A 72,089-nucleotide genomic window follows, 5' to 3' on the forward strand; every position below is an offset into this window, starting at 1 on the left:
ATATTCATAATTTCAGTAATAAACCACATTCATTATCTCCAGTGAATAACTAGCAATAACGTGACTTAATGTTGTCTTCTAGTTAAAATTCCAGTTAAGGCTTATTATGGATTCGCCAATTAAGCAGTTAAGTAAGTCACAGTACTATGTCACCCTTCTTAATATGGTATCCTGTTCACTGTGTGGTATTTTTGCTTACCTACTTGTTTGATTTTCTCAAACTGTTTAAGTTTTGTACCCTTAAGGTTTACAGTTCATAATTTACAGATATTTGAAATAGCATTCAGTTCAAGATTAGACACTTGTATTTAGGTATTCATATATAGGTGTCTTCATGTGCACAGAATATCTAAGCTCTCATTTCAGTCAGTGGAGAGGTGGTCAATACAAATGGTAGAACCTAGACAATGATTTGGACATAGATTGAAATTCTAGAAATAGAAATTCTACTTAAAGAAATTTTTAAAAATTATGGTGAGCGTGGTCAGACACTGGAGAAGGCAGGTTGTGGAGTCTCCATTTTATTCAGAAACCAACTGGACATGGTCCTGAATATCCTGCAATAGTTGATCCTCATCTGCACAAGGGGTTGGACAAGATCTCCAGAGGTCCCCCAGCTGTTCTATGGGTTTGTGATTCTGCAAGTAACCACTGTCAGACAGCATCAGTCTCCTCTCCCTGTTGTTGAGGGCAGACACGATGCAGTACTGAGAGAATGAAACAAGAGCCTTTTGTTACAGGCATTTATATGAAGCCACATAAGGACCTTACACTCCAGTCCCAACCTATTATGTCACCATCTGTAAACTTGTCATGGAGCCATCACACAAGTCAGGGAGCAAGTGTTCACTCTGTTACATAGTTGAACATGACCATGTTTCAGACACCGATTGACTCTATCCTATTAAATGTGCATGTTTACATTCGAGCGACACTTGGAAAAAACAAGACTGGGGAAAGGGTGAAAGTAATATGAATTATATAGTGCATAGGCCATAGATAGTACAGTTCCACTTCAAAGTAAATACAGAAATACTCTTGGCAGTAGACTCCACAATAGCTTCAGCCATCTCTTTGCTAAAGATTGGAGCAAAGAGTAGAAAGCCAGAGAAGTTTTGTTAGGAAGGAGGGAGAATTACTACAGTCAAATTTGAAATCAAGGCAACAGCTGTAAAAAAAAGAAGTTCAAGTCTCTCCCAGGGATATGTAAAAACTTCATCTCATAATCACGTAAGGAATTACAACAGTCCTAATCTATTTATTGCTTGAGGTGTTTTTGATTCATACTTCTTTTTTTTTATTTATTTTTTATTTTTTAATTTTTGTTTTGTTTTGATTTGTTATACATGGAATTTGTTTATGGGGGGTTAGAGTATTTAACCTATGTCAATCTATAGCTTTCCCCTCATCAAAACAGGTAATTCTGCACTGAACACTCAGACTTTAATAATGCTTGTTAAAATACACTTTTAATATGAAACAAAAATGGACATACCTTTGTAATTTCTAACTGACATGTCATAGGAAAATCCCTATCAGCTTCTGGAAGAACTGTGAAAGTGCAGAGAATGCAATTAATCACCCTGCCTCTTTCACTGTGGGATTCTGCAGCAATTGAACGAGAGCTACTCTCTTTTCACATCTTGAACACTGGCAATGTCAATATCTCAGAAGCAGAGAAAGGTGTGTTCTTTTCAGGTCTAATTTTGGAAGCTTAACAGGCTGAAGTGGCTGCAGAGGATTGCACTGCTTGCTTGTTTCTTAAAGGAAAGAAGTGTGAAGTTAAGTCTGCAAGACAAATCTCTGATCCGAACTCCCAATATGTTTTTTAAAAATGTAGAAGGGAAAAAAAAAATAAAAGAGAGATGTTGCAGAGTGCATCTATGTCAGAATTCTAGGTCTGACCAATAGAGTGGTTTTGAAGGAAATCTTTTGATGGTGCCCATTTATAATGTTTGTATTTGCATTTTCAAGTGATTTTTGACCAAATAAATCAGATTTATTTCTAATAAGACTAACCTAGATGATCCACTCTTGGATGACATCTGCCTCCAACAGCTACCAGGTGTTTAGTGCACAGTACTAGAGGAGCTAGTCTGAAATAAAAAGGAGTCAGTACTGAGACCACAGAAAACTTCTGAACCACTCTGACTGTACTACACTACTTACTAGTGTAGAAATTTCCCCTTCTAAAAAGAGGTGACTTAATTGTGTCATGGTCTCATTACCACCTAGACAATAATCAGTCACATGTGGTGATGTTAATGACAGCTGAAGTGCCACTTGACAGGGTTGTGGTTTTTTTTTTTTTGGGGGGGTGGGTGGGTGGTGTGGCTTTTGCATTTTTTTTTCCCCAAAAAAAGATGTCCACCATTAAGATTCTGCAAAGGAGGAGCAAAAGCATATTTACAAGAGAAAATTGTAAAATGTGACTAGAAAAGTTTTTTAAGTTATATGTCATAAAGTCTTAGGTATGATTAATCAGAAGAAGTTATCATTAATATAAAATTTTCATTACTTTCAATATAAGAAGGACTAAGAAATTAATGATTTCATGAACATTGAAAATTAATTTTTGGCCATGTGCACCTGGACTGGAATGGTGTTTGTGAGGCTTTTTTTTTTTTTTCCCCCTGTATTTTAAAGTAATTTCTTCATCAGGAAATACTAAGTCATTTGTCTACAAACATAAAATTTTGTTACTGAAGGATAATCTGAAAAAGGCAGTTTCTCCACACTGTATTTTCTGCAATTTAGCCAAAATGAACTGAAACACCAAGAGGTCACATCATTCTGTCCGTAGGCTAGGTCCCCTCTTGTTTCCCTATAAGCTCAATAGGTTCTGCGTCACCGGCTTGTTACCCTATAGGTTCTGAAGACCGCAGATCAACCATAAGGCATTTCTCTGGATCCTTTCCAGCTTGTTCATATATATATTGCTAACCAGGGACACTGGGACCAGATACAGTCTTGTAGTCTCATTACTACCATTTATAGAACCCATGACATCTTCCTACTCTATCATATTTCCGATCTTACATAAAGAAAGGCTTCATTTTCCTTTTTAGCTATGGCATAACACAGCAGCTCAAACACCACTACTTAACCACAAAAATTTTAATCCCTTTCAAAGCCATTGCTTCTTAAAAACTGTTTATATATATATATATATATATATTATCTCATCACACTTTTGTCTTGGCAGTTAGCTGTGAAAAAAAAAATGTTACTATAGCCAAAGTCCATTTTCTCTTCATTGGGTGATTTATTTACCTTCCTATAATTCTACCTTTTAAACACATTTTTCTCTTAGTACAGAACTTGAATTTCTGGGGCTATTTTTTTTTTTACCTTTTCCCTTACTCCATTTTAAGGATTAGACAATAAAATGAATGGACCAAACCAACAATGGTGAAGTGGGGGAGGAAGGCAACAGAAAAGAACAAGGCATTAAAAAAACCCAAATTTTAACATTATCTTGGTATCAAAAAGAAACGACAGGGAGGTTTGTTCTCCTAGTGAATTATCATCTGCTCAGAGGTGAGATTATGTAAAACAGAACTGCTACAACTGAAAACATAAATGAAAAATATATTTAGAACACAACATCAATGTCAATAAGGAAAAAAAAAAAAAAAAGCAAAACACCAAAAAACAAACAATCACACAGAGAATAATTCTACAGGAAAAATGGAAAGAAAAAAGGTAAACAACTGTTTCTTTAAAGATAAGCAGACTAAATGACAGGAAAGAAACATGTGGAAAAACAATATAAGAGAAAAAGGTCTATAAAAATACTGAAGTCTAAAAATAAAACAGCATGTATAACTACAATAAAATTAGTATTTGTGGAAGGCAAAAAATGTACCACCCATCTTTTGTTTTGTTAGCTGGAACCTCAGTTGAGCATGGCAGTATTGGAAAAGATGCAAAGATGCCTCAACAAGACAATCAGTGTGACTGTTTTTGTGGTTTGCAAGAAGTTTTCTTAAATGTGTTTTGATATGTAGACAGATTATATCAGAAGGGTGGTTTTCATCTGGGATTTGGGACAGTTGTGCTCTCTTGGCCAGAAATGGCTTCAGCCACAAATCAGAGCTTGATAAACATTTGTAGTTTCCCCTTGTCAAGATTTTCGTACTTGTCAGGGAATCAATTCTGTGATGACAGAAGATCATATATCTTCTATAATATCATATATAGATTTATAAGATGTGAATAGAAATGTGTAAGGCAGGCTTTTGGTCAAGGCGGACTTTTGGCCTGATTCAGGTAGAGCGATTTTTATATTATTTTTTGTGTTCAACATATTGTTCAATAACAATTGTGTTCTTGCAGACAGAAAGCTTTAAAAGATAAATCTAGATGTGGTAATCAATCTAGACTCAAGTGTTACGTTTGGAGCTAAATTTTGATATAATTTTTCTTTAATGGGTAAGAGTAAAAGCCAACTTCCATGACATATGACTTTGAAATATCAATTTTCCTGTTGTGATGCTTGGATTAGGCTTCCCTTGAAAATATGTTAAGAAGCCAAAAACATATCTGCAAAAAGAAATTCCTGTGTCTGAACTCAAGCTCTGGGTTCCTCTAGTTTTTCTTACATGTAATGACATTGATAGAAAGTGAATAGAGGTTAGATAAATGTTTGATATAGAAAAGGCAAACATGAAGTCCAGTGAAGTTCCCCAAGCTTTCTTAGACACCATATCTGGGATACACCTTCAGAAGTGCCACTTTGTGTAATTTTATCCCCTGATAAAACACCAACAACAGTCTATTAATTATATCTACTGTGCCACACCTATATTAACATATATTAAACTGTGTAGAAAATAGAACTTATGAGGCCTCATCTTCCTTGAACTGAGTGTGATTAAAAGTCTCAAACATATAGTTTCTCAGTCTTATTATTATTCTGCCCACATCAGTAAGGTCTATAGCCACAACAAAGTGATCAGTATTGAACTAAGGGTAACTACAGGAGCCTTTAAGAGACATAAATTTAGGACTGGATCCTAAACTTCTTTAGGACTGCATCCTAAACAAATCATTGACTAGGGTGGATGGATAGAAATACCAAATTAAAATATGAAATGGTAATTTAAAAATGTTTAAATAGATTTTCAAGGGGAAATAATTAATTTCAAATTGAATTTTGGTTATTAATTTTTGTTTTTACCTACATATGTTAATAATGGCCATAAAACAATCCAATAAAACAGTCCATCCATTATACACAGCATGTGTTGATAACCTTTGAAAAAAAGCTGCTGTCACAGGGAAGAAGAGGAGGAGAGATATAATGGGAAAGTCTTTTCATCCACTTTTTACTTGGACTGCTTGTATTCATTTTCTGTAAATAATCTAGCAAAAAGAGAAAATTATTCAAAGACATATTCTGAAGACAGTGTCCAGAGAATTTTAAGTATGTTATTTCGGAATAATAATGTACAGAATATTTTTTAATATGCTGATGCAGATATTTGCCCCAGAAATCCAACTGTAAGAATTGTCAATTTTAGACAGGGTGTAAGGATGTATCAATATGTATAAATGTGTCAACAAAACAGATAAAATCTGTATTTCTGAAAAAAATAAAAACCAGTAAATGATACATGAATATTCATAAATATGAAAAGCTGTACACTAAATTATTATTTGTTCAAGACGGTCAGTGAATTATTTTGAATAACGAAAAAATCATGGAAACTCTGATTCCCTAATTCACACTAGGAAAACAAGAAGTAGATTCCATCAGTGATTCACAATGAATAGCTCATCAGTCTGTTGAACTCTGCAGATACATAATGTAGCTGTGAATAAATATGGATGTGTTTGTGTGTGTAACTACGTATTCTGCATTCACTTTCTATTTAACTTTTACCAAAATAACCCTTTAGTCAGTGAACTTTTCAAGTCCATACAGAAGTTCTGCTCCTGACCGGACTGTAAGATTTTGCTTTAGCACCAGATAGCCAACGTTGTGTCTTAGACCTGTTTGATTTAATCAATTTTGTTCATATAAGTTGAGTATATAGAAAAATTGGGATGCTATTTATTTTAGAAATTGTTATTTGAGGAGATAATAATGCCTAGGGAGTATTAGGTCCCATCAAGCAAGTTTACTAGACATAAAGAAATATATTTTATAGGGTTTTTTTGCAGTTGGCCAGCAAAGCCAATCTTGCTTTTGTTTTAACTTGGGCACAACAGAGGAGCAATCCCTGGGTAGAGATGAGAGGAAGAAATATTACTAAGTAGAACCAAAGAAATTTTACATAGCCTTCATATCTAGTAAAAAATGGATATAAATGTCAATGAAATACTTATAGCCTGCCAAAGAGAATCTCCATAATTCCTTCTTTCCCTCTGGGGTCTGAACTGTCTTAAGCAGCCTCCTATGGGAGCCTGATGTGTCCAGTATGCTTTTTCTGATGGAAAAGATACATGGCAGCTCTGAAACATTAAAGTGACCAACAACCTGTGAATTGCCAAACAGATAAATGGCAATAAGTCACAAGCTGAAAACACCTACATTTAGCATTTTTTGGTAAGAATCCAAAAATTCAGGAGGTGATGGGTTATGCTGGGCGATCAGTGGATTCAGAGCAGCCCTGTGGAAAAAGACTTGGGGGTATTAGTGGATGGAGAACTGACTATGAGCCAGCAACATGTGCTTGCAGCCTAGAAAGCCAACTGTCCTGGGCTGCATGAAGAAAAGCCAGCAAGTCAAGGGAGGTGATTCTCCCCCTCCACTCTCATGAGACCCCACCCAGAGTACTGTGTCCAGCTCTGGGGCCTCTAAAAGAAGGACATGGACCTGCTTGAGCATGTCCAGAGGAGGCCACAAATATGATCAGGGAGCTGGCCCAACTCCCCTGTGAGGACAGGTTGAGAGGGTTGGTGTTCCACCTAGAGAAGAGAAGGCTTCAGGGAGACCTTATAGCAGCCTTCCAGTACTTAAAGGGGGCTGCAGGAAAGATGGAGAGGGGCTATTTATCAGGGAGAGTAGTGATGGGAGGAGGGGTAACTGTTTTAAACTGGAAGAGGGTAGATTTAAATTAGATATGAGGAAGAAATTCTTCCCTGTGAGGGTGGTGAGGCCCTGGCACAGGTTGCCCAGAGAAGCTGTGGCTGCCCCCTCCCTGGCAGTGTTCAAGGCCAGGTTGGACGGGGCTTTGAGCAACCTGGGCTAGTGGAAGGTGTCCCTGCCCATGGCAGGGGGGTTGGAACTGGATGATCTTTAAGGTCCCTTCTAACCCAAACTGTTCTGTGATTCCATGATTCTATGGATATTACAGTGATGTCCTTTTTAACTCTAACATCTCACTTGGAGTCCCCAGATCATTATTGGAAACCCAGAGTTTCTTTATCACTTGTTGAAGCACAACTGCAAAAAGCATTTTTCCCCTTCTTCTTGATATCATGCTTTAAAACTCACCTTTTGTAGCAATGTCTTTCCCTTTTATGGTAGTGCTATTCTCATTACCACTAATTAATCCTTTATTTCTCTTGATGTATCTGTTTTTCTACATTTTTTATTGGTACTTGATCCATTTAGAGCACATTTACATTTCACATGGAAATGCAAACAGTCATGGGCTTGCTATCCACCCTGTTACCAGACAGTCAGAAATGCATACCCACACACAGTATGGCACTAAGCACAGTCCCACTGAGAGATGGGGTTCGTTGGCTTCAGCTTGGCAGTCACACAGATTTGAGTCTCGGACTGAATTTGGACCTTGTCCTGCCAGTCTCAAGGATAAGCAGAATGCTCTCAATCTACCTTCATCTTTAACACACCAAAAAACATCTTCCCAGAGTATTCAGTATTGTCTGTCTAAGTTTACAATTTTTGAGAGATTTTGTATCACTTTAAAAATAATGCACTTTTATGCCAGGACAAATTATTAATATTCTGATCTTTGATCATCATAAAACTTGAGTGGGGTGCTTTATAAAGTAGGCAATTCTACATCTGAGAAGAAAAACAATGAAGTATTTGACTGAAGTCTGCTTCTGAAGGATGGTGGTTTTTCGTGGTTTTGTAATTGTAGAATGTCTGAGAGAGATGAATTAGTGGAAGAGGACATGCAACCTAAAAGTCAAAGGTGAACAATGAATGGATTTATTACAAGTCATACTTTTACATCCATATATATAGAGCAACATATTACATAGAACATCTATATTGTTATCTTAACAATCCAATAAATCGTACAAAGAATCTATGAGCACAGAAGGCGTGATTCATGGTATTCTACATCATATTCCAAGCCTGTCCACTGCTACCTGTACCCAGGACAAAGACAAAGAAGTCCCCAGCAAAGGAGTGTCATTTTGATTTATATTGATCCTAAAATCACCTTTTGAGCTATTTGCACTTCAAACGGAGTATGTGTGTCAGTCAAGAACAGGAAAGCAAACTCTCACAGAACTGGCACATGGCTAGAGAAAGGCAAGAGTAAGAAACAAAGTGAATAGTAGGCTAAATTTCACAACAAGCAAAATATCCAATAGGATAAATGTTTCCACAGAGCCTCCATGAAGTTGTTAATGACCTCAGTAGAATTTCCTCCCTGGTCTGTGACCTTTGCAGGTACTATGATCAGGTAAGAAATGTCTCTTCCAAAGGTATATCAACAATGCAGGAAATAGTGTTAGCAGTTTAGTGAGTAGTATTCTTGCATCATGAATCAAAAATAACCCAGTGTCCCATCCTGGTACCACAGGGCAGAGTGCTACAGGTGACTTTTGGAGGGTTTTTTCTGACATTTATAGCCATTCAAGCTCCCATAGAACATTTCACAACAGTAGTGAAGAGACTCCAGATTGTTTAGATAGGCACTCCCAGCCATAAATAAATTTTTTCTTGTGTTCCAGCTGGGTATATTTGTCTTCATTTCTGGTCCAGAGTTTTGCAAGAAAGCAACTTCTGGGTAGTGACCCCATTTTAGGTGCTGCTAAAGCAGTGGCATCATTTCATGTTGAGGCAGAAGCAAATGCAACAGATACGGTGTATCAAATCAGTGATCTAGAAAATATGCACAGGGTGGGAAGGACCTGAAGAAGGATCACTCTTCTGCATTCTCTACCACTAAGTTTCTCCTTGTTGAGAAACAGTGTGGGAGAAATTCCTGTAACAGATAAATCTGGGAACCCCACTTAAAAATTTTGATCATTCAGAAGTCAGCAAAACTGAAGAAGCTTGCAATTTAGTTTTTAATATTCTCTGTAGTAAAATACCAATATTTCTGACTAACTAAACAGATAGGAAAGATATGGTTCTCTCTTAAAAAATAAAATTCCTGTTCATAATTTTCTGAAAGTGTGAGTTTAATATTTAGGTATGGTGAAAAAGTGTCAAGAACTGTTGAGTAAGGAATAGAGTGCTGAACTTAAATAGAACTGAAAACTGTGTAACTACGAATATATGTAAATCACTGGTGCACTCACATTTTGAAAACTTCATGGAGTTATAGACACCTCATATGAAGAGGAACATAGTGTCACTAGAAGGCTGAAATGCATATAAGACTTGTCTACAAAAATATTAAACTGATCGAGACACTTAAGCTCAGACAAGAGATGACTAAGATGTTACAGAGATCTGCAAAAACACGAATAACATGGAATGGGTAATAGTTTTGTGGTTTTGATGACACGGAAATGAGAGAAAATCAAATAGAATTATGAAGAAAATCTTCTGAAATATTCAAAGGAAATACCTTTGTCATTCAATACTTAAATGGACAGTGGAACATGTGGCTACAGGATGTTTTGGACGCTGAGAGTATAAATGGATTCAAAAGCTGATTAGACAAGCTAATGGAGGAAAGCTCCACCAAGGACTACTAAACATGGTGGTCTGTTTACAGCCTCTGGCTTTAGTTCAGGAGGTCCCTGAATCAGAATAGCCAGAAGCTGCAAGAACATAAGCAAGGAAAGTACCACTCTGTGCATACCCTGTTCTTGTACTCATTCCCTGAACATCTGCTGCTGGCCACCATCAAAGGCAAGCCTCTGGCCTGCTTTACACTGATGCTCTTTTATTGAGAGAGAGAAGCAGAGAGCGAAGGAGGGAGGCAGGAAGAAGTACTTTGAGGGCTTTTATAGTGAAATTTACTGCCTGGAATTAAAAACTAAGTTAAAAACAACTCTAATAAAATACAGCATGCCGACCCAATTGCTTTTTAAGTCAAACCATTTAAAATAGCAGTTATGTGCTGGTTCTATTCCATTCTAGGCAGGAAACTTCAAAGAAAAGTGACAAAAAAGATAGCAGCTTGTTGACTAGCTCTAATTCCTTCAGACAAATGAAGGAATGGATCTGGGTGTCTTATTCCTTGGACAGAGTCTCTAAGCAGGAGCTAAGAGTAATAGAAATGTCATGCATGGTGTAGGCAAGGCTTGCTACTGTAAGCGTGGCATGAATAATACAGACAGAATCATCAAGGTTGGAAAAGACCTTGAAGATCATCCAGTCCAACCATTAACCTAACACTGACAGTTCCCAACTATACCAGATCCCTCAGCGCTATGTCAACTCTACTCTTAAACACTTAGAGATGGAGACTCTACCACCTACCTGGGCGGCCCATTCCAACACCCAACAACCCCTTCTGGAAAGAAATGCTTCCTAATATCGAGTCTAAATCTTCTCTGGTGCAACTTGAGGCCATTCCCTCTTGTCCTGTCTCTTGTTACTTGGTTAAAGAGACTCATCCCCAGGTCTCTGCACCCTCCTTTCAGGGAGCTGTAGAGGGCAATGAGGTCTCCCCTCAGTCTCTTCTTCTCCAGTCTAAACAACCTCAGCTGCCTCAGCCACTTCTCAGAAGACCTGTCCTCCAGACCCTGCACCAGCTTCATTAAAGAGACAGAGACACAGCTACATCATGGACCCCAGGGGGAACAAATGAAGAAGAAGTCAGGACTGCTCAGATGCCAGATTTCACTTTCCTGGAAAATATCACTTTTGACAGCAGTCCTTTACATGCTTAAAGTACTTCCAAGGTTAGGCATTGGTGTGGGCAGGACTTCACTTATGAATGCACAGTTGAAGACTGCACAGCTATCATAAAGCCACCAGACACATAGAACAAGAGGTGGGTGACAGCAATGCCTCACCCAACTCCTCCAGTCTCCACTCCCAAGCACCACCTGAAAGCTGTCTGAAGTAAATGCCTTGATTTTAGACTTAGTTGTTTTAAATAGAAGTTTGATGCTGCTACTGTCTTTACAAAACCAGCCCCAAGTCATTGCTAGAATAATGCCCCTCCTACTAACCCATTAGGCATTGTTAAAAGAAAATAAACAAAGTAATTGAAAAGCATTGCACCTCATGCCTATGATCTTTTATTTAAGAATTATTATAAATTTCTTGACCTTTTAATCTGTATTTTTTTGTGTGTCCAGAACGGTAGCTATTTTCGTATCACTACAAACAAATTTATATCGCTAAAAGGTAGGTCAGTGGCTTTCAGTCCCCAGTGTATCAGGATGACACTTTGAAGCTTTGATTTCTGCCTGTCAGTTCATATCCCCGTGCAGCAGATAATATGACTTGACATTCTATAAACCTGCTATAAACCTTCACATCCTACAACAGAGAAGGTCCAACTGCACCATTGCTATTCATTTGGACATTGGCAGTTTCTTCTTAAAAAAAAAAAAAAAAAAAAAAAGGCATAGCAACAAATAATACCCACCAGAGATCTTTTTCAATTGTCCAAGATACATAAATCCTGAGAGAAAATATCCCAGCCTAACATATCAGATGTCACAAAATGTCACAACATGAGCACAACGTTCCATGATAATATCTTCATTATATATAAAAATTCCCTTGTCAGCATGTAAGTCTAATGGGTGTTTAGTTCTACCACACCTGTATTTGTGTTAAATAAGTGAAATTAACTGCAATAACATAAACCAGGTGTAAATTGTGACAATTTACTTCAGTGAAGTTACTCCTAATCTACACAGGATTAAAAAAAAAAAAAAAAAAAAAGATCAAAATGTAATTTAACAGTTATGGATTCATAATTCTAATTAAATGAGACTGATTCTCTGATGTCAAAAGTTTTGTGAATTGCAGCTGATCCCATCTGCCTAGAATTATAAAATATTTGTTACCCATTTTCAAACATCTAATACATAGATGAACATATATATAAAGACACACTATCTCTACATTAAAGAAGTTAATTTCTCTGATAGCTTCTTCCCAAATGGGTATGTATTGCTAGAATTCAACTATGATATTTATATTAGCTATATTTTAGGTAATTATACGGATAGAAAATTATCTTTATTAGAAGTTCTGGCAACCCAGTGTACAGCTTTGTCTCATTTATGTTTTCTCCTGATCAATGGCACAAATTTTTATGTCTGCCTTACAGGGACAAGAAGTTTACCATGGGAGCTACACTGATATTCTGAGCTTCTTCACTTCACCACTCAAATACATCAAACACAATGCGCTTTTCCCAATGTGGTGGTGCAATTCTTACCCCTCCCTGCCCCTCCTTGTTGGGCTGCTTGGTGCTAGGTGTGATTCCATCCACATGCTCCTGTGGAGATAAGGACTGATAACGTTAACACGTTTTATAACTGGAGACCGTTGACAAATGAAATAAAATGCAAAGTATATCTCAACTTCTGGTGCCAGAACTGACCATTGCATCAGAAGATCTGAGCTGGTCTCCCAACATTTGACTAATCTGATGATCTTTCTTGCACCTCCACCTTCAAGTCAGGAAATGCTGTCCCATCAGGAAATACATCTCAGTGCTCCTGTGAATCTGAGAAATAAAAAAAAGCTGAGTAGACATCTTTACTAGACTTCTACTCAAAAGAACAACACTTTATTGCTCTTGCAAGCGTTTGCGTTCTAATGAATTGTCTTAACGTAGCATTGCCAGGTCTAATCAGATGAAAATACCTTTTATGAGCCTACAGGACCATAGAAGTTTGAAAATATTATCCTAATAATTTTAAGAACTTGCTTTTCATGTTAACATTTTCATCATGACTCTGCTCTGCTACAGGATTTCTTTGCCACTCATGGAAGGTGCTAAATTCTGTTCACCCCTGCATAGGCCATATATTCATCCTATAAAGTACAAAAGTATGTATATGTGTGTGTATGTATGTGTATATGCATATATGTATATATATACAGGAACAAACCATTCTCAGTTGAAGTGTTGAGGGGACAGAAATATATCTTTACGCAGGTATATATATGTGTGTGTACATATATATACATTTTCTGCATCTGCATTCCACACACAGACCTTGGAGACAAAATACAGGACCACAGGCCCAATCTGGAATTAACTTTCTTATGCCTTTGGGAAATTGTGGAGTTTTTATTTGCATGGATATAAAAAGCTAAACAGTGATATGTTACCGTGCTGTAATGCAGAAACTGTAATACTGATTTAGCTGGAATGTTTCCACATTAATACAAATGTGAAAGCGAGAATGGAATTTCTACAGCAAAGCAAATCTCTTGCACTGGACATGCTACATACAGAAGGTATTTTTTAGTGAATACAAATACTTATCTCATGAAAGGACACCAAGGAATTTCAAATACAAATGGAAATATGACTGTGAATAGACAATTTACACATCCAGAGACAGTTTGAAGATAATACAAGAGAGTTCTTGACCACAGAAAAAGAGATTTTCAGTAACTTACTACCTGCTCTGCAAGCACATGATGAACAATACCTGGAGTTCCTGGTCCCCAGCTATCCAGACTAGGAGCCCATTGTAGCATATTGTGTTTCTTGCATACTGCTAATCCAGAGTTCCTTTCATTGGAAATGAAATCACAGAGATAGAATATGGACATGGCAATGTTCATGTTCTGGTTTTGGATGGGATAGATGTAATTTTCTTTACAGTAGCTAGTATGGGGCTACCTTTTGGATTTGTACTGGAAACAGCGTGGGTGACACAGGGCTGTTTCAGTTACTGCTGAGCAGTGCTTACACAGAGTCAAGGCCTTTTCTGCTTCTCACTCCACCCCATCATTGAGGGGTGCACAAGCAGTTGGGAGGGGACCCAGCTGGGACAGCTGACCCCAGCTGACCAGAGGGATGTCCCATACCCTGTGACATCATGTTCAGCAATAAAACTATGGGGGAGGTTAGCAGGGAGGCCACTGCTTGGGGACTGACTGGGCAGTGGTCAGTTGGCAGTGAGCAATTGTTTTTATTTGCATCACTTGTCTTTCTTGAGTTTTATTTCTCTCTCTTTGTTATTTTATTTTCAATATAATTATTTTCATTATTGTTATTATTAATAATAAATTATTACACTTTTTAATCTCATTGCACAATTTTTATCACATTTTCCCTTCCTATTCTCTTCCCCCCATCCCTCTGGGGATGTAATAAGTGAGTGGCTGTCTAGTGCTTAGTTGCCAGGTGGGGTTAAACCATGACAGACCACTGTCAGGTTTTGCTCTAGTATGGAGCTAGAATGTCCCTGGAGTGCATGCTTAGGGATTTGAAATTATTTTGTCCTATGATTTAATCTCTGACCTAGAGGTCAGTGGCTCTGTTTTATTATATCAGTTGTGCTAATGGGATGGATTCGGGATATCCATCTACAAGATACATTAGAAATGGTCAAGAGAACAATTTTCAGCCTTAAAAAAAAAAAAAAAAAGGAAGAAAATATATTTCTTCTGGCATTTTTATTTGCTTATTCTGCTTTCCTTAATGTGTCCTTCAAAACACTATTTTTAATGCATTTGTCAAATTAATACTCTGATTTCCATTGTTTATGCAATAAAAGCTTATTTATATTAGCTAACTATGCAAAACATTTCATGCAAAACATCCTAATTAAAAGCTGCTGTATTATTTCTTGATCCCAATGGCATATTTAAATGGGAAATACGTATCCTAAAGATTGTGCTGCAAAATTATCTTTTCCTCTTTTCCATTATAGCTGAACAACTAAATTGAACCTAAAAAAGACAGGAGAATTTTTTTCACATATCCTAGAATAAATTGTTAATATTTCCAATCCTGTATGGATTTAGAGGACAATATCTTTACTTCACAGTCAGTGGCAACCTGCTTCAGTAGGCCAGAATCTTATGAACCTGATTTATGACCTTGACAAACATTTAAATTGGAAATATCTGGTGACTGGACTGTTATTAATTCAGACCATGTATTTCTCATTTTCTGTTATTTTTTAAACAAAATAACAATTCATATCAAACTAATTGAAAGAATACAATGAGAAGTTAAAATATTAGCCTATGTTTGCATTTCTAGTTATCACTACCAGAAAATTCTCCAGTTACTCATGAAAACAGAAAATCAAACAACTGAATATTGAAAACAAGTCTGAAAGAAATGTGAAAAAATTTCCTAATTGTCTGGATATTTTTTTAATTTAAATTTGTTTGATTTCAAATTGTGCATGTTTTTCCTTTCTCATTTCAAATACCTGACATCTTGTAACAAACCAGAGTTCGATGCAACAAACCAGATTATATGCAGTTTGATATTCTCACACTGAAGAAACGTTGGCTTTCTGAAATAGTGTATTTCATAGGCTATCACTTTATGTTTTCATGTTGAAAATATAAATACCCTTTTCAAATCTCAGCCACATAAGTTTAACTGTGATTGTAGAAATTTACCTAAGTGTTTAAATGTCATGTCACAATCTAATGGTCATTAATTTCTTTATTAACAAGACTAAAATACATATGTGATTGCAACATGATCAGTCAATTAATAATTTTATCTCTACCTTTGAAAATTTTCTGTTACAGGCACTGTGCAAAGTGTAATACACTACTTTTAGAACTAACATCCATACATACTGATATTTTTTGTTTGTCTGTTTTAAATAAAGTAAATTAACATTTCTTTGTAGGAACCTACTAAGCAACGGGTACTTTCACTGCTAATATCCAACATGAAGATGGACTTAAATAATTTCCTTCATAGCTGGACGATTTAAATATTCATAGTATGATTTTTATAACAATTGAGAACACCTACAGGTAGACATCTATACCTCAGTTAAACTTTAGTCCTTTATAGTCAATGGAAGAAATAGTTACATTTATCATGCAATTAACTTGACCTATTTTGGTTGACTAATCTGTGATGAGATAAATTGCACTTTGCAAATGATGAAAAGGGGAGTAGAGGGTGACTAGCTCGAACTATAGACAGTTACATTTAGAAAGATGAATCTCAGCCCTGAAGCCTCTAAGGATATCACTGTCTATGACTAAAGAATTCATCCATACCTTAATAGTATAAATCATTGCAGCCACTGCTGTTTAGAGAATGATTCGTTGCATACTGCTGTAGATGTCTAAAATAGACTCAAAGAAATATTGTATTGAAGGTACCTTTGGTGTATCCTCTGGTCCAATTCCATTTCAGAGCCGGGCTTTCAACAGCACTAGGTAAAATCAGTTAATGGCTTTGTCTAGATAAGTCTTGAAAAGCTCCAGGGTTGTAAACTTCAGCAGTTCTCTGAGTAAACTGCTTCAGTGCTGCACTGCTCACCTACTGACTTTGTTTTTCAGAATGTCCAACATGAACCACCAAAACAGATTTTGTGATCTTTGTCCCTTCCTTTATTCTTTTTTTCTACCAAAAATAATTTGGTCTTATCATCTTTATGACTGTCATTCAAGTAGTTTCAGTCATCTCTTATATCAGCTCTTAAACACCTCTACACCAAATTGATGAAGCTCAGTTTCCTCAGCTTCTCCTTATTTCTTACATGCTCAAGGCTTCTGACAGTTCTGACTCTCTGTTGGAGCTCTACCAGCTTTTCCAAATCTGTCTTGAAAAAGAGGACCCAATACTGGGTGAAGCAGACCAGATGTAGTCTTAGCAGTGCCAGCTACTGGGGAATCATAACTTCCCTCAATATGGTAGTCATGTTTCCTTTAATATAGACAAATATATTAGGTCTATATTGGTATTTGCAATGGAAGTTCACTGCTGGTTCATCTCTAGCATGGTGTTGAAATCCCCAGATGCCTCTCAGGAAGGTTATTACTCAGCCATTATCTTCCTATCCTATACCACAGAATTACTACACTCCAGGTGCGGAACTTGGCACTGCTGCTTGTTGAACTTCTTGAGGTTTCTGTCAAGTATCAGTCCCTAGAGTTGCTAATTGAAACATTTGTCACTGGATGCAAGCCAGACTGGAAATGGATGTGTGCTTCCCTTTGAATACAGTTGACCAGACAATCTTCAACCTACTTACCAGCTTGTTGATCTAGCCAATACTTCCTCAGCTTCCAAATAACAATGCTGTGGGAGATGTTCAAAGCTTTATTAGATTCAGTAATATGTATACCTTGAATAACTGTGCATTACACTGTTCTTCCCTGTCCACAGTTAGTCTTTTCATTGTAGCCATTCACATTGAACAAGCACAACTGACCCTTCATGAATCCATCTTAACTATTCCTTATTGCTGCCTCCTCCTTCCTGCCTTTGGAACTGAACTCAAAGAAAAATTTACTTAACATCTTTACAGAGACAGAGATAATCCTATTATTCTGAAGATCTCATTCCTGCCTCTTATAGAGTGGGTGCCACCTCTGTTTGCCATGATTTTTCCCCTCTCTTGTTCAGTTTGATTATGTCTCTTCCTAATAGGCCATATTCTTCTTCACATGAGTCACCACAGCCGAGGTGGCAATACCATCTGCCCAATAAGGTTTTGTTATGGATGCATCTGCTTCTACCCTGGGGCAACAGCCGCTGACCAGAAGGCAACAGCTCAGAAGTCTTCCAGCAGTTGATCCCAATGGGGCTGTTGTTCGCCCAGTAGAAGAAAATTTCAACTTGTTTCATATAAGAAAACTAAATAATGGGTATGGCATTACAGGAAGCTGTCCTAATACTCAGCAGTAACTTATAATAGAAAGTAAATATATTGGCTAGAAAAGAAAACAGAGATATGCTATTTGTAACACGTTTCAACATCTGAGTTGTTTGATAGAATTGGTTTTGGGCAATAAATTTTCTGCAAGTTTAAGTTATAATAATGATATAATTATGATAATATGCTAATAATTGCTAATGTAAGTTTGATGTTAATGAAAAGAATGATTTGTGTAGGTAATAAGAATTAGACACCCTAATGTATTGATCTCAATGTGTGGAGAATATCTTGGAGAATGAATATGTAAAGTAGGTAAAATGAGGCATATTTAAAGGACTGATTCTTCAGAGTTTTCCCCAGAGCAGTTTTTATTAATGCCAGACCACCCGCTTCTGCTAGGCCATGTGAAAAGGAAAGAAGATAACAAGCTGAAACTCTACCGGAAAACAGACACTTTCATTTTAGTGATAAAGAATGTTAAGTCAGATCCCTACTTCTGCAGAATTAAATCTCTGACTTTCCTCAATAAACTTGGAGTGACTGTTCAGACATGAGTCTAGTGAGATTAACAAACGTTAATCAGGCCTCATCAAACTAATTTTATATGACAATTAATATTCTTGGTTTGCCAGTAACATCTCTGGAAGGTCTACACACAGCACACTTAAATTCAAAGAAGATTTTTTAGTACTGCTGCTTCCATGATAGATGGTAGATAAATCAGCACATCTACCTATGTATTAGAAGACACAGCTTTAGATTCCTGATGTCTTCTAAGTCAGCAACATAGGCACCGAGCTGTATGCAGTTTGTTCAGGTAAATAATAAACTTACAGTCTATTCTATCCAAGCTGTACATAACTATGTAAATACCTACACACTCATTGAAGCATGGACTGGAATTAATCTTCCCAACTGGGTGTATTATCTACCAAGATATAAGGTCTTCCTAATGTCTTTTAAACTATACGGATATATAAAAAATAAGGTCATGAAAAAAGAACAGAGGGAGTTTTCCAAGAATAGGGGGTAAAACAACTCTGGGGAGATAAAAGTCTCAAATTCCCGCTTCAAATCAAGAATCAGGGAGGACATTCTAACCACAGTAAACTGAGCAGAAATCAGTTGGACACAAGCTATTTCCTGCTCCTTTGTCTTTCTTGTCTTGGTTTTTGATGTCTTTTCAAGCAACAGCAGAGTTGGAAGCTTTCTAAAAATGAGGTAAAAATCTGTCAGAAATAGCACAAAAATTTAGCTAGTAACTCCGATGCAGGTATAAATTCCTTTTATCTTTTTAAAAATGACGTAGACAGTTGAATTTGATTTGATAATGTTGTTTTTTTAATTGGCTGTACTATGTTGATGTCATGCTGTGCATAGGATAGAGCTGTTTTATATACTACATGAGTTCTGATACTCTAAGGATAGCTTAAAGTGATTTATGCTGAAATATGACAAATACATCCCATCCCTAGATACCATGGGTTCTTGCTGTGACACTGTTGTGGCATAACATAAAAGTAAATATATATTTTTTAAATATAGATTTGGAAAGCATTATTCACCAGTTATAAATCTGATTTAATTTTGGTAATCAAATAGAACATGTACAATTTTTGCCTAGGGGAAAATGCATTCTTAATAAACCTGTGTGAAATATCTTGGTTTATCTCATTGAGTCAAAACCTTCTTTTAGACAGAAACCAAAATTTAATCTGAAGTATTTTAATACTATGATAATACTACAGTATGAAAGAATTAGAAATATTTTATCCTGAAAATATATTTTATTTCATATATTCATATATTTTATTTACCTTTTGGTAAATTATATCTCTTAATTAAAAATAGGTTTACTGGAAAACGCCTAATCTACACTCATTTTTCTTTTTTGAGCCAAGCAGACAGTCAACAGTTTAGGCTTTTGATTAATATGAAACATCAGTTAGAAGAATCCAACAAGCTTCTAGGTTAAAAATTCACAATAAGTAAAAGAAAATCTTTTCACACAAAAGCTACTCTCACATCCATGAGCTGTAAAAGCCAACTTGGCCATTAGTCCCACAAAAGTCAAAAGCAGCTGAATGTAACTGTAGTCAAAACACCACCATGTGCCGTGATGGCAAGAGAAAGTGATATGTTGACAATCAAACTAGTCTGACATGGCTCTGGTTGCTAAAACCAATCCTTGATTTTGATCACATGACTTCGATTACCATAGTATAGATAATAATAATAATATTAATGGTTTCCATTCTGTAATTTAGAAAATTAACTGTTTATTTTTAAAAATTAATTTCAGAGATGAAGCACAGTTTTCAATTTATTAAAACTCTTGAAACTCTGTTTGGTTTCACTCTTATTTTTTTCTTTTTTTTTTTTTTCTGTTTAAGCTGGGTTTCCAGGTGACTATGTGGAACTAAAATGGCAAGAATGATTATTAAACAGAAATGACATGTAGTATGCCTTGATCCTTATCATCTGATGGTTTCATCATTAAGTTTTATGTGACATGTGGATAAATGTCTATTCATTTTCAGTCTGCTGTGGAGCTCTGCAAGTGTACTGGAAATGTAGCATATTTTTGAACACTAACATTTAAAGATAGACCTGACAAAACACTAAAGAAAATATAGTCCCAAAAATGTTTTTTTGTGAACCATCCTGAGATCTGTTGATAAAAAGCAGTGTAAAAGAGACAGATATTATTTATTGCCAGGGAAAAGGACTATGATACGACTACTGATACTTTTTTTCCTAACCCCAGATCTTCTGTAGATACTGTTCATTTGTCAGTTGCAGGAAATTCTCTGCATTTCTTACCAAAAGTGAGCTGAACTAAAAGACCAAGCAGACTGCTGCTGCCTTCTCCTTTGCTTAGGCACTCAGAGTGAGAGCTGTAAAAGAAACTTTCACCCTGATGATATTTACATAGATTATCTCATTACAGTTCTGGACATCTGTGGTAAGCATTCACCGGTGGCTGAAGTTATAAGAGTCCATGACAGACATCAACCTTGTCATGCAACTATCACAAGTTGCATGCCTTAGAAGAGCATATCAACCAGAAAACAGAGCAAGAGAGGACCTTTGAAAGTCATATTATCTGGAATATCTCAACATATCTTCAGCAATACTTCTCAGTAGGAATGCCCCAACAGTGAGGAGTAGGATGCAGGACACCACCCACAAACCCCTTGGTGAGATAAAAGCACTGGTATTTGATTATTATAAGGAATGGGCCTGTAATACATTGCCCTAGCTTCTCCTCTGTCATATGGCAAGAACAACAATATGTAAATCATGTCAGGTATGATTTATCATGGCTGTATTTTCTGGAACTTTGTTCCTTTCGTGGCTACTTAGTTAATTTTAACTAACAGATTATTTAGAGAGTTTACATTAACTATTATTATATGGCAATAAATTTGCACTTTTACAGAAAGGAATAAGCAAATATAGGAATTAGCCACGGAAAAGAAATAAGGATAAAGAAATGTAAGAATTAGCTACAGCTGTTCACAGCTCTGACTCAAATCCGTTATGGATGTTAAAGCACAGTCATAATTCAAAATGATTCCTTTGTCAGGATGGCAAAAATCAAGATTGGCACTAAGGTGTGAATAGTCCAGTTAACTTCAACATCTAAGAAACACAAAAACAAAGCACTCAAAAAGGAGAAGCACTAAATAAAAATGTTATCAGATGAGTACTCAAAAGTTAGGAAATACCAGAATTAAGGTTTCAAACGTAACCACAATATGATACATTACAGTTATGCATTATTAGGGAAAATGCGGGCCCTATCTGGAAGGAAGTGGGAGACCTGGTTACCCAAGATATGGAGAAGGCCCGATGACTTTTATGCTTCAGTCTTCACGAGCAAGTGCTCCAGCCACACCACCCAAGATGCAGAAGGCAAAGGCGAGGGCTGGGAGAATGGAGGACCATCTACTTCAGAAGAAGATCAGGTTCAAGACTCTCTAAGGAACATAAAGATGCACAATTCCATGGGACCTGATGAGATACATCCACTGGTTCTGAAGGAAGTGGAGGATGAAGTGGCTAAACCAATATCTATCACATTTGAGAAGTCATAGCTGTCCAGTAAAGTTCCTGCTGACTGGAAAGGGGGGAAATATAACCCGCATTTTTAAAAAGGGGAAAAAATTGAAAAATCCAGGGAACTACAAGCCAGTCAGTCTCACCTCTGTGCCCAGCAAGATCATTGAGCAGATCCTCCTGGAAACCACACCAGGGTGCATGGAAAATAAGGAGGTAATTTCTGGCATCAGTATGGTTTTACTAATGGCAAATCATGACTGACAAATTTGGTGTCTCTCTATGATGGAGTTACAGCATTGGTGGAGAAGGAAAGAGTAATTTACATCATCCACCTGGACTTGTTCAAAGCATCTGACACAGTCCTGCATGACATCTTTGTCTCTATATTGGAAAGACATGGATTTGATGCATGGACCACTCAGTGGATAAGGAATTGGCTGCATGGTCACACTCAAAGAGTTGCAGTCAACAACTTGATGTCCAAGTGGAGAGCAGTGACGAGTGGTGTTTTTCAGGGATCGGTATTGGGACCGGTGCTGTTCAACATATTTATTGATGACATAGACAGTGGGACTGGGTGAACCCTCAGCAAGTTTTCTGATGACACCGAGCTGTGTGGTTCAGCTGACACATGGGAGGGAAGGGATGTGCCATCCAGAGGGACCTGGACAGGGTTTACAGGTGAGCCCATGCAAACATCATGAAGTTCAACTAGGCCAAGTCTAAGTGCAAGGCCCTGCACAGGGGTTGAGGCAATTCCAAGAACAAACACAGGCTGGGGTTGGAACTGGATGATATTTAAGGTCCCTTCCAACCCCCAAAATTCTATCATTCTGCAATTATGATAACAGCCTCTGCATGACCACATTGTATTTTGTTAATCTCCAATCCCAGATTAGAGCATCCTGTCACAGAAGAGATGTGAAGCCCACACTGGCATGAGTGTGATTTGCCCAGCACCACAAAGGAACTCTCTGATAAAATTCAATTTCTTTGGGAAGCATCCAGCAAGCACGATTATTAAACATTCTTTCTTTCAGCTCCTGCTTCATTAGCTGTGTAACTTTGTTTTCTGAAAAGAATTACACTGGTATCCTACAGTCAACAATCTCTTTCATTATAAAACCTGATTTGCAGTATGTGAACTGAATGAGGAAGAAATGCTATGAAAAGAATTGCATGCACTAATGTAATTATAGATGGTAATACTTACATCTAAGACAGACTAATTAAGGCTGTATAGGCAACCTTAATTCTGACATTTTTCTAACTTCTGAGTAATTGACCTTGCAATCTCAACACTCCTTATGCATCAATTATAATTAGCTTTTAAAAACATTAAAAAACCCACTGTTGTTGAGCGAGAAAAAAGATAATTCTTTTCCTCTGGAATCACACTGTGATTTTTTGAGTCAAATCCGTCAGAACCACTATTTAGAATGCTGCAAGAGGACCTACCGCAGGTAGGCCTAGTACCATTTGTAACCCCTACATGGGGTAGAGACTAGAAAGGGGAATACACATCAGCACTGGGAGCTTTCCCAGATATTTGTTGTCAGAACACAAAGGTGGGGATTGAGGTGCCTGGGGGCAATCCAAGCTTGGTATTATTGTAATTGCCTGGTTCTTCTGCTCTTGTTTTTTCTCTGTAGTCCTCTGTTTCAAACTTTCTTATCCTTTTCCTATGGGAGAGCTGAGCACGCACACGACCAATGTGATCAAGCAATGCCCGTTTATTACAACTAAGAAAGCCCTGTTATAATGTTCTCCCGCACACGTGAGTAACATGCAGTACAAGTCCTCAAGATTGGACAGTTAACTTAGCCCGCGCTTTAAACCTTCTTATGATTGGATAAAAGGTGCCACATCAGCCTTGCCAGCCTTCCTGCCTTGTGGAACTTCCTCTTCTGTCCCAACCCCTTCCGGGGGTTGTTTGTCTCATCGAGTTTCTCCCCCCTCATTCAGGGTTACGTCCTTATCACATTCTTGCTCAGGCTGAGGCTTTTATCAGTCTTGTTCTCACACAGGATGGCTCACATGGCCATTCTCTCACAGAAAGTCCTCTTGAATCCCAACATTTTCCTTCTCCTGCTATTGTCTTTTGTTTTCTCATTCTCCTGGGCTTTGGTCTTTGCAACTCTGCCTCTTCTTGAGCCATGGAGTGGCTATTTCTTTCTGCTCCAAACTGCCCATACTCAGCCTGCCTGTTCTCAGACCTCATTTCCAATGACTTATCAGTGCCCAGGAGAAACAACTGCACTCAAACTCGTACTCAGCTGCAGCAACACAGGCTCACAGCACACACCTGCGATGAAGAACCTTCGAAAAATGAACCATGAAAGTCTCTGAAGATTCCACTAAAGTGTAACTTTGAGGGAAGTTTTGGGTATGATTTAGCAACGGTCCACTTTCATACAGAGTCCAGAAGTTAGAGCCACAATGCCAGCTGTCAAAACACAACAATCTTGTCTCCCAGTCACAATATTGCTTTTCTTACTGGTGTTTTTAATATGACCCTGCAATATTATCTCTCCAGTCTCATTGTGAGAATCTATTTACTCATGTTTTATTTATTTTTGAATGATTTAGAAACTCAAGACAGAAAACTTCAGTATAAATATTGGAGCATGGTAAACTTACAAGTTCTGTAAAAAAAAAGTGTCACGTGTTGGAATCAATATCTCTATGCCACAGACAGTAATAAGCAGAAGGCTTTGGGTTCCAATTAGTAGACAAAAAAATTAATTCACATTGTATGAGAAGCACAGAAATAGAAATATTTCTTTTAGAATATTTTAAAGTAAATAAAATGTCTTATTGCATAGGTGTGTTCCTAGTGACAGAGCCAAATCTTTTTTCAGTTCAATCTCTGCTTGAATTCCCTTACTTGTCTGGGGGAAGAGAAAATCAATACTTTTTTTCACATTTGCTTTTACATGGTAACACAGTGAATTAAACCTTGACTTGTAGTTAGCAACCAAAGTTACACAGGTTTTTCAAATGACTACAAAGGGTCTAGGCCTAAGGAACTGCATAGCTAAACCACAATCTGCTTTGGCCAAATTTACCTTGGAAGAGAAAAATAAAATAAAATAAAAGTGTAATTTTGGAATCCCGGTATGGATTCAATTTTATTTTGATGTCATAATGATAGAGGAAAAAATGCTATCAGGAACTGTGACATTCTCAATTGATACAGACAAGATATTCTTAATACAGTATCAGAATTCTTCACCAGATGCTGCTCAGGGAGAACACCATCTTAGGAATTAATGAATATAAACAAGAGATAAATAAATTTAGAGTTAACATTTTCTCACTATTAAAACAATGCGATTCTGGTGCATTTGCAAAGGTAATATATGTATACGAGAGCATATGCAGCAGTCTTCATCTCCCACATATTTTTATTTGAGCTTCTCATCCTGGGCTGCCATTATCTGTGAAGAGAAGGAGGCAATTCTAGGGCACAGTTCGTCTTTTACTACACTAAAGCTCTAAAAAAAGAGCCATATCTAAACAGCAGGGTCAGGTGTAGTCATTTGTGTTGTCATCTATGCTAAACTCCATCTCTCATATCAGAAAGACCTTTTTTTTCCAGATGGTTGGGGGTTTCTTTTTGGTTTGGGGTTTTTTGTTTGTTTGTTTGTTTGGTTTTTTCCCAGTTAAGTCCCAAATAGACTGTTGTAGTTTATGACTCTCTTTATAGCTTTTGGGGGATTTTTTAACATTCATCAGAAGAAGTGATTGGAATATTGCTCAAGATCAAATTCTGTTTATTTGGGGAAAATAAGAGAATTCATCTGATAAATCTGACACTCAGTTACTTTGTTTAAAACCTGTTTATTTACAGTTTGAAGAGTTATCTTAAAGAAATAGTAAGTAAAGTTTCATTTCAAATTTGAATAAGTTGAGAAAAAGTACGTTAAAAAAGAGAAGTGGATATTCTTCATTCTGTTGTATTTACTATTAAAAAAAGAGGAAAATAGAAGAAAGTGGGTGGATAAAAAGCATACACTTTTAAAAGTAATTATTAAAAACTACTGAAAATTTCTAACGGCATATTGGTTTCCATTACATTTTTCAATATATTCTTGGTATTCAAGGGTTTTCAAAGTGTGCTTTCACAAGATACAGGCCATTTGCATATGCACTTGGAAAGATGTAAATCAAAGTGTTTGCTTCTGTTGTTCTTACTGTGTAGAGTGGCAGCTTGAAGTAGTATCAAAAGACAGAGATTTACAGAATTATTGTGATCAAAATAGGGCTATGAAATAATAAATAATAAGAACATTGATGAGAAAAAGAAACATCACTTTATTTTCAGCTGATTACTATTTGTGGAATCTATACTATGATTAGATAAACAGGAGAACATTTATCAAATAACTAATGGAAATAAAACTGAGTCATGTTATATTGGGTTAGCCTCGCTAACAGCCAAACTCTCACCCAGCCACTCATTCACTCCCCTCTCCCACAGCATGGGGACAAAGTAGAAAGAAGGCTAGATTCATTGGTTAGAGATGAAGAAAGATAAAAGGGAAAGCAAAAGCTATGTGTGCAAGCAATGCAAAATAATGTGTTAATTCATCCCATCAGCAAGCAGATGTCCAGCCACTTCCTGGGAAAGAGGGCATCAGCACAAGTAATGGTTGCTTGAGAAGACAAATGCCATAATCAGGAAGCACACACACAGACCCCTTCCCCTGATTTTTTTACTGCTGAGCATTGCATCATATGGTATGGGATATCCCTTTGGTCAGTTCAGGTCAGCCGTCCTGGTTGTCTCCCCTCCCGACCCCTTGCCCACTCCCAACCTACTCATTGTAGGGCTGGGGAGAGGACAGAGTAGGAAAAAGAGAAAGCCTTGGTACTGTGTAAGCACTGTTTGCCAATAGCCAAAGTGTTGGTGTGTTATCAATGCTGTTTAAGCCACAACTGCAAAGTAAAACACTATATGAACCACTACGAGGAAAGTTAAATCCATCCCAGCCAAATCTAGCACACATATCTACAAAAAATATTCTAAACACATGTTCAAGAGAACAGTATTTTTTATTTGAAAGATTTCCCAAGAAAAAACGTTGAAGTCTTTTATCCTACTTTGATTGGAGTCTCATTTTCTGATTCTTGCTTTGAATCTGCAACACTAGGTATCTTGCCATCAATTAATTATAACCTGTGACTTTGAAAATTACTATTCACATACAAATAAAAATTATATTCAGTTACTAAAAAACTAAATATTGAGGCTGAAACGATATATTATCTAAGTTAAAATAAATATTAACCTTATCTTAACATACTGAATTTTCAGTGGTGGGCTTAAGCAAATAATATTGGATGATGTAGTTACTACAGGTTAAAAAATAGAGTAATTATTGAAAAATATAGACTGAGCTAGTTAATTTTACAAGTTAAATTATGAAATGTCAATACCTGCCCCCCAAAATTTGTTGTAATATTGTAGCAGAAAATGGAGTTGTAATTTTGCTTGGAGCCTAACTTAAGCACATACAAAAAAAAAAACCCAACCATCCAAACAAACAAACAAAAAAAAACCATACAAAAAAGCTGCTAAGGTTAACAAAAAAATGTTTCTATAAATTTGTTAACAGCAAAAGGAGGATTAGGGAAAATCTCCCTCCATTACTGGATGCAGAGTTAAACATGGTAACTAAGGATTAGGGAAAGACTGAGATGCCCAACGCCTACCTTGCCTCAGTCTTTAGCAGTGGAACTGGCTGTTCCCCGGACACCCAGCCTCATGAGCGGGGACATGGGGAGGGGAAGCAGACTGAGGTCAGCACAGTTGAAGAGGAGGTGGTCAGAGACCTGCTGCACCACTGGGATGCACACAAGTCTGTGGGACCGGATGGGTTACACCCAAGGGTGCTGAAGGAGTTGGCAGATGTGCTCGCCAAGCCGCTGTCCATGAGTTACCTGAAATCATGGCTAACTTGGGGAGGTCCCATCGGACTGGAGGGTGGCAAATGTGACACCCATCTACAAGAAAGGCAGGAAGGACGATACAGGAAACTCTAGACCTGTCAGTCTGACCTCGGTGCCAGGGAAGGTCATGGAGCAGGTCATCTCGGGTGCCATTAGAAGTCATATAATGGACATCCAGGGGATCAGGCCCAGTCAGCATGGGGTTATGAAAGGCAGGTCCTGCCTGACAAACATGATCTCCTTCTATCACAGGGTAACCTGCTTACTGGATGAGGGAAAGGCTGTGGATGTTGTTTACCTTGACATTAGCAAGGCCTTTGACACCATTTCCCACAGCATTCTCCTGGCGAAACTGACTGCTCGCGGCTTGGATGGGCACACGCTTTGCTGGGTAGAAAACTGTCTGGATGGCCGGGCCCAAAGAGTTGTGGTGAACGGAGTTAAATCCAGTTGGTGGCCGGTCACGAGTGGTGTCCCCCAGGGCTCGGTGTTGGGGCCACTCCTGTTTAACATCTTTATTGATGATCTAGACGAGGGGATCGAGTGCACCCTCAGTCAGTTTGCAGGTGACACCCAGTTGGGTGGGAGTGTTGATCTGCTCGAGGGTAGGGAGGCTCTGCAGAGAGACCTGGACAGGCTGGAGCCATGGGCTGAGCCCAACTGGAGGAGTTTCAACAAGGCCAAATGCCGGGGGCTGCCCTTGGGCCACAAGAACCCCCAGCAGTGCTACAGGCTTGGGGAGGAGTGGCGCGAGAGCTGCCAGTCACAGAGGGACCTGGAGGTGCTGATTGACAGCCAACTGAACGGGAGCCAGCAGTGTGCCCAGGTGGCCAAGAAGGCCAATGGCATCCTGGCTTGTGTCAGCAATAGCGTGGCCAGCAGGGACAGGGAAGGGATCTGACCCCTGTCCTTGGCACTGGTGAGGCCGCCCCTCAATTCCTGTGTTCAGTTTCGGCCCCTCACTACAAAAAGGACATTGAATGACTCGAGCGTGTCCAGAGAAGGGCAACGGAGCTGGTGCAGGGTCTGGAGCACAGGTTGTACGAGGAGCGGCTGAGGGAACTGGGGGTGTTTAGTCTGGAGGAGGCTGAGGGGAGACCTCATCGCCCTCTACAGCTCCCTGAAAGGAGGGTGCAGAGAGCTGGGGATGAGTCTCTTCAACCAAGTAGTAAGCGACAGCACAAGAGGTAATGGACTCACGTTCCACCAGGGAAGGTTTAGACTAGATATTAGGAAGCATTTCTTTCCAGAAGGGGTTGTGAGGTGTTGGAATGGGCTGCCCAGGGAGGTGGTGGAGTCCCCATCCCTGGAGGTGTTTAAGAGTTGGGTTGACATAGAGCTGAGGGATAAGGTGTGTTTGAGAATGGTCAATGTGAGGTTAATGGTTGGACAGGATGATCTTCAAGGTCTTTTCCAACCTAGACAATTCTGGGATTCTGTGAGGGGAAAACCAACCAACCAACCAAACAAAAAAACAGTACCCCCCAAAAAAAACCACAAACAAACAAAAAAAGAACATGTAGACTCATGAAAATACAAATAATTTGCTGCAGTGTAGAACATCAAAATACCCTGGTAGCCTGTCTTATTTATGGAAAAATATCTCAATAGCTAGAGGACATGTTGTCAGAAGGTATGACCACATGTAAAACAGACAATCTAAATAGTGCTTTCAGTGTATAAATCTTCTTCACAACTTCTCTTTTGAGAATCTTTTTAGTATTTTTTTTTAATCTTTTTAGTACAGGCTCAACTCTGAATCTACCAGTCACATTGGTACTTTATCAATTGTGTCTCTGGAGAATATAATAACAGAAGGCTTAATATCCTCAGTGTGGGTGACGGCAAAAGAATAATCAGGGTTTTTTTAAGAATAGCTTTCCTAATGGCTATGCTGTTCCTTTGTACTCTTTTATAAGTAAATGATAACAAATGTTTCATTAACTTGCTAATAATTTAGAGCCTCTGCATCTTATTTAGATGAGTTAAGGGTCCGCTCAGCAGTTCCACTGTGGGAATGAAAGACACCTGTGTGAATAATTCTGTACATCTAGATAAAATGTGTGACTGGGAGATGCTAGGTTTTGAGGGACTGCATAATATAAAAGAAAATAGGAGAAGCATACTGTCCCAGACTGATGGTCTGTTTGCTGATCGATCTGTCTTTGACAATAGGAAGTGGCAGCTGTTTAGACAAAACCTGTGAGAAGCAGGCTTTCTTTAAGATACAGGTTTATTCTGTATTTTGCCTGCTGTATCCTCTCAGCTTTCAGCAGACTATCTAGGGATTTCTAGAGCTAGATTTTTTTTTTATTTTTTTTTTTTTGCTAAAGTTGCAATGCATTTCTCTTCCATTACTTTGTCTTGTTATTTTTTTGTACCAATTAGAAATTTTGACATCCGGAATACTGTTTTGCAGAGTTTCTACAGTGTATATATTCAGGTAGAAATAGATTTTGTGTTTGCTTCTTTCAACCTGTGCAGTGATGATGTCATTTGATGCTCCCTAGTTCTTATACTGTTAGAAACAATGAGTGTTTTCTACTCATATCCCATGCAACTTGGGAGTCTCACCTAAATTCAGTACTACAGAAGTCATATATTTCTGAACTACAATTTAAGTTGTTACATCATTCTGCTACAATGAATACATTTGTTTCACAGAAGACTTGATTCATGTTCAGGAAAATTGTTTTTCACTATTTGGAAAGCCTACTCTCAAAAGAAAAAAAATATATAAAGATTGGTATAATGACAGTTTCAGATTTGTTGTTAGAATTACCTGTCAGATATGTAGAGAGAATAAAGTTAAAGATGCTCATTCTTTTACTAATCAGAAATAATAAAAAAAAAACCTTTCCAATTTTAGTGTTTGACAAAAATTGATGTTTTTATGCACTTGCAAGAAATGATAGCACCATTCAGAAGCACTCAATATGATGTTTTATAAGTGCAATGTAAGATATTGCAAATTCCAGTTTTAGGCAAAAATACATTTCTTTTTATTCCATAAATAATTAGTTGTACTATGGCAAGCTATCCCAATAAATTTTATCCATAACCCCTATAAAATTGCAGAGAAAGGACAGAACTGTCTAATTGCATTCAGTGTGAACAGACAAGATAAAGTGATCATGACATAAAGCAATCATGACTAATATTCCTTTCAGTTTTCCTGCTTAAATCTGCCTTGTCCAGAAATTATCATCATTCTAGTCATCTACAGTGATGTACAAAAGTATTTTCTGTACTCATAACATGATTTTAAAACAAATCCAGAAGCCTAGGAAGTGTAGAGATTTTCTCAATGGATCTCCATTTGGGGGTTTATTTATGAAGATGTGGCAAAGAGCCATTCTTTCAAGTCTCCTGTCCTCATTTTTCTGTCTTATGCAGCTAAACCACAACTAGATTTCACATTATGTATAACTATATTGAATGGATGAATAATATACAACTTCAGGTTGTAAAATTCTAAAGATGAAAGACAGGAAAGAGTTCACAATTTAACTGCCTGCATCTATTGACAGATGCTCCAACCTGAAAAATGGCTTTGTTACTGAAGGACATTAAAAAAATTAGTGGTTTGCCTCCTTCAATTCTATGATTGATTTAACATTACAAAGTATCAAAATTAATATAAAGGAAAACTAGTCAAAATCCTGGGTTGGCTAAAGCTATCCTCTAGCCCAGACTTAGGTCTGCCAGATGCCTGGTATTGGCCTTCTTTCTAATTTATTTTGCAATGATCACTGTAAAACTTCTCTTCCTTCTGAACTACAATTTGAATCTGAGATACCAGCTATATGAATTCTCAGCTACTTTCAAGAGATTTTGTACTGTTCTTCCTGACTTCAGAAAGTGATACTAAAAGTGCTACATGAAAAACAATGAAAAGGACTGTGAAGTGACACTTTAAGAACTGGCTGTCTCTTGCAGGAAGTATCAGAGATGTCTTCTATCACTTTGAGTCACCTTGTGTCTTGCTCCTCTGATAGCCCACTGTGGTGCACCTTATTGGTTGACTCTGGGGTCCCACCTGACACACTGCACTCACAGTCTGTTGTGACCACATCCACTCACAGGTTGTTCTGTCCCGCAATGGTCAAAGTTCTCACATCCTAAGGGATGACAAATAGGACTCAACAGGTTTAATATGCATCAAGTTGTTCAAAACCCTCGGATAGGGAAAAAGAAGAGAGTTGAGGGAGAAGAGGGCAGATTGTGAGACTACACCTACAGGGACCAGGCAAGGTGACTTCATGCTGCAGGTTGAGATGTTAAGCAGTGTTGTTCAAACTTCTTAAAAAATGCTAAAAGTAATCCGTAAGAAGAACTAACAGTATGACAGAGCAAGAATGAAGCAGGCAAATGTTGCATAAAGTACATGTAGCATGCAAGTGAGGCACAAATGAACTAGGACCTATGTGTTTTAGTGGGCAAGAGACATTTCCATGGGCAGGCCTGCAGCCTAATCACAGTACAGCAGTCTTCATGAAGCCCTTCCTGGCCAACTGGATGGGAATAGACATGCTTACTAAAGGAGATAAAAGATGAAGTATAAAAGGAACTATGGTCTTTACAAGATTTATCAAATCTTTGCCTAAAGAACATCTATAGCATACAAGATACAAGTCATCCTAAACAAAGCAAGTAAAATCATACACATGTTGTTAGAGTTTCCAGCACTGGGAGAGGTACTGGGAAAGAAAGTGGATTTAATATAATATATTGCTAAGAATCGTGAAAGATTATTGCTAAGAATCATAAGAACCTTTGAAATTCAATGTTTAAAAAATAATATCCAAGAAAATCAGACCTTGTGAATTTGGAATCCTTAAGGCTCAGCTTTTTTAAAGAAAGTTGAAATTCATGTATAATGATGTATTTCCAAGATCTGAAACCTCCAAAGAATAGCACTAAATAGCTGCAAAAGCTATGATAAAATCATTAGAGATGACAAACATGGAAGAAAGGTAGTCTTATTGCAGGAATTCTAGTGAAAATACCCTAAGTACTAAGTAAGAGTGTCCATTTTAATTATTGCCATAATCCCTTCTGGCACAAAACTCTACCAGACATGGTATGTCTGAATGGTAATGAAATACAAACTAGTGGATTATCGAAATATGGAACTTTCCACATAAGGCATTAAATAAAGGAAATATTGACCAAGTAAATTCTGTGTTTACATTGGTTCGATGTACTCTTTATTGTCTATATATGATGGAATAGATAAAAATTATTTTTCCTGGGTGGGGACTCTCATTTAAATCTAAGGTACTGTGAATAAAATATGCTTGGTAGAGAAGTAGAAACAGGCATACATCACAAAAAAAGTGATTTTTGTCACTTATGTTTAGAGGGAAATGGAATAGGGAAACAATTAGAAGACAAACATTCTAGATGAAAAGTCTATTCTGTAACTCATATTCTGCAGATGGAATTGCTGACATAATTTGCTGTTGCAATTTCTATCTTTGTTGAATACCAACAAGATCTGTGTATATGGTGTGAACTAAACAGATTGTCCTGAATATTTCAAAGGAACTGATGAATATAATCCCTGAAAATCCTGATTGTGCTTCATAAAACAAATTATATTTTTATCACAAAATCTGCCACAAATTGTTAGAATTGTAGTATAACTATTGTTCCCAATTTTTTCTATGAGCCTTATTAGGAAATAATATCAAGTTGCACTACCTAATAAATTTACATGATCTCACTAACATATCAATATTAATTTTTTACCAGTCTGAATCAAGACTAATATATACTCTGCTGACATTCACCTCAAGCCTACCTTTGCACTTCCAAAATTTGCCCAGCTCCAGGTTCCAGAGATCTACTTTGCAAGTGCATAGTTCTATTTTTCTTATATTTCAAATTGCTACTGGGTAAAAAAAATGTTTCTCTTTATTAAACTGAAGCTTGAAAATTGTGTTCTTATATAACCTTTCTGTTGCCAGTTACTAGAACAAAATAAATCTTTGTCATGTAAGGCATAACATTTTCTTAGTGAAGGTCAGTCATGACATTTAGACTGAAAAGTCCTCCTATTTACAGGCTAGATACAGCAAATAATGGCTGTAAATTTTTTTCATACATTTGTTTAATTTTTCTCAAAGGACATTTAGATTTTTCAGAGAATAAGAAAAGCAATGACACTTTGCTGCAAGATCATGTTCTCTAAGAAATAATACTGAAAGATGTTTGAAGGAGGAAGGGAATTAGCATAATTGCCATGTGCCGCCTTCCTTATGTAATGTTCTACAATCCTTTAGACAGAGTCAATAAGACTTTTTCGGTTTTCAAGATGAATAAAAAGTACTGCCAGACATCCTTACCTTCCAAACCTCAACTTTGCAAATCCCATTGGTGTCAGTAGGAGTCAAGTGACAAATTCTCACAGAACTGCAGCACAGCAGCTCTGAAGTACTCACTGATCCTTTCGCTCCAAGTTATGACTAAATAAGCACATTGGCTATTATTAGGAGCCCAGACTGTGTTACTGCTTCATACTGGACTGCTACAACAGCCTCAGATAAAAAATACACTTTATTACTCAAATTGGATCACATTTTACTCACATGTATGCACATATTATTAAAGCACTTTAAGTCTGGTCATATGTCATTAGAAATAACACAACTTGTACTCTGATTTCAGTGGAATTGTGTTTCACGTATGCATAAAAATCAACTAGTTGTTTCTTTTTCATGGAGACTTTTTGGTTTATCTTGTCAAGACATTATTTTGATCCAATGTGAAACCAGTTCTGACCACCATGAAACTTTACTCTCCAGCTAGCAAATTAAAGAAAAAATAAGGAACTATAAAATAAACATGGCCTGTATAATCTCAAATTGCTCCTAAATGTCAACACAGTAATTATTAATTAGAAAAAAATAAAAAAAATATTAAAATTGCATGCTAATGTAAATCCCATAAAACATCAATAATTGTGTAGATGATCATGTATAAAAAACAGGAATTAATATTAAGTTGGTTTTAGTATTGTATACTAAGATAATAATTTATACAACTAATTAACCATAATTATAAAAATTGTGAACAACTGAAAACTGGTATTAACCAGTGATGCATGTGTTTTACGGTGAATACCACTTCTAAAAATCTTTGGGTTTACCTTATATCTTCTTTTGTAGCCTAACAATCTAAAATAACCTGTTCCAAACTATTGACCTGGAAAAGCAGATTGCAATGAGATCTTAGCTACTGATTTCCAGTGCTCTTTATATTCATCTGCTCTCATATACTGAAGAGTGGGACAACAAAGAAGTACTCGGTCTGTCAGAAAAAAGAATGTGGCTAAATTTATAGTTGCATTTCAGTGGACAAGATGTAAAAGATCTAATTTCATAACAAAAATCCTCAGTCCCATGGAGTGAGGTAACTAGAAGGAAGTGTGGAGGTGTGACCATCAACTAACCCTAAGAGATGGTTCCAAAGGGTATAGCTGTCCAGGAAGGCTGGACACTCTTTAAGAAGGAAGTCTTAATGGCACAGGATCAGGCTGTCCCCATGTGCTGTAAGAGAAGCTGGCACCAGAGAAGACCACCCTGGATGAACAGGGAGCTTTGGCTGCAACTCAGGGAGAAAAGGAGAGTTTACAGCCTTTGGAAGAAGGGGCTGTGATCACAGAGATTACAAAGAGCCTGTGAGGCTATGCAGGGCAGAATTCTGGAGGTCTAAAGCCCAGCTGGAAATTAATCTGGCTTCAGCAATCAAGGATAACAAGAAATGTTTCTATAAGTATGTCAACAGCAAAAGAAAGACCAGGGAGAGCCTCAGTCCCCTGCTACACGCAGGAGGAAACACGGCAATGAGTGATGAGGAAAAGGCTGAGGTGCTTAATGCCTCCTTTGCCTCAGTCTTTAATAAAAAAACTAGTTGTACTGAGAGAATCCAGTCTCCTCAGACACAAGACAGAGACTGGCAGAACAACCTCCTCACAATGCAGAAGGAGATACACAGCGGCCTGCAGTATCATACAGACACACACAAGTCTGTGGGACCAGATGGGTTACACCCAAGGGTGCTGAAGGAGTCGGCAGATGTGCTCGCCAAGCCGCTGTCCATGAGTTACCTGAAATCATGGCTAACTGGGGAGGTCCCATTGGACTGGAGGGTGGCAAATGTGACACCCATCTACAAGAAAGGCAGGAAGGACGATACAGGAAACTCTAGACCTGTCAGTCTGACCTCGGTGCCAGGGAAGGTCATGGAGCAGGTCATCTCGGGTGCCATTAAAAGTCATATAATGGACATCCAGGGGATCAGGCCCAGTCAGCATGGGGTTATGAAAGGCAGGTCCTGCCTGACAAACATGATCTCCTTCTATCACAGGGTAACCTGCTTACTGGATGAGGGAAAGGCTGTGGATGTTGTTTACCTTGACTTTAGCAAGGCCTTTGGCACCGTTTCCCACAGCATTCTCCTGGTGAAACTGGCTGCTCATGGCTTGGATGGACACACGCTTTGCTGAGTAAAAACTGTCTGGATGGCCGGGCCCAAATAGTTCTTGTGAATCAGTCACGAGTGGTGTCCCCCAGGGCTGGGTGTTGGGGCCACTCCTGTTTAACATCTTTATTAATGATCTAGAGGAGGGGATCGAGTGCACCCTCAGTCAGTTTGCAGATGACACCCAGTTGGGTGGGAGTGTTGATCTGCTCGAGGGTAGGGAGGCTCTGCAGAGAGACCTGGACAGGCTGGAGCCATGGGCTGAGCCCAACTGGAGGAGTTTCAACAAGGCCAAATGCCGGGGGCTGCCCTTGGGCCACAAGAACCCCCAGCAGTGCTACAGGCTTGGGGAGGAGTGGCGCGAGAGCTGCCAGTCACAGAGGGACCTGGGGGGTGATTGACAGCTGACTGAACAGGAGTCAGCAGTGTGCCCAGGGGGCCAAGAAGGCCAAAGGCATCCTGGCTTGTGTCAGCAATAGCGTGGCCAGCAGGGACAGGGAAGGGATCTGATCCCTGGACTCGGCACTGGTGAGGCCGCCCCTCGATTCCTGTGTTCAGTTTTGGGCCCCTCACTACAAAAAGGACATTGAATGACTCGAGCGTGTCCAGAGAAGGGCAACGGAGCTGGTGCAGGGTCTGGAGCACAGGTCGTACGGGGAGCGGCTGAGGGAACTGGGGGGGTTTAGTCTGGAGAAGAGGAGGCTGAGGGGAGACCTCATCACCCTCTACAGCTCCCTGAAAGGAGGGTGCAGAGAGCTGGGGATGAGTCTCTTCAACCAAGTAACAAGAGGTAATGGCCTCAAGTTGCACCAGGGAAGGTTTAGACTGGATATTAGGAAGCATTTATTTCCAGAAGGGGTTGTGAGGTGTTGGAATGGGCTGCCCAGGGAGGTGGTGGAGTCCCCATCCCTGGAGGTGTTTGAGAGCAGAGCTGACATAAAGCTGAGGGATCTGGTGTAGTTGGGAACTGTCAGTGTGAGGTTAATGGTTGGACTGGATGATCTTCAAGGTCTTTTCCAAGCTAGATGATTCTGTGATTCTGTAAAGGCTTCCTTTCCAGGTGTCAGTAGCCAGTGCAATGCCCAGTTGGAAGTTCCCAGCTGAAATCCTCCATGAAGATACAAAAGTGGCATCTTGGGCTTTCAGCAACTAGACTGTGGTGCAGCAAACTGGCTGGAGAAGCTGAGGTCCTTCACTTAGTCAGGGTCCAGGGTAAGAAAAGAGAAGTTTCACAGGTTCTCTGAAGTTTGTGAGGTTGTTTAGTTTTTGCAGCAATGTCACAGGAAGGGCTGAGAGCCTCTCACAGGAAATACACTAGAAAATACAGAGCCTGAGACTTTCAATGTAAATGCTTTCTTTTAATGTCTTCCATCAGCAGACTAAAGGCAGCAGAACTTATACATGTAGGTGAAAGCCAAACATGACTGCTTGTCCTCCAAAGACATCTACAGTTTAAGTCAGTGTTGGAAGCCTAGAGGTTAATTAAAGCTAATGTTTCCTCCATGTCAGCAACATTTCTCCATGTTAGTGCATTATCATTCTCATCTACATTGAACCTACCTTAAATGCAATAGAAATCCTCCTGTTGTCTAGCCAAAGAAAGAAAATAGCAAAGTTTTAACTAAAAAAAATGAACTGTCCAATATACAGAGTACCTCTGTCACAATATCAAGTTGATTGTGACCTGTAATGAGTTACTCTTGACACAATGTGCTATGTATAAAAATGAAATTTCCTGTCTTCCCGAGCTACCTGAGTGCCCAAAGATTAATCTGCAATTTGCTTCTTAAGGGGGGAGGTGGGTTGGAGCAGGGAGTAGGGGGGGAGGGGGAGGCAGGCAGGGCAGTGGGACTGTCTGCATATATTCGATACTTGCAGGGCTATTCATCGGATAAACAGAAGTTTTCAGTCTCACAGTTTTCATCGTGGGCTCCCAATTCTTTTGCCCATTCAAATCTGTCCATGAATGTCTGTGGATTTTAGGCAAAGATTTTTTTATACTGAAAAGCACTTAATTAGTCATATAGATTTAAAATTTGGCTAATATCCTCTAACTCTGTAAACTGTTCTATAAATCTTAAAATACAGAATAATGATCTATTTTCTAAAATGTAAATAAAATTAATGATCAAATATAAAACATATAACCAATAAAAATAATAACAAAACCCAAGTAAGCTATAGAAAGAGAAATCTATCTTCATTTTTACTATATACTATTCTGACAAGGAGGACTCATCAAGGCATAAACGGTAGACACTATTGGTCTTCTGGCATTTAAGAGCTAAGTGACACCTTTGCTTACTTATCTTCTTTCCCTTATAAATGACTACTTTTATTGATGGTCTCTGAATTACTTAATGGACATCCAGTTGTGCTTTTATCAGCAAGCATGAAGAACAGGTTTTCCATAATTATAATATTTTATTAACTACCTGCATGTTTTCCTATGGGTGCAAGCGAGAAAATCAAGTGATATAATTTTCACCCACAGTTAAAATAAGAACAGGCAAGAAACAAAGATATCCTTTAAGTCCTTGGTGAATATGGCACATAGAACATCTATGAATCACTTGAAAGTTTTTTATTGTTTCTAAACTCTAGGGTGGGGAAAGTTAATGTTGGCTGGCTGGCTACCAGACCCCCACTCAGTGATTCTCTGACTCCCCCTTCTCAACAGGATAGGGGAAAAAAATAGGATGGAAGAACTCAGGAGCTGAGATAAAGGCAGTTTACTGTTAGTCTATTATTTATTATTATGGGCTGCTATGAGGAAAGTTAACTCTATCCTAGCCAGACCCAGTACATAAATACATCTAAAATAAACAATTGCATGCTGTAATTCACTCTAAAAGTAGAATAAGGAAGGTAACCATTGAGTCTAACCTAGGATAAAAAATTATTCATAAAGAATTTTTTAGAAAAAAATTCATTGCTGATATAAGAAGTGCCAGGTCAGGGCTTCTTAGCCAAAGTTAAATTTTGCCACTGCAAGGATGAAAATCAAAGTAGTAAACCCTGAAGAGACAGACTGTCCTTTGGCTGTCCCTGATGGATGGGGAAGAGCTGATCAGATGTGGCAGTCTGAGAGACAAGATTGCTAATGCTGGGAGTCCCTTCAGGTTCCCAAGGCCCTGTATGCCCAGACCCTTCGCTTAGCAGTGAGAGGAGACGCACACACACCCCTCTGTGTCTGGCATGGGTAGAGTAGGCAGCAGTCATCACCTCCCCTCCTGAAGTGATTTAGAATCATAAAATGATAGAATCATTTAGGCTGGAAAAGATTTTTAAGATCATCAAGTCCAACTGTAAAAAAAAGTTTTACCACATCCCTTCTCGAACTTGACCCAAACATACACCTTCCAAAGTTTATGACACAACTGAGGTAAACACCAGATCTAAGACAGTGACAGAGTTACCTCATATCATGCCCTACATGCATTTATGAAGCTCCATCATAAAGCTGTTCAGAAGGAATATTGCAGGAGGCTGTTCTGCAGCCTTCACCAGCAGTAACTAATTTGCTTTTAATTTCCAGCTCAAATTTGATTCCAGACATTTTATACTGATTTGCTCACTTGTACACTTGATTGCATTGTCTCTCCTTTAGGAAATTGTGTATTTATTGGACTGATAGAGGCACAAATCTACTGGAAAACTGGGAGAAAAGGTGTTCTGGGAATTTTAACCCCACCTTGCTACTGACTCATGGCGATATGTGTTCCCAGGTCTTCTGACATTAACATGGACAAAAAACCTGACCACCTTCTTCATGAGGTCAGGGTTGCCTCAATGCCTGCAAAATATATTTCTAGGAGCCTTCAACAATTCTTATCTTTCTTTGAATTTCTAGAGATCTCATTGAAGTAAAATGGGGGCATTTCACTGAGAAAGAGGCATTTTTAAGAAAGCCTGGATCCAGCACTGGGAGCCAAGATGAGGTCACAGCACCCTTCTGCTGTGATAAAGAAACGACAGCTTGAAAATATCATTTCTGAAAGAGCTGTTAGTTTTTGCATTTCACACTTTGGTCTAGTTAAAATTAAAACAATAAAACAAAAATATTAATTGGTTTGTATCCTTTCTTCAGGATAGCGCACACAATACTTTCAATACTATGCTTGCTTCTGAAGTATAATGTAAAAAGACAATTCAGAAATTTGGGAAGGTGAAACGTCAAATCAAAAAATGCAAAAATAGTGTAGCCTCATTGGACTGAGAAAAGACAGATGGTAACTTCCTTCTACTTTATTCTTTAAATTTTCTTTTTTTTTAAGTAGCTTTTATTGTAACAAAAATTGCAATAGAGTTAAATAGAGCCAATATTAATAAAGCCAAAATTAATAGAGCCATAATTTCTCAGATCAAAAGTAACATGAAAAGTGGGATTTAGACCATATAGTTTTAACCATTAAAAAGTTAGTGTTCAAATTTAACTAGTCATCTAGATTATATCCACAGTTAAAAAAAAAAAAAAGATACAGGTATCATCCATGAGCAGTTTACACAAATTATGTTAGATGTCTAAGGCATAGGAAAGATGGATCAATGTCTATCCTAGCTCTTGAGTGGAGTGAGCAAGCGAGATGAATCTCATCACATCTTTCCTTTTTTTCTTTTTTTTAAATTTTTTAAATAGCCGTATCTTTTCATAGACTCTTCATCCCAGCACTGATTCCTGATATCAGACCAATGAACATGCTGTCATCTCTAAATTCTCTATTCACTATAATCCAGTCTTTGTTTCTGTTATTACAAGATGCGCATATATATGTATTTCAGTGTCAATCACAGCACAAGGGGTCTTCAAATGGCTTTATTATTTGACAGACACAGAAAAAGCTGCACAAGTAGTGCAGCTCAGTGGTGACTGAACGCAAAACATAATGAAATCCATCTAAATTGCATTCTTAAAAAATTAAATTCAAATGTTTACTTCCATGTTTCTTCCTCTAAATTAACAGTTTATAAACGTGTTCATTAACAACTCTATTTTATTCCTCCTCAAGTATAAATACTACAAAATTAACTAAGGTTAGGATAAATATTGGGATATATATGTGATTTTCCCTCTTTATATTTTATTTCTTTAATTATATTAATATATTTTTCCATTACTCTTTGTTTGATTAAAACTCTTTCTACATATAAAAATAATTTTAGCCTGAGACAACAAGGATAATGAAGTTTTGAAGTTTGATTCGGACACTAGGTCACCAGGTGTGAAACTTTGGTTTTCCCCCATTGTGGCCTTTTGGGTGATATTAAAAATACCTACACAAGTTAAAATGCTATTCACTGGAATTCACCACATTTCATGGCTTACTTAATATTAATTGAATATAAAATTGGAAACTTGCAACTTATTTATCAGGTATGCAAATGTATGTTTTTGATATTGAATGTTTAGTTTACATAAGTACATAATGAAGGCTCACAAAATACAAGGTTTTAATAGTTTGCAGTCTTTAGCCATGTTATGACTTCCATTTGTCATAGCTGTCTCATAACTCATTCATAACCTCTGCATAAGTAATCAAGTATCTCAATGCTGCTCCTATAGAACAAGTGACAGCATATGTGCATGCAATTTCAGCAGGAAAATAAGAGATTAGAGGGATATAAAAGAAGATAGTTGCACTCTCCAGTCTTAGGCATCTGTCTTAGGTAGTTAAAGGCTTTGTTGGCAAGCAAGAATGGTGTTGGCTGGGACAGCTGATGAAGCTGCTACCCTTTCCTGTCCATTCTAACTAACCACTGAACAGATTTCCGAGCTCTTTGTCAATCAACTCCTGATTGTAGGCTAAATTCAGTTAGGTTTTTCCCTCAGAAAACTGCACAGTAAACTCTTGTTACTCAGGATTTGATTGATGTCCATTTCAGGTGTCCCTACAGCAAGGGTAGAGCATAGGTGGGGGTTGGCTACCCATCTGAGTTAAACCATTCCCACCTATCAATCAGCATCTGTAGTTTCTAACAGGATGTCTTAAGGAAAAGTCGTATCACTGATATCTTACTGTAAAAAGCTGAGAGGTTCGGAAATTGATTAATGAGCAGGTCAGGAGTCCATCAAGTGAGAGCAAGATAGAGAGGTGCGTGTACCATTCTAAGGCAAACTCTCACTACTCATCCATCAGAGCCCTACATTAGCAGACAAATCACTTCAGTTTCCCTCTTCAGTCAATGGAGTAAAAGGTTTCTCTAAGGTTGAGCCAAAGTTAGAATCTAACTAAATAGGCTTGACTCAAGCAGAATCCATTTCTTTGCTTTTACTGAATAGGAGGACTGGAAAGTTACCTAACTTAAGCGCACAATTTAGACTTTGTAAGTACTCTTTAAGAACTTACATTGTGTCCAATTAGTACATTGTGGGAAGTTAATAAATGTTTGTACTTTGAGACTTGTCTCACCGTTCTCCGCTCTGCTGGGGATTTACGAATCTGAGTCACTTGTCTCCCTCATCTGAGGGGGACGTGACAGGAGGTGCTGCACTCTTTTCCCTGGTATCCAGTGATAGAATGCACGGTAATGGTTCAAAGGTGCATCAGGGGAGGCTTAGACTGGACATTAGGAAGCATTTTTTTTCTCCCGAGGGTGGTCAAACACTGGAACAGACTTCCCAGGGAGGTGGTCGATGCCCCAAGCCTGTCAGTGTTTAAGAGGCATTTGGACAATGCCCTTAATAACATGCTTTAACTTGGTCAGCCCTGAACTGGTCATTCAGTTGGACTGGATGAGGTCCCTTCCAACCAAAATGATCTATAAACCTAAATCTATAAGTCTGTACAATGCTTTTAGATATATCTGTTGTGCTGGCCCATGTTATTTGTGTTTCATTAGTCAAAAACATGTTCATATTTTCAGAATTTATACTAGAATACTGCGTAAAAGAGTCTGTTAATTGGGAAGTGTTTGTGTGTTTCTGGAGTTTTCATACGACTGTACCTGCCAAGTGAACATAGATTACATTGGGTACGTTAGCACAATAAGATAACTATATGAATAAGGAGCAAAAAGATAGGAACAAAATTTTTGAAACAACCATTGGTAATAAAGGATTTTGATCTAGCCTGGAAACAAAATATCCTTGTGCAGATGAGGGAGCTAAACTCGAATGTACACATTAACAAGAATATCTTACCTGATAAGTTACTGGAGAGAAGTCTTATCCAGTGAATGGTATCATACTCTGGCCTTATTTTGTGTAGACACCCAATAGCTGAATGAACATCAACCGCATCAGCTGGCTGCTTGGTAGTTTCTGAAAAAATCCAGATACCCCACTCCTCAGCACAGGCAAGATTAATGTTTAAAACCTGGATCTCTTTAGCCTGCTTCTATGTAAGAGCTTAGTGAACCTACTGTCTGATTTGAGACCTTGCAGAAGCTTTTTTAACAAGTTACATCTGCCTAGACCACCATATACACATGTGGCAGGGAGGAATCTGGTTCTACTGCGCTAAAACAAAATAAACAAACAAACAAAAAAAAGAAGAGCCACCTAGTTAGTCTTTAAAAGATGTCTGAACATATTATGTATTTAATTTTTGGTACATTTTTTTAAAAAAACATACATTCACAAATAACTCTGAAAATCTTTTTACAGAAATGACATATGTAATCTGGAAAACTCTATGCAATCTTATTCCAAGAGTTGTACAAAATAAATGACTGGATAACCGTAATTGATTACAATTTACTATATGCCACCAAGATAGAAAAATATCATTGCTTCTAAAAAAGTACTTGAAGATTCTAAAAGTGAACATCAGTAATTTCAGAAGCATTTATTGGTTTTGTAGATTATTGATTGGTTTTGACAGTGTAATGTTAATTTGCTTAATTTTAATGTAGAAATTTTATCATTGGTATCCAGCCTGCCTACAGAATTTCTAGTCAGTTAGTGATTTTGGAGATGGAGTACTGAGCAGAATAACTGTGGCATCTCAAACACTCTTTATGAGGGTATGTCTGTCTACAGGTTTGGCTGGGATAGAGTTGATATTTTTCATAGTAATTTGTATAGTGCTATGTTTTGGATTTGTGACCAAAACAATGTTGATAACACAGAGATGTTTTACTTACTGCTGAACAGTGCTTACACAGAGTCAAGGCCTTTTCTGCTTCTCACCCCACCAGTGAGTAGGCTGGGGGTGCACAAGCAGTTGGGAGGGGACACAGCTGGGACAGCTGACCCCAACTGACCAGAGGGATATCCCACACCGTATGATGTCATGCTTGGCATATAAAGCTGAGGGAGGAAGGAAAGGGGGACATTCGATATGATGGCATTTGTCTTCCTAACTAACCATTACAGGTGATGCAGCCCTGCTTTCCTGAGGATGGCTGAACACCTGCCTGCGGATGGGAAGTGGTGAATGAATTCCTTGTTTTGTTTTGCTTGTGCACACAGCATTTGTTTTACCTATTAAACTGTCTTTATCTCAACCCACAAGTTTTCTCACTTCCACTCTTCTGATTCTCTTCCTCATTCCATTGGTGGGGAAGTAAGTGAGCAGCTGGTGGGCACTTAGGACTGTTAATGCATAAAACTCTGTTTCCAAGTGGCTGCCTGCATTAGGCATGTGACGCCATGTCCTGTTCACTTGCTTGTAATTAGTTACATAGTCATCATGTATATAAGTCACCACTGAACAGTTATTAATATTTTTATAAATGTCATAGTAACCTGAATATCAATTAAAAGTTATGCAGATGCTAAATGAAAGATAGCATGAAGTAAATGCCAGCACATAAATTTTCAAAATAGGCTTTTTATTCCCTATTTTAAAAATAAAATTAGTTAAGAAAATATCCTATTTTGCTGGGAAAAACAAAATAAAACAAAACAAAACCAGTTGTCTGTTCAGAAGTCTTCTGCTAGATACTTCTTGTATTTCCTTTCAATAGCACAAAATCAAATATCAGCAGTTAAAACGTTCTTGTCTGGAAAATAATGATAGAATTAAAATTACTTTCTGTTTGTATTAGATTAGCAACTAGATTAATGCACAAGGGACTCAAGAAATAAAATGAAGACAGAGAAAAAAAATTATCGATATGCTTAATAAAAATTTAGTGCAATTAGTATACTGATTCTACTGCATTCCTTTACTTTTTCCATTCTTTAACTCAGACTCTGGTCGTGCATTGTAATCTAACCAGGTTGTATCCAGCCCAGGAATTATCTGAAGCAGTGAGAGCTGCCGTAAAGGGTCATACAGAAATTACATTTATCCCTACTAAATGGTAAGAAGGAAAGAAAAAGTGTATAGGATAAGACTTGGATAAAGCAGTTCTGATCCTCAGACAGATGTCAAATTTCTATAATTTGCAGGTCAGGGACTTTTCCAAGCCAGAGGTTACGTCCTGAGGACCGTGTTGAGCAGCCACTAAAGACCTATTCTTTGTGCATAGGTCCAATTCCTTCCTGAACTCATTTGTACTTTTGGCCTTCATAACATCTTGTGGCAATAAATTACATGTTCTAATTGTGCTTTATGTGGAAATGAATTTCCTTCCTTCCCAGCACCTTTTCAACATCTCCTAGATTTGAGAGTATAAGACATAGACTGGATGCAAGAACAGCCAGGAGAAAGGATGAAATGTCTATTCTTAATGGAGAAGTAATGAATATTAATCATCTTATACTGGTCTTACTGTAATGACTATATATATTGTAACTGTCTTCAGTGGGGGGAGGCACTGAATATGTTTCTATAGCTGTGCAACAAAAATATTTTTGCTGTATTTCTACAGACTTTTTCTGAGACTTCTGCAGAGCTATTACAAATTTCTTAGCACACATTTGTTTTTATTGAAAGAAAGAAGATCTTTGGGATTTGGAATTATCCTGAAAATCTTCTTTCTTCATTAAAGCAAGGACCGTACCTTCAGAAAAACAGCTGTACCTCCATTGCCTATAACACACTTTTCATCTTCAAACTGTTTTAAAATTGTAACTTGGTGTACAGTTCCAGATATCCTGATGGCATGAAGGATTTCCTACAGTCTGTTGAATTCACCTCTCACAGGTGAATTCTCACAGATATTCTAAGAACAGTTGGATTAAAGAGATCAGCAAACTGATACAGGCTAACAACTTGCTTTTTCCAATCTCGTTTCACAATTACTGGCATAACTGCAAGGGAAGTGAAAGAATAAGAAAAGGTAGCTAGACAACAAAATTCCTGAAGATAGCATGCCTGTCAACTGAAACTAAGTGAAAGCATACCTTTACTACCCCATCCTACATCTGCTCACTTGCTATGGAAATAAAACAGCAGTAACTCAAGGCCAGTGCAGTGTCACTGGCTGACATGGTTTCTGCTAAACTGCCAGCAACCATTGCTCTTCAGTAGCAAATATTAATGAGCCTTAACCACAATCTTCTCCAGGACTCCTTCCCACAAGATGTTACAGAGATGAGTACACTACCTGTGTCTTACAGGTACCTTCCATAGGGAAATTCCTTTCAGTGTTGTTTCATGATATAAAAAATGTGGAGGGTTTAACCATAATAATGTGGCGGGTTTAGTGATCAGCTGAAATGTCAATATAAGTCACGGAATAATTGTCCACATTGCACATGGTATTCAAAAAGAGTCTTTTGTAATGCAAGACAGATATACTCTATATGATATAATTCAGCTGTTGATTTTTAGATTTATATCTTTCTATTGTTCAAAAGAATGAGATTAAGAACACCAATCAAAACTTAATGTACTTCACTAGCAGGTAGCATGAGTTTAACTATCTTTTTTATTACTTGAACTGAAACACCATTGTTCAGAACCACACATTAGTTCTGAACTTGCCTAAGATCTTTTGGAAAAAAACAATTAAAGGTGCTTTGAAACCTTTGCTATTTAGTGGTTAGTCAAAAGAATAATTCAGTTAAGTCTGCAATAAATTTATCAGCCTTGTCAATAACCCATTAAAGAGGGGCTTCCCAAACCTTAAAGCTTCCTTCTAGTATGAAAGTTGATTTCTTATGTAGTCATTTATTTCTCAGCAGTAGTCATCCCTCATAGACAAACATGGCATTTCACAGAAGTAATTTGTTCTTTTCCTTTGACCACTTTTGCTAAATTTGCAGTTGTCAGACAAATTATTTAAGTGTCTGGTTTTACCTTCAGCTTCTTGTTAAGAGAGAGTCCACACCACCGCTAATCTACTGGATACTGATCCTGCTCTACTTGGACTGAAATATAATGTGATACACTTGGGAAGAGGGCCTAATAATACCAATTACAAACATAAAAATAACATTTGGATGCAAATTGTCAATAACTGCTTGAATTTCAATGCTCTTAATGAAATAGACTGATGATGCTGTGTGAAACATGGACAGTGTTTTGGAGCATTTTCTCTTGCCTATACCTACTGCAAACAGTGCTGTAAAACATCTGAAAAAATCAGTCAGAGAAAAGAGACAATGAACAAAACAAAAACAAGGAAGAAAACGAGTTTTGAGTTTCCTTTATTCCTTCTTCTTTTTTTTTCTTTTTTTTTTTCTCATGCACATCTGTCATATCAATTCTGTATTCTATCCAAAACCCAGTTGAGTACTGGATTCTTTCTTTGAAGTTTCATGGGATTTTTTTATGGTCCATTTAATGGAAAATCTTTGGCATATTTCCCTTTGAGATTATATGTAATAGCCACTTCTATAGGTGTATTAGGCACTTGCATAGAACAACATATTCTTGTGTGATGCATAACAGCTTTGGGAAAGCTTTTCTGTGTATTTTGGCTATAGCAGCTCCTGGAAAAGCTGGAATGTTTTTGTTTCCACCTTACTAGGTAATATTATGTTGAGGGTGTACTTGCTGTGGTATATTGCTGTAGAGTTAGGGGAAATGTGTAGAGAGGGCAGGTTGCAAAGGATTGAACCTTGTTATAAGGAGTTATGAGGATGTGAAGGTGTGTGTGAAATTTCTCGACCGAGGGAGGTGTCCTGTGAACCTCGAGGAACTGCTCACCTTATCCCAGCTTTCACAGAGAGATAAAGCTCTAAATCTGAGCCTTCTTATGTAGGGAAAACTTTCAAATCCCACACTCCTCTCTGGATGACTATTCTAGCAACCAGACTAGTAGGTACTAACGGGTAACACTATCCTGAGTGTTCAGAGTGGGTGTGAATCATCTGTAAACAAATGATCAAGGCAGATTCATCAAGAGGTTTCATTCTGGAAATCATGTATAAACCTAATTTTCATGTATAAACCTAATTCTGGTGTGTACACACATCATATGGGACACAACCCGTTTCAGACCTTCTTTTTAGTATGAGCTATTGAAAGTCATAATGGTGTCTTTGATCAGCAGGCTGGCTATTATTAAAGCTGTAATTCTTTTCATTTGCTGTAGGGGAACAGAAGGACCCAGTTTAGATTTGTAATTTCTGGGAATTACTATTGCAGACAGAACCATACTTAGACACATCATTTTCACAGTCAAAACAATGAATTCATGTTGAACTTCTACATTTCTCTTCTGCTGATGCAGAACATTTTAACAGAAATAAGCATAATTTCAGAGCACAAATTTGTACAGTGTAGAAGATTTGACTTGTAACAGATTCATGTCAATTTCAATGAATATTTGTGAATTTGAACTGCAATCTCTTTGTGTTGCTTCATGTTCTTTATTGTTGCTTGGGGTTTGTTGAGGGGTTTTGTGTTGGGCTTTTTCTTTGGGTTTTTTTTTTGTTTGTGGTTTTGTTTTTTTTTTTTTAATATGAATTATATGCAAAGATTGTAGTTCCTGAAACTGGTGCTTGAACCTACTACATGTACAAAATATCCACTCAGTCATGTCAGATTAACAGAAAGGCAATAAAGAAATACAATTACTGATGTAAACAGATTATTTACTGTTGGGAGATAATGGACATGTGAGCAATCCTACACATGTGCACGCTCGGCAAGGGCATAGAACAAAGAACTCAGCAACCAACTCCAGGAGATGGGTTGGGCGGAGATAGACATTTGAGTGTGGTGCTTATTAGCCAATCGGGAGAAGGCTTGAAGCGCGTGGACAAAGCTAACTGTCCAGTCATAAGGATTGCACCATGTACTGTTCGCGTGCACAGGAGAAACCTATAAAAGGGCTTGCTTACCTTCAATAAATTGGCATTGCTTGATCATACTGGTCGTGTGCGTGTCCATATCACCCGCAATATACTGTTTTCTTCTCAGTCTTAGCTCATACCAGTGAGGTGTGGAAACAAACTCTACAACTCAGAAAGAGTTATAAAGCAGGCATGTTTATTCCAGCCGGGGTGCAAGGGGATTTCTCCACAAAGCTTGCACACCTTCTCTGGCAAGTAGCCAGATATTTATTACAACAAAACATACATATTCATTTGGAAGGGCTGGGTTATTACAATTAGTTCGGGGAATAGGTGTGATTGTTGGAATTATTCAAGGAGAGGAGTATGTGGTCCTCTTCACAGTGTCCCGCTGTTAAGCAAAGTCCAGATGTCTCCTTCCTCTTCATGAATTTTTCAACTTTGCTTCCTGTGCATGCTCTCTGGCCCTTTGGTTCCTCTCCAGGTTGTAGAGTCAAGCCTTTTACCTGTTTGTTTTGTTAATTGGAACTTTTGTCTCTGTTAAGATGTCCCAGAAAGAAAGTCCTATAGCTGGTATGTCTCACCCTTTATCTCAAAGACAGGGATTAGTTTACTATCTATCCTGTTTTCTGTAAGAATGTTATCTACCTAACATTGCCTGAGGGCTAGCATTTTTTTAAGGGGAGTCACAACTTTGTCGATTTTTTTTTTTTTTTCTGCTTCTTTTTTCTTTGCTTTCCTCAGATCACCAGAGTCAATAAACCTTAAGCCCCCAGTCTGGATCTTTAACTGGATCTTTACCTAAACCACTTAAACTGGCTTGAAGGGAAATTTGAATAACTTCCTATATCAACACTTTACAGACTATAAAAAATTGGTTCCTTCCAATACACCTATTATCCTGCAAGTATATGATTTAATGCATAGGAAGCACAGGGAGATTCTCAGTTTTGTTTTCGGTGCAATTACCATTTTTGTGTATTTCTTCTTACATGCGCTTCTCTTGAAGTACATGGAGAAAACTCTTTTCCAGTGGTATGAAAGGCCTATAGTTCTTATCCATCTCTTAGGGAGTTACAAGTCATCGTTATCTTTTCTAATTAGAATACTAGTTGCTTTCTGAAAGAGAGGAAACCTGAAATCAATGATTGTTTCTAAAGTATCCGGCATAAGTGACCAGCACAATGGTCATAAAGGATATCTGAGATATATTTGAGATACTATGATTCACTTTACATTACTTATTCTAGAACCACATTCAATATGCTGCAAAGAGATATATACAGGGAATAAAAAACACCTCTTCTACTTCCGACTGCTGCCTTTGTAAGTTCCCCATTAATTAGAAAGTATATTTCATTTGTATTAGAAATCATATTTCTTTTCTATGTGTAGCTGTAAGCCAAGAGAAGATGTGCATATATTTGAAATATACTCACATTATTGGTTACTGGTTCTTCAAGAATACTTCACTAAAAAGAGCATATTAAATGTATTCCATAGGTAAATAATGTAATCATATTACTTAATTCTGTTAATTTAATAATTAATTTCATTCCATGGATTTTTGCCTCCAGCATTCTTTTGTTTTTAAGCAAGCAGTTTTAAAAGGAAAAATATTTCTGTTTCATCTGCATTAAAAATGTCTTCAGGACAATATTCAGAAAAAGGAGCGAGAAAACATTAACCATGTGGGAGTGATGTGAGGATCACACAGGATGTTGTGCTTCTTTCTCTCGCTTCAAACCAGGGCAGCAATAAAGCCCGTGCTGTTGACACTGGCCCTAGTTACTCTCCGTGTCTTTACCTGCAATTCCTCTTATCCACCAAACCTGACCAACTGTGGGCTCACCAACCCCCTCATTTCCACGGGTGGAAATCCTTCCCAGTGCTGCCAATGTGCTTTTGCTCTCTGTTGGGGTTAGTGGCCAATAGAACTGATCCTTAAGGGGGAAAATAAAGCCCATTTCACATCAGATCATCTTCAGCAGATCATACCTGGAGTTTTGCTGGGTTTATGAGTAGTGCGCTGAGAGCAATTAGTGCCTGAATTGAGCTACATGAGGGTAACAACAGGCGATTACCCTATTTAACAGCTGTTAAGTGGTGTTAATTGCTGGCTATAGAACACAAGCTGAGCAATTTTGTGCAAACTGTACAAACAGAACAAAACAAAAGGACGATGTAGGGAGAAAATGGTTCTGAAAATCCTCTATTAAACCAAACTAGCATACAGCTGGAGAGATTATATGCATTGCTGATTGAACTATTTGTAGCAACCAGTTTGGCCAATCCAACCCGTTACTGAATTATCCGTGAATAGAAAACAATTTCTATTAATTTCTTTATTATTCACAGTTATTTAACGATGATTTGTGTGAACACATTTATTTACCCAAGGTTTTCTCCAGCAGGGCTAGTTTCTGGTATCATATTATTATTGAACAGTGCCTTGATTTCTGTGAAACAGAGTAAAGAATAAGATATTTTCAGAATCTACCTTTAAATTATAAGGTAATAATAAGAAAATTATCTCTACAAATGGAAGAAAGTATCCCTAAATGAAATTATATAGTTTCTTTTGTTCCTACTGAAATGTTGAAAATAACTGGAAAAGTACAGATGAAAAATCTTAGAGATGTTTTTAGATTTTTTTTTTTAGATGCTTTGTTGGTTTTCAGGTGTCTGTTCCTAAGAGAATTCAGTAATCGCAATGCAGTATATAACCAGTAGAGCTGGTCACTGTGTACATTTTATTGCTTAATAGCATGTTTTAGATTTTACATAGCAGACAAATGTTGACTTATCTGGAAAGTATAGGTATCAATGTTGGCAAAGGTCTGGACATTGTTAAGCTATTTATAAATCATGGAAGTAATCATGGAAGGAAGTAATTTTAGAGTTTCATAGGTCCCAAAAAACGATTAGAGTAAGAAGTAAGAAATCCACAGCAGAAAAAGGATATTTTGCAAATTTACTCTGAATACCTGTTTGAAATTATTCTTTCTGATAAACTACACTCAAACAAGCAAAGTAACTGCCAATAAACGTGCCAGATAACAGCAAAGCAGTGGTATTGTTGATCTGTCTAAACACCTCATAATGATGTTTTTTTCAAGTGTGAATCAAGAAAGAGGAGACACTACCAAGTACATAACAGACTCAAGGACCAGTATGGTCTTATGGTTTTTGACGTTCTAGCTCCTCCTCAGCTTGATCATCTGGAGGTTTTATCTTGTTGTGATTTTGTTTTATTTTTGAAAGAGTGTTATTTTCCCTAAAGTTTATGTTGGTCTTTCTGCACATAACTATTTGTCCCTATATGTACACCACCATTACAAGCCATGACAAATTCTTTTTTTATATCAGTTAGACCTTTTTCAGTGGACCTCCATGGAACATTGGAAGGATCTTAATCTTCACAGATTTTGTAGTCCATGAAAGTAACTAACTGAACTCTTATTTAGCTGAGAGGTAAAATACCAAAAATATTGTCAAAGTTTTTAAATGTTAAAGTGCCTCCTTTCCCTTCCATTAGAAGAGTTTTTGAAGGGAAGAGGGGTGCTGGTACACAATAAACATTGCTTATCTCTAAGACATGGTACTCAGGCTATGACATTGGATTCTTGGGTGTTCTGAGTGTGAATTTTATTGAACTGTGAAATGTGCAATTTTAGACTATATTTGATCTCCATAGAATTTAAATATTTCAGTGGAGTTTGACTTTACAAAGTAAATTAAAAATCTTCTGAATTAAATTGTTTTTATATTATCTATGGGAAGGTCACTTCTATGGCAACTTTTTAAAGGGTATAAGGGTATTCAAACACTGAACAGCAAGGATTCTTTTTTCTTTCTTTTTTTTTTTTTTTTTAATTGTTTCTTTTCTCATTTATTTTGACTTGGCATCCGTCAAGAAGAAACTCATTAAAAAGAACAGAAGATCTGGTGCTGGCAAAATGGCCATTGATCACAGAGGATAACCAAGGACTATGACTCTATGGTTTTAATTCTACATCTTACACTATTTAGGAACTGAGCTGCTAAACATCTTAACCATCATGTCCCTGGAGAATTTGGTTATAGCTTAGTCCTTCTTTTAAATAATGTGAGTTGGATTTTTAAGTCAACAGTCTAAGTAAATACATACAAACAGAGAGAGAAGAGGCACATAAACCTAATCTTCATTTTCATATGGTTATAATTGATATATGCCATTAATGTTTATATGCTCTAAGACTATTTCAGGGAATACAGAACCTGCATATGAAGGTTCATCACCTTCATATGCAGCACTTAGTTTGGGTAAATATGCCCATGGACATATGCTAGGGCACATGGAAAATAAGTAGGCGATTGGTGACAGCCAACATGGTTTCACTAAGGCAAATTGTGCCTGAAAAATTTCATGGTCTTCTACTACAGGGTTACAGCATTAGTGGATAAGGGAAGAGCAACTGACGTCATCTACCTGGACTTGTGCAAAGCATTTGAAACTGTCCCCACATGACATCCTTCTCTCTGAATTGGAGAGACATGGATTTGACAGATGGACCACTCGGTGGATAACAAATTGGCTGGATGGTCACACTCAAAGAGTTGAGGCCAATGACTCAATGTCAGAGTGCAGAACAGTGATGAGTGGTGTTCCTCAGGGGTCGGTATTAGGACCGGTGATGTTTTACATCTTTGTTGGTGACCTGGACAGTGGGATTGAGTGCACCCTCAGCAAGTTTGCTGATGACACCAAGCTGGAGGGAAGGGATGTGCCATCCTGAGGGACCTGGACAGGCTTCAGAGGTGGGCCCATGTGAATGTCATGAAGTTCAGCAAGGCCAAGTGCAAAGTCCCGCACATGGATCGAGCCAGTCCCAAGCTGGGCAATGAGTAGATGGAGGGCAGCCCTGCAGAGAAAGACTTGGGGGTATTGGTGGAATGAAAACTGACTATGAGCCAGCAATGTGCGCTCACAACCCAGAGAGCCAATCACATCTGGAGCTGCATCAAGAGAAGTGTGGCCAGATAGTCAAGGGAGGGGATTCTCTACTCCACTCACATGAGACCCCACCTGGAGTACTATGTCCATCTCTGGGGTCCCCAGCATAAGAAGGACATGGACCTGCTCAAGTGGGCCAGAGGAGGCCATGAAGATGATCGGGGGGCTGGAGCACCTTCCCTCTGAGAACAGGCTGGGAGAGAGATTTGGGGTTGTTCAGCCTAGAGAAGAAAAGGCTCCAGAGAGACCTTATAGTGGCCTTCTAGTGCTTAAAAGAGGCCTACAGAAAAGGTGAGGAGGTACTCTTTATCAGGGCATCTAGCGATATGACGAGGGGTAATGGTTTTAAACTGGAAGAGGGTAGATTTAGATTAGATGTAAGGAAGAAATTATTTACTGTGAGGGTGGTGAGACACTGGCACAGTTTGCCCCCTCCCTGGAAGTGTTCAAGGCCAGGTTGAATACCCTGCCCATGGCAAGGGGGGTGGAATGAGGTGATCTTTAAAGTCCCTTATAACCCAAAACATTCTATGATTCTATAAAACTAATGAAATCTTTGATTTACAGATGTGATGGAGTTGCCAAATCCAGAAGCCTGGGAGAGATGAGGCTGTGGTAAATCCATGCCCCCAGGTCCAACCAGCCATAAATCTGAGCTTATATTCCCAATAAGCACATGCCTATGGAGCACATGTATACACATATATTCACAGCCAGCAGCACATGTCAACAACACAGAAACACAGAACACTCGCATAAATGCCAACAGCACAAACAGCTTCATCCTGTTACCAGTTTCTAGTTAAGTAAGATGAAGATTACTTAGTGAGGACTCAAACACACACCTCTGCACACAGGACAGAGAGACCCTCACTTGGGAAAACAGCTAGAAATAGGGTTTGGTGAGAAGCCAGGACACACAGCGCTGGCCAGGCACAGGGCATGGCCAAACAGGTGCACTGATTAGTCCCTGCTTGCACACAACTGACTCCTTTATCCACTTATCCCTCTATTTCCTACTTGTTCCTCTGGAAACTACCTTGATTCTTCCCTTTCCCTACCCTTGGTTTGTCCCTGAAACATGTAGTAAATCCTGTGAAATCATAATACCCTTTTGCTGCACCCCATACTGAGCCCCATCCCCGCAGTGGCAGTGACCCCTCAGTCTGTGGGGTCATGGATATACTCTCATGTTGGCTCATGGTGACAAGTGTCCCCTGTTCCCTGGGCTGAGGTTTCCCTGGGAGAGCCCTGTGGAGACTGATTTGGGCTCACATATGTGGCAGGATCACTGGGGCTCCTCCCCGCTCTTGTTCCTTGGGATTCTTTGTGGTGGGAATGAGCCTTTGTGGGGCTGATCACCCTCCTACAATGTCCTGAGAGCAATGGAGTCAGAGTGTTATTGGGGCTCCCTATCTGTCATTGCTTCTTGAGGATCCTTTTTGTGTGAATACTAGCTTTTTATCATATTAACTAACTATGGGCCCGATCCTAAATCTTGCAAAGTCAGTGGAAGAGAGTTGGCATTCCTGTGAGTTTTGCCCTCCCAGCAGCACTTCTGGCTGTCTAGGAGATATAAATCTTAGAGATGTCCCCTTGAAATGCCTGTGCTGTCAAAATGAAGGTATGTAAAGTAGGATCTCACTACAGGAGGTGTGTTATACTTTAAATAAATAAAGCAAGCAGACTAGTGTGCATCCACGGGGTCAACAGCAGTACATTGTATAGAAAGCTACATATCATTGAGGTGAGCAAAGAGGAGAAACACACATTGCTCTTTTAAGATAATATGGGCATAATACAGAGATTATTTTCTTCTTAACTCACTAGATTGATGTATCCAGATACACACCTTATTAGGAAGAATGACTGATGAAATACAAGCATATGCATGTAGTATATACTATCTCTCTTCTGCATGTATAATTATGGATTGGTGCTACTAAGTCTTTGACACCCTCCCCTGCATGTCAAGATGACTATTTCTTTTGTGCTTGCTTTATTCATCCCCTGGCACAGTTGCAGGAGACAGTCAGTGTGGACAGGCAGTATGAGTTAAAAATATGTACTTCAGAAGAGTGCTGTAAGGTTTTCTTGAACTCTTTGCTGTCTTGTCTACATATATGTAATTTCTTCAAATTCTGAATGTTACTGTAGGACAGACAGCACTAATAATATAAAGTAGGAAGATCTCAAAACTGAAGAGGGCTATTTTGACATTTTCTGTAAAAGCATGAAGCATCAGGTAAGATGGATAGGGCAGAAAGAAACCAACCAACCAAGAAAAAAAATCGAGTTCTCCCTCATATTCTTTCAGTGATATAAATCAGAATATTTTTTCCTTGATCTAGTTCACACAAGGGTGTAAAAAGTGTGCCACTATTTCTTTTTCACTATTAGATTTCTATATTAGTTTTTAGTAGATAATTAACACAATGAGTAGTGACATTGGCACCCGAGACATGGGGTAGAACCCTTTGTAACAGACTTCACATTTTGTATTTCTTCCATTTCATTAGGGAAGTCCTTTGATTTCACCTTCATCTCCACTCACTAGCAAACTAACACCTTCCTTTGTCCCTCTTACTTACAGACCGTTTATGTAGTTACAGGGTGGGTTTTTTTCAGAAATCTCTCCATAGTCACAATCTCTTTCTTTTCTCATCAAGGCCTATGGTCCCATGCAAATGATTCCCCTTGATCCTACTTCTCAATATTTGGTCATGTTAGCATTTTTTGAACTTTGCTGTTGAATTTAAGGATAACAAAGATGATAACTTGATTTGAGTTAATTTATTGCTGCTTCCCCTAGCTATCATCTGAAATGGAATAATTTGCACTCTTTTTTTAAAAGCTATCAGCTCTCCTTCACTCCCTTTTTGTGTGTATATATATATATATATATACACATACACACACACACACACTTTCCTTCCTTACCAGTTCTGAGGATATTTTTTCCTTAGAGTACCTTACTCTTACTTTGTTGTTCTCTGTCCAATGTTTTGTTAAGGATCATATCACAATGTTGTCACTCTCACCTTCATTTCAGCAACTTCTTCCCATTTTAATAGAATCAGTAGAGAAGCGCTTGCCTGTCTCCTGGTTGTCTCCATCTTCTGTTTAAATAACTTTTTTTCTAATTCCAAAATCTTCTTGAACAATCCATTTCCCTTTTCCCTGCTCCCAACAGGCCTCTTAATAGTTAAATATGCCCCTTATTACTAGCTATGACACTGCTCATTCTTCTGTTAGTCACAAAAAGACTTCCCTCCTGGGTTTTACTCATTGTACATATCTGGTGGCTTAGAGTAATCCCCAACCATATTAGTTCCCTTTTCTTTTTCCCTTTTAACTTCAGTCACAGATTTTCTATCAGTCTATTCTCATGTAGCATCCAAACTAGTATTTATGCCTTTGATATAAAACATGTTCCCTGCCTTTTTTCCTTGCTTGTCTCCCTGAAAAAATTGTATTCTTGTATATCTCTGGCAGATGTGCAGCATATTCCCCAAAGTCACTGTGATGACAGTTAAGTCATAATTTTGATCATGAGTTAAGGTTTGAAGACCCTCCTTGTACTACTGCATTAATAGTTTACAGACCCCTAAGATAGTGTGCTGGTTTTGCCTGGAATCGAGTTAATTATTTTCTTCATAGTAGCTATTATGGGGCTATGTTTTGGATTTGTGACCAAAACAATGTTGATAACACAGGGATGTTTTTGTTATTGCTGAGCAGTGCTTACACAGAGTCAAGGCCTTTTCTGTTCCTCACAGCACCCCACCAGTGAATAGGCTGGGGATGAACGAGCAGTTGGGAGGGGACAGAGCTGGGATAGCTGACCCAAACTGACCAGAGGGATGTCCATATGATGTCATGCTCAGCAATAAAAGCTGGGGGAAGAAGGAAGGGGGGGGGACATGCAAAGTAATGCTTCTTGGCTTCCCAAATAACTGTCTGATGCAGCCCTGCTTTCCTGGAAATGGCTGAGCATCTGCCTGCTGATGGGAAGTGGTGAATGAATTCCCTGTTTTGCTTACGTGTGTGGTTTTTGTTTTACTTATTAAACTGTCTTTATCTCAACCCACAAGTTTTCTTACTTTTACCCCTCCATTCTTTTCCCCATTCTATTGGTGAGGGAGTAAGCGAGCGGCTGTGTGGGGCTTAGTTTTTGGTTGGGGTTAAACCACACAACATAGAGTGCAATTATTCTTCCTATAATTCCATTATGAATAAAGTACTTGATTTCTCCTTCCCTATAAATCTTGAGCTTTAATTCTGTGGGTTTTATATATTCCTTCAGATTTTAGTTCATTCCATTAGAAAAGAGATAAGTTTAGCTCTTCTAAGTGGTACAATCTGTAATAAATTCACAGAAATTGGAGATGTACCAATATTAAATCTTTAGAATTGAGAAGAGAATTAGGCCAGCAATCTTTTGACTTGAACAGATGTCTGCCAATGATTTTTAAGAATTATTATTACATTATTGTTTGTGTTATTATGCTTAACAGTATAGCGACAACTACAACAGGACTGGGCCATACTACAGTGAAGACATTAAGTTTTCCCATTGGAAACAATAATAAATTGTGTCACTTTTCTAGGCCTAAGCAATTTCCTTGAAGAGTATAATTAATTTGCAAGAAGACCCCAGCCAACAGTAAAGATTGCAGTATAAAATTGCAAATCAGAAACTTGTTGAAAAATAATACTTGCTATAAAAATGATAACAATAGCATGCAAAGTAATTGAAAAGCAACATGTAAATAAATTACTGTGGTGCTATTCTTGCTGCTATGGTTAATATTATGTCAGAATTTCCATTACAAGATCCATTATTCAGGGTTTATGAGTCAGCTATAAAAATTTTTAAAAATCCTTCTAAACCTAATACTGGAAGGTTTTGCCCTAGAAAGAGTTTTGATTACAATATTGTAGAGGAAAAACACCAACCACTCTTCGCAAAATGACTGGCTCTGTCTTGACTTGAAAAACAAGGTATCAGTTTGCAAACATAATTTACAGGTTTTGAACTAAAATTGTAGTTGGGGACGCAGCCATAAATTATCTTTTTTTACCCGTCATTCAGCTACTTACATCATTTTAAACACAATGGAATTGAAGGATTTCTGTGGAGAGTAGTCAAGTGAGAGAAGCTATACTCATCTTAAATCTCACTGCCTGCCCCACATCCTCCTCTGTGAAATAAAACTTGTTGGAACTAAGCTCCACATCACAAATGAGTGAAAATATATGTGTAGTTGAGTCACTGCTGCAAGATTGTATTTGTACAAGAAAAACACAGTGAAGGCATTTAAACAAAGATTTAGCAAAGCAAAACTGAAACTACACCAAAACTTCTTTCTGCAGATTAATTTTGTTGGATCTTTTTCCTTCACAGATATTAAGAAAATATATTTACTTACCACTTTTTGTTTTTAGAATACTTTCTACACTTAGAGCACGTGATGTCCAGATAATGGAGTAATCACTAATAATCTGATATAATTGAAGACTACTAAGGGAAAGTGCCATTTATGCTTTACCTGTCCATACTTACTCAACAGCTTTCTATTACTGTTGAACGCAGACTTCTGAACTGCACAGATCTTTGATCTAGCTAAATACAATATTATGTTTTTATGAGGACTTGGGCTAGTGTTTGAGAGCCTTAGCACTGAGATAATGTTGAATGACTACAGATATTCTAGAGGCAAATGCAGCACAGCATCATTTCTACTGACTTGTGGGAACCATTCACTGATACAATTTTGAGGGTAAATAGTTGAAATTCTTCAAAATAAGTCAAGGAATGAAATAATAGTTCTTTGGGAATGAACTTGATATCAAGAACCAGGAGTCGTATTACTCATCAAGCTATTTACCAGCAAACAACTCCTTTAAAAACCTGTTCTGGATAACTCCCATATATTTTGCTTATGAGCAGAGACCTAGGAATCTGTATAAAACCTTTATTTAAACCCTATGTTCTGACCAACATATGTTTACGAGGCATTAAAATCACATTTCTAACAAAACTGTACGTTGGAGAGAGAAAAGGGTCTGCACAGTTACACTTTGCTTTGTTTTTCAGGTTGCAAGATGAGCTACCATATTAGATTCTTTCAGGTCCAGAGTGTAGATATTTCTGGATAGTAGACGTATGTGAATACAAATCAAGGAACTCCAGTTTAGTTGCTTGCATTGTTGTATTTACATACACTAGAAACCCCACTTTTCTGGCAGAAGCATTCCAAAGTAGCTCTTCCTTCCCTGCATGTCAGCAGAACAGAATCACAGAACAAGTGAAGTGAGAAGGAGCTCGAGAGATCAAGTCCAACACCCTGCTCAGAGCAGGGTCACCTACAGCAGGCTGCCCAGGGTCATGTCAGTTGCATTTTATATATTTCCAAGGAAAGAGATTCCTCAGCCTCTCTGGGTAACTTGTTACAGTGTTTGACAGCTTCCACCATTAAAAAAATAATTTTTTTTCTTATATTTAAAATAAATTTATTGTAATTTAGTTTGTGCTCATTGCCTCCTGTCTTTTCACTGGGCACCACTGAGAAGACTCTGGCTCCATCTTTTTTATTGCCCCCAGCAAGTTTTTATACACATTGACATGATCGCCCCCCCTCCCTGCTTTCTCTCCTCCAGGCTGCACAGGCCCAGCTCTCTCACCTTCTCCTCATATGACAGATGCTCCAAGATCTTCAACACCTTTGTGGCCCTTTGCTGAACTTGCTCCAGTATTTCCATGCTTTCTTGTACTGGGTAGCCCAACACTGGGCACAGCACCTCAGACACAAGATTGAGACACTAACATTTAAATCTAGGAGTGTACCAGATATATCATAATCCATCTAGTTCTATTCAGTATCATTAGTGGAGAATGGAAAGCTATTCAATTAATCTGAACATAGATACCCATGGGTTTCAATTGTCTAAATGTAGGTGGTTTATGCCATTTTAAAAGGTCTAGGGTATGACTTGTGCCCTCCAGCTGCCACTCACCAGGAGAGTATGTTTTCCATCCTACGTGAATATCTTGGTGACTCTGTGGTATACAAGAAGCCACTGGCAACCTGGATTTAGACATTAATGTAACAACTAACCTTAGACAGCTAGTCACCTTTCAGTTTTTGTGTACTACAGCTTTCTATATAACTGTTATATAACTTTATCCACAAAGGCTAAAGTTTCCCCTGGAGTCACCAGACCTTCTGCCAGAAGCAGTTCAGAGGAGGAGATCATCTCCTTCATTTAACCAGCTGAATTAAAGTGAAATGGTATGAACACGTCCTCACCCCTTCTACTGGACTTACATATGCAAGGCCTCTGCGAGGTGGGGAAGAGCTCTGAGTAGGCTAGTACTTCTACCAGAAACACTAACAAATAAAGGGACGATAAAAAAAAAACCAAAAAAAACAACCAAAACTGAGAACTAAAAAAGGGAAATGAAGAGCTGATTATAGGTCATTTCTTTGTCTCCTCCAAATTTTGCAACAAATAACATGCTTCAGTAGTGCTACATCTAGTATCTCCCAGTGATTTTGTTTACAAAGCCTCTTATTATTACTCACTCTCCCAAGATGCACTTTAAAGAATGTGAATCATATTAGTGTGATTACATTTGCATTAAAAACACGGTTAGTTTTTTAAAAGTACAAATGCTTGCAATTTTATGACACACCCGCATGCATTATAAAATGATGTGTAATAAAACTTTGCTTGATTTAATAATTACCTGTTGTTATCCCTGGTTAATTAAATATGCAGCACAGACATGTTAATCCTGAAAGTCTCCCTGGTATGCTCTCTTCTCCTCTCCTGACTTTTTTTTTTTTCCTACATTCCATTGAATTACAAGTTGTTTCACAGAATCTGTAGAAAGAAAAATGTTCAACAGCTATGGATATATGCAAATTTTCAAACAACCATACCCAAAGTTAAAAGTGGAAATTTTAATATGTACCTATTATTTCTGGCAGGCATATATTAAATTGCTTTGATCATATTTCTTTACTAAGCTTCCTCATCTGGTTAAAATATAGCTTCTTAGAGCTATTTTTCCCCCTCTTAATTTTCTCAGAAAGTTAGCTTGAATTTTATATAGCATAATATGCTAAAATAGTCTGTTTTCTATTTGTCAGTGGTGTACTATATGAGCATGTGAAGATACTTGGAAGTATGAGAAATTTGAGGCTTGAAATATCTTGTTCAAAAATAGAAAGTGTGTGAGAATAATTAAGGTATTGTTGTACCTTGATTTAGATGAATGAAATGTCTACCCTTGCTATCACTCAAGTTAACAGCAAGGTCCTCAGTGGCTTCAGACAGAACATATTATTAAAGCATACAGAGGTGCTGTTACTTTCATAGTAGGTAGAACTCATTTTTTTAATAATTAGGTATGTGACCTAGGCAAATCATCAAACAACTTATTTTGCCATCAGATAGAGAATGTTACTCCCTTATGATGTTTAATTTCATCCTAACATGGGCGTCTTCAAGAGATATCTCTAGAGGTCAGCTCATCTCACATCCATTGCTCCTCTGGCTACAAGGAAATGACTTTTGATTTGGGAGGCAACTCGTTTGCCTGTGATAGATATCTACTGCAGACAGATCATGTGGTATTCAGTCAGAAAGACAAGAGGTTTACCTTTGGTCTTCTGTCAGATGCAAGCTGTAGTTTGAGGTCTCAGATATTACAGGAAACTGAAAAGCCGTCAATACCTGCCTTTGAGCTACTGAATTAACTTTAGATGTCTACATTTGAAGCGGGCTAGAGATAGGTAAGAAGTGTTATGAAACTATCCACTGTACTTTTTTTAGTGATAAGTACAGGTAGGTCTTTTTCCAAGTGAATAGTTTATTCACAAGAACAAGCACAACATATTGAATCATAAAATTCAAATTTTAGTTACAGTTCTTGATTTTATAATTTAAGCATAAAAAGGAATTCCACATTGAAAAAAAAAAACCAACCACAGAACAAATGTTTAATCACTGAAAAAAACCCACCTGTTTGACAAGTTAATATACTGGCTTTGTTTGTTGTTTTTTAATTCAGCCAAAACTGCTCCAACAGTATTACCACAATAAAACAAACAAACAAAAAACCCAGCAAACACACCAACAAAAAAACCCCCAACAACAAAAAAAACACACTCCAAGACTCACCACAAAACAGAACAAAATAAACCCCAGTCATTTGCTGTACAGAGTGCAGGCCTTATATATGTCAGATTTTGCATTTCAAGATGCAAGTGTTTCTCTCAAAGCACTACAACATATGGTAAAACAAAATACTTTGAAAAAGTGGCTGCTTCATACTTTTTTTTTTTTGTGAATGAAACATAATTTCTTTAACTCTTCACTTATCTTGATCTCCTCCACATCATACTGTTCCCTGCAAGTACACCTAGCATAAATTTCGTTTTTTTGGTTTGAGCTACTATAATAGTACTACTTTCAGCACATTTAGTGGTGGTTTGTACTGTGCAAATGAGAGGGGAATCAATCATTATGCTTTTAGAGCCTCTTATTTCTCAGTTAGTAATGATGACCTTTGAGCTGGGCCCTGCAAATGATCATTTATATGAGTAAAATTAGGCATATAGATTTGCATTTGTAGGATTATTAATAATAGAAGCTTTAGCATTGTTAGATTGCTATGCAAATGCATAACAATTCTCCTTCTGATTCCTACATTCCCTTCCATATCCCCACACCTTAGACAGGTGAACTCTTAGTCACTTTCTGTGAAGGTTTAATGCTTTTCAAGTTTGAACCCTTAGATATGTTGCTCTTAAACCACGTTTGAACCTTTAAAACTTCATTGCAGCAAATCTATCATAGAAAATATGTTGGGAATGGGAAGGTTAGTTGCAGTTATAAAAGCCTCTGATTTGAGTTGTTTTCCAACATACCAGCATCAGAAAAAACAATAATACCACCATCAAGACCCATGTGTGCAAGCCCATTTGCATCCTTCACAGATTATGCAAATAAGATATTTTATTAAATATTTAAAGTAATTCATTCCCTCTCATATGTTTACCCTTTTATTAACTATACATAGCTGAGCTATTTTCAGTGCAGTCATTATAGTTTGTTCCTACTCTCCGCTCCACATGTGCTTTCCCCTAGCTTAACTGCCTTGTAGAAAATGCAATAGTCCATAGAATTATACAGAAGAATAATAACAGAGATGAAGCTAAAAATAATAACTTACATTTTACAGTGGCCATGCCTTAAAGACCCACAATCAGAACCACACAAAGCACTCCTGCATGGTTGGATTCTGTATCCTTGGTTGCCAGATTGCAGACACACACGTTGTGCTAATGGAAGTGTTATTTCCTCTGATAACCACAGTAATTCAACAGAATACTTCTTCTTCTTGAACAATTTTTTCCCCAGTCTTCCTGCATTAAAATAAATTAAACAAATTTAGATCAGTTTTGGCTCAACTCTCTTATTACTTTGTCAAAATCTTTTAGAGCAAACCTCAGACTTGGTTCTCCTTGTCCTCTGTGGCAACAGTCATTGCAAACATCATTAAGGATGTGAGGTCTCTCCCTTAATTAAGAACTAAAAGGTTTCATTTCCTAAAACAAAAGCATGTGGTAGGTTTTATTGATCTGGTCTATGTCGCCAGCTGAACACATTAGCAGGGGTTATTGATTACTCTAGCGGTAATTAGCTTTGTTCCTCATCAGGTAAAACACACATTCCTAAGATCTTTCTTAAAGGGGCCTATATACACATATGCATTCACCAAGATACACAGTGAAAGTTTTCAAAGTCTTTATTGCTTATGTATCAATTTTTTTAATTTAACAACAATCATTATAAATGTTATTTTACAGTCATTATCTTGTTATAATTCTCTCTGAATGCTAATAATGCACTTAGGAATGAATTCAAAACCAAAAGAAGCACAACTTTTTTTTTTTTTTTTAAATGTAACCACATATGGCTATTACTGCTTTTAATAACCCCCAGCAAAAGAACCACCATTATATGTTAGTGAACATCTGTGGTAAGTAATTGTGTAACGGAATGCATAGGACGTCTCCCCAATCTTGAAAGAATAATTTCAGACTGATAAATTAAAAACATTTAGTTCAAATTTGGATAAGGTTCTGTTATTTAAAGAGAAGTTTCTTATATTCAGTAGTACTTCTGTGGAGAAAAAACTTGATAGACAAAAAGGGGCCTAATAACATTTGGAAGCTGGAATTAGAGCAGTTAAAATCAAGATGTGGGCAATCAACAAAACAGGGTTGAAGGGAAACCACCTCAAGTGTATGTGCTTGAAGTACTGAGAGGACATCACAACACGGGAAACTCTCAGAAGCTGTCTGGGAAGTCAGCACAGTATCTTTGAACTGCCTGTACCTAAATGCTTGCAGAGTGGGGAGCAAACAGGAGAGCTTAGAGGTGTGTACAGCTGTAGGGCTGCAGTATCACTGGGATGATGGAGACATGGTGGGATAGTTCATGGAGCTCAAGTGCTGCAACGGATGGATACAGGGTCTTTAGGAAGGACAGCCTGGGAAGGTGAGTCGCCCTTTATGCGAGGAAGCAGGCAGAACGTCTGGAGCTCTGTTTGGATGTGAATGTTGAGCCATGGAGAGCTGGTGGGACAAGTTTAGGAGACAGGTCACAACATCACTCCGGCATTGTATTGGGTGACTGCCTGATGAGGAAGAAATAAATGAGGCTTTTTTCTGACAACTGCAAGAAGCCTCACATCCATAAGTCCTGGCCCTCATGGGCAACATAAACCACCCTGATATCTGCTGGAGGGACAACACAGCAGAGCTCAAGCAATCTGGGAGTGCATTGTTGACAGCTTCCTAGCACAGGTGATGAAGAAGTTGATGAAGGGAGATGCTTTGCTGGATCTCAGAATTATAACAAAGGATGAACTAGTCAGGGATGTGAAGGCTTGGCCCCAGAGAGATGGTGGTGTTTGTGATCCTGAGTAGAGGAAACAAGGCAAAAGAGAGGTCCAGGAGAGCTCTTTGATTTTCAAGGGTGACTTTCCCTGAGCTTGTGAATGGTCCATCCCAATTCCACCTAGGAATTCAAGGTGACAGGACGCCTGCATGGATGAACCTGAATTGAGTCTTGCATGTATTGACTATATTCAAATATAAAAAGCAGAAACATATGAGGGGTGGAAGCAGAGTAACACAGAGTAAGTATAGAGACACTGTTCAAGTGTGCAAGGCTGTGGTTAGGAATGCCAAAACCCATCTGGAGTTGTATCTGGCAAGGCTTCAGAAGGTACATCAGCAGCAAAAGGAAGACCAGGACTATCAGCCCACTGCTGAACAGGGCAGGGAACATGGTGAAAGAGTACATGGAAAAGACCTTGTTCTTTACTGCTAAGACTTGTGTCTGGGAATCTCAGGTTCCTGAAATACGTGGGAAAGTCTGGTGGAAGGAAGAGTTACTCTCAGTAGAGGAGGATCAGACTGGGCAATTGAAAGGTCGGGGTTTCAACCCCAAGCCCCAAATTAAGGTTGACATGTGGGTGATTCCCACAGCCCTTCACAAAGGGGGGGTGAGTTTGCCTTTAGGCTTCCCTCCAGGGTGGTGCCGGCCTGGCAGACAGAGCCATTGGGTAAATGAGCCCCAGGTGTCTGCATTCAGTAGGCAAAGGTCAGGTGTCCCACTGAGGGATAAAAGCTGGGAGCACTTGCAGGCAGGGGCAGTGTCTGTGTGTGAGGTGGGTGCCCTGTACAGAGTTCCCTGTTGGAGAAGGACCTCCTGCCTCCCTGGGACTGGGCTCCAGTCAGGTCTGGCCTTTGTAAAGGGGGGCTGTGTAGAGATTGAGTGTGTGGTTTCCTTGGTCTTATGTATTTGGTTTGTTGTTTCCTGTCCCTTCTAAGGGAGACTGCATTTCACCATTTATTCCACCCATTGTTGGTTGTGTGGTGTCGTTGTTGGGGTCAGTGGGATTGATGTTGATTATGTATAATCTGACTGACTTGTTTGTACCCCCAGTGCTCACCCATGTACTGACCCTTTTGTATCAAATACGATTTGGTTATGGGTTCATCTTTATGCTGTCTGTGTCCTTTATGCTAGGCCTAATAACTGGTAAAACAGCAAAATTTAAAGAAACTGAAGATACACAAATTCATGGGACCTGGGCACACATGCATATTGATGAAACTGGAAAATGTCTTTGCAAGGCCACTCTCAATTATCCTGGAATGATCATGACAACCACAAGATCTTCTTGGGCAATGGAAAAAAGCAAACTGAACAAGACAGGTAGGAATGAGAATCAGGGAAACTGCAGGTCAGTTAGTCTCACCTCTGTCCCTGAGAAAGTAAGAAAACAAATATTTTCTTTAATATGATTGGCAATGTATTTTGGAATTAAATTGTCTGCGAGTAGTCAACAGAGATTTACAAATGGGAAATCCTACCTGAACATCTTGGTAGCCTTCTGCAAAGAAATGACTGGCTCAGCAGATTAGCTGATGTTGTTTATACTGACTTCAGATTTTGACACTGCCATAAAATCCTCATGATAAGCCTGGTGAAATATAGACTAGATGAGTGGGCAGTGAAGTAGATTGAAAAGTGGCTCAACTGTCAGGCCCAGAGAGTTGTGAACACTTGCATCAGGTCCAGAAGGAGGTTGGTCACCAGTGGTATGTGTCAGGGTTCAATACCAGCGCCAATTCTGTTCAACTACAACATGTTTGCCAATGTTACAAAACTGGAAGTAGTGGCTGATACACCATATGGCTGTGCTGTCATTCAGAGACCTCAGTAGACTGGAGAAAAGGGCCAACAGAAACCTTATGAAATTCAACCCAGGGAAATACAGAGTTCTGTACCGGGGGGCAAATAACCTCAGATACCAAGACCAGGTTTGATTCAAATGGCTGGAAAGCAGCTTGGCAGGGAAGGACCTGGTGGTCCTGATGGATGCCAAGTTTAACACTAGCCAGAAATGTGCCCTCACAGAAAAGAAGGTTAATGGAATCCTGGGCTGCATTAGGTAGAATGTTGCTGGTAGGTCAAAGGAGATGATCCTTCCCCTCTGCTGAGCCCTGGTGAGACACTTCTGGAGTGCTGTGCCCAGTGCTGGGCTGCCCCATACAAGAGACCCATGGACTTATTAGATCAAATTTATCAGTTGAACTTTGCAAAACTTTACTGGTACAGAATTACATTTAATCTACTTCGGCAGTTCAAAACGGTTAGCCCTGTGTGTCACCCCTAAACAGCTGCAGCAGTTCTGATGTCTACTGAAATTGTAAATTCTTTTCTCTTTTTGGCTTAGCATCCTAATATTCCTATTAAATATGCCCTGCTCAATGATGCGATTACACAATGCTTTGTTTTTTCTCAGTGAAAACCTGTCAGCATTTGCTTGGCGACTTTTAATTGGTACTTTGCAAATCTGACCATAATGGGAAGGTTTCCAGCTTTGGCTTTATCTCATCAAACAGCCACACATGTGGTTTAGTGAAGCAATGAAAGGCCTGAAGAGTGTTTTTAATTTGCTATATCCCAAGTCCATTTGAGGAGCAGAAAACACAATACATGCTCTAGAAGTAACTGTGTGAGTGTCAGTAGGTTTAGTGTAACTGTGACTATGATACTTCTGCATATAGGGAAAATTCTAACTTATCTGGAATATGAGATAGAGAAAAGAATCCTAAATTTTTAGTCAATTGGAGGATAATTGTGAGCCAATATCATGATAAAGTCATGATAAAGATAAATCCTTGACTATAGCAATAACGTCATTTTTCCAAACTACAGAAATGAATCAGCAATCACAGACAAGATTTTGTCTGGAATCTTGCATACCCTAGTTATTCAGTATATCTCTACATTGCCAGCTCTAGCACAACCAGGAAGCTTAAGTGCCACACTTAAGCAGTGTAGACAACTGCTTAAGTTTAACTGTCAGCTCACTGTCTGGATCTGTCCTGGACCACTCTAGCACAATTTCCACAACATAGGTCCATTCCTGTTCAGGGAGCAATGACATCCAGGTACTGTCTCCATAAGACAGTGTATATACCACCACACAAGATCTCCCTGACACAATTTTCTGTAGTCTTACAATATTATCCAAACCAGTCTTGTAACTCTGAGCACTCCTACATATGCCATTTACCAGTGCATGGAAGCCATATTCTCATTTTCATGAAATAAAAACTTTTCCCTATCAAACTGCAATACGAACCTTGCTTTATTTCAGCCACTTTGAAATTACCCCCATTACCACCACTGCCACACACTATATTTTAAGGGCACTAGCTGGGCCTGAAGATGCCAAGGGCTGGCACCACATACACATGAACAAATCAGTTCTATCTGGCATCAGGGCCAGGGGTTGCTCTTGTCTTTTTTTTATTCCTCATAATATACACATCCTTAGGCTCCAGAAAGATTAAATCAGGCCTATAGTCCAAGAAAGACAGAGGGATCAGGGATTTGGACTTACTGTTTTACAAAACAAAAAAATATGTTAGAACACGTTAATTCCCAAAGGACACATAACTATCAATTATAGACATACCTGTGGAGTAAGTACTAGAGAATCAGAATTATTTTTGAGCTGACAGTGTTTTCCAAACTTTTCCAGCTTGTAGACAGCTAACATTTCTTTAGGAGCTTTTGGTGGCTTGAGAAAAATCACGTAGGTGTTATTCTGTACATGGAATATAAACAGTTTTTTCTCTAATGCCCCTTCTAGTCTCTTTCAAAGCAGTCCAGAGATACACAGGGGTCTGCAGACACATGTGAAAAACCTCTAAACCCCTCATCAGTAGAAGAACTGAGTGATCCAGAAATAAAGTTAGGGTGGGAAATAAGAAAATGCTTCTATTTATTAGAGTACTGAAGTCCTGGAATGTATTTTAAACATAAGGAGTAGGCTCAAGTTTAATATTATAAAGACTGTTATGAAATAAATGATTTTACAAAGCCATTGTGATACCCAGGGACTGGATGGAGGAGGTCATTAATGTTCCTTATGGTGCAGAGAAACTATTGAGTAAACTCTGTTCCTCTGTCATAGTCAAATAATCCAAAAGTTCCGTAAAATTATTTCCTTGTATAAAAAGACCCAACTGTGAAGTACAGTTTAAAATTAATTCTCAGATCATAATTATAATTAAAAAACTTTCTTTTCAAATATAATTCTAGATCACTCATGCCCTGCTTCTTATCTAACTGGGTTAAAAAAGAATATATTCTATGAATAGACTAAAAAAGTCTCTGTCACAAAAAAAGATACAGAAACTATGACTCATTCTAATTAAAACAGAAACTCATGAACTCATATTCCTCAAATAAATGCGACAAATTCACATTGCATACTACTACATTGCATTTGTTTATTTCTTTTGCAAGGACAAATGTAAGACATTACTTATTCAGTGCACACTTAAAGTTTTACAGTTCAGTTCACTTAAGCTCTATAGACTTTAAATATTCATTTTTATTCTTTTGGTTTGAGGAGGTGGACAGACCTCATTGGCCTCTTGCACAGAGCCCATTGCTGGATCACTCTCTGGCCCAGTCAGGTACACCAGATCCCCACCACAGTCTAAATGGAGAATCCCAGGAAACACCATATACTAGATGCGGCCTCAAAAAATTAGCTACAAGGCAGTTTTGTACAAGAATAAAGCCATAATTAACAGTACTAAGTGAAATTTAACTTTTAAAAGACAAAAAATTAATGATTTTTTTTTAGTCTCAAAGTAGGAAAGAGGCAGTAAATTCAAAACAATTTTATGGAATGTAAATTCTTCTAAAGAACCTAATTCTGGTATTTTAATTGAAATGAAAAATCTGTGCATTCCCCAAATGCAAGTTCCCTGTAAAAATGAGGATGGGATTCATCAAGCCTAATTTTAGTCTTCATCTGAGTCATTGTATGTTACTTCTGTAGCTGATAGAAATAGGCAATGCTAAGGAGCAGGTCCTTTGGTTTATTCTAAACATCCATATCAGAATGAGAGCCTATAATGATGATTTTTTTTTAATTATTTTTTTTTTTGGGGGGGGGGGGTGTTGTTGGGTTTTGGGGTTTTTTTTTTCCTTCTTCTGTGTTTGACTATAAAACAAACACAAAGTGACCAGTTCACTGTAGTCACACCCACCACACATATGTAAAGGTGGCTGATATGGATCCAGCTATTTCTTGCCAGTCTATCCAATACTAAACTGTATTTTTCTATATGGGAGCAGGGCACAACAGTGACTGCAGTATGGAAGAGCCAGGTTCTTGCTGCCAACAAGGAGCATCCAAAGGACAACTGTCGTGAGGCAGTGATTGTGGACTCAATCCCCATGAATGACCCGAAACATGGCTTACTGTTTTGCTAAAATTATAATAAAATGAAGTCAGTTTAGTATAATTAAATATTCTTGTTTAGGTAACGTGTTTAATTTTCCAACTTAAATGCTAAAATAAGAAATATGACCTACAGTTTTCAGGAAACCGCAACTGGTTGTGTATGTGAAATTATCTTTACGGAAAACTCTCAACTAGCTCTGGAAATTTGTGTCAGGTTTCCTGCCCAGCCAAGT

The 72,089-nt window shown here is 38.1% G+C and overlaps 1 long non-coding RNA gene across 2 annotated transcripts; it reads right to left on the reverse strand.

Annotated features, from left to right (window-relative positions):
* Positions 1-8,111: 8,111 nt before the first annotated feature.
* Positions 8,112-34,385, reverse strand: LOC141973642 (uncharacterized). Of its 2 annotated transcripts, XR_012635582.1 has the most exons (5): positions 34,281-34,385; positions 17,284-17,330; positions 12,684-12,809; positions 12,519-12,578; positions 8,112-9,040 (listed from the first exon to the last, which is right to left on the reverse strand). It is a non-coding gene; the product is annotated as an uncharacterized LOC141973642 (long non-coding RNA). The 2 variants fall into 2 exon arrangements; XR_012635584.1 differs by lacking the exon at positions 17,284-17,330 and having other exon boundaries at positions 34,281-34,334.
* Positions 34,386-72,089: the final 37,704 nt, after the last annotated feature.

The sequence above is a fragment of the Athene noctua genome, chromosome 1 (genome assembly GCF_965140245.1).
Source record: "Athene noctua chromosome 1, bAthNoc1.hap1.1, whole genome shotgun sequence".
Classification (NCBI taxonomy): Eukaryota; Metazoa; Chordata; class Aves; order Strigiformes; family Strigidae; genus Athene; species Athene noctua.